At 43.5% G+C, this 72,089-nt stretch overlaps 1 protein-coding gene across 1 annotated transcript; it reads right to left on the bottom strand.

Annotated features, from left to right (window-relative positions):
* Positions 1-11,405: 11,405 nt before the first annotated feature.
* On the bottom strand, positions 11,406-55,885 carry KCTD1 (potassium channel tetramerization domain containing 1; the record flags this gene model as incomplete). The annotated part of the gene is made up of 4 exons (XM_082852833.1): positions 11,406-12,158; positions 16,369-16,674; positions 32,873-33,017; positions 55,722-55,885. The coding sequence occupies 4 exons, from the start codon at positions 55,883-55,885 to the stop codon at positions 12,000-12,002; spliced, it is 774 nt and encodes a 257-aa protein (XP_082708959.1). The 3' UTR covers positions 11,406-11,999.
* Positions 55,886-72,089: the final 16,204 nt, after the last annotated feature.

The following is a 72,089-nucleotide window of genomic DNA, read 5'->3' as shown; positions in this document are numbered from 1 at the left end:
TGCTCTTCATTTTCTAGTTTCTTAAGGTAGAAGCTTGGGTCATTCACTGGAAACCTTTCTTCTTTTCTCATATAGATGTTTAGTGATATAATTTTCCCCCTGAGTATTCTGCATTAGCAGAATCCCACACTTTTTGATATGTTGTATTTTCATTTTCATTCAGTTGAAATACTTTCTAATTGCCTTTTTGGTTTCTTCTTTGACTCATGGGTGGTTTAGAAATGTATTATTTAGTTTTCAAATATTTGGGAATTTTCTAGAGATCTTTCCATTATTGATTTCTAATTTAATTCCATTATGGTTAAGAACATCCTTAGTATGACTTAACTCATTTCTGATTTATGTTGTTAGGGTTGTTCAAGTTGTCTCCATTGTTACTAATATTCGGTCTATTTTCTCTATCAGTTCTTAAAAGATTTGTGTTGAAATCTTTTGTAGTAAGTATAATTTGCCTGTATCTCTCAGCAATTCTATCATTTTTTAGTTCCTATTCTATTCTACTCTAATGCTCTGTTATGTGCCAAAAAAAAAAAAAAAAGGCTAGAAGTATGTCCTCTTGACCTCTTTATAATTATGAAATGACCTTTTTATCCCTGGTAATATTCTCTGCTCTGAAATCTTGTTTGCCTGATATTAATACAGTAACTCTAGCTTTCTTTTGATTGGTGTTAGTGTGGTATATTTTTTTCCCATCCTTTTACTTTTAACCTATTTCTTATTGAAAGTGGGGTTTCCTGTAGGCATCATATAGGTGGGTGATGTATTTTCATCCAATCTGACATTTGTCTCTTAACTGAGGTGTTAGGCCATTTATATTTAATGTGGTTCTTGATATGGCTTAATTCTAGTTGGGTGTTCCTTTTTACTTATTCCATTGCACTTTGTTTGCTTTTCTTCTTTTTTCTGACTTATTTTGGATAAAGTGAGTGTTTTTAATAATTTTATTTCATCTTAAATGTTGTCTTATCAGCTGTAACTCTTTGTTGCATTGATTCGTGGCTGTTTTAGTGTTTATATATAGTATCATTTTTCAGATATCACAATCTGCCTTCATGTGATATGATATCACTTGACAAGTAGTGAAGTGACATGAGAACCTTGTATTTCTCTCTTCCTTGTGCTATTGTCATACATTTTACTTCTACATATGCTATAAATTTACAATACAGTGTTGTTATTTTTCCTTTACATGGTCGATTATCTTTTTAAAATATTTAAACAATAAAAAATAAAGCCTTTTGTGTTTACCCAGGTAGTTGTCATTGCCAGTGCTCTTCATTTTTTGTATAAATGCAGGTTTCCCTCTGGTATCATTTCCCTTCTGCCTGAAGGACTTCCTTCAACATTTTTTATAGAGAGATGTGCTGGTGATGAATTCTTTTAGCCTTTGTATGTCTGGAAAAGTCTTTAGTTTGCCATTGTTTTTGAAAGATAGTTTTACTAGGTATAGAAATCTAGGATGACAGATTATGTCTTTCAGTACTTTAAGGATGTTACTCCAATATCTTCTGGCTTGCATTGTTTCTGACAAGAAATTTGCTATCATCCTATCTTTCTTCTTCTGTTTATAATGTATCTTCATTCTCCCCTCATGGCTGCTTTTAAGATGTTTTTCTTTATCACTGTTTTTAAGCAATTTGTTTATGATGTACCTTGGTGTGTTTTTCCTCATATTTCTTTTCCTCAGAGTTCATTGAGCTCCTTGGATCTGTGGGTTGATAGTCATCTTCAAATTTGGAAAATATTCAGCCATTGTTTCTTCAAATACTTTTCAGTTTCTTTCCCCAAACTCCTTGAGAGAGACTCCAATTACATGTATATTAGGCTGACTGAAGTTGCCCCACAGCTCAGCAATGATCTGTTCATTTTGCTTTGGAAATCTATGTTTCATTTTACATAGTTTCTATTACTATATCTTCAAGTTCACTAATTTTTTCTTCTCTAATGTATAATCTGCTATTAATTCTATCAGGTGTATTTTCCAGGCACTGGAATTTTTATTTCTAGAAATTTGACTCTGTTCTTTTTTATATTTCCCGTGTCACCAGTTAACATGTCATTCTTCACTTTAGCTCCTTGGACATATGGAATATAGTGTAATAGCTGTTTTAATGTCTTTGTCCACTGATTCTATCATCTTTGTCATTTCTAGGTTGATTTATATAGATTGATATTTCTTCTTACTATGGGTTGAATTTTCCTGCTCTTTTGCATGCCTGGTAATTTCTTATTAGATGCCAGATATTGTGAATTTTACCTTGTTGGCTGCTGGATATATTTGTATTCCTATAAATATTCTTGAACTTCGTTTTAGCATGAGGTTGAGTTACTTGGAAATAGTTTGATCCCTTTGGGATTTGCTTTTAAGCTTTGTTAGGTGAGATCAGAGCTATGTTTAGTTTATGGCTATTCTTTTCCTACCACTAAGGCTTTCTGAGTATTCTAGACAATGCCCCGTTAATTATGAGGTTTTCCAGTCTGGTGGAAATAGGAACTATCGCTGGCCCTGTGTGAGCAATAGTTTTTCTAATCCTTCTACATAGTTCTTTGTCTAACCTTGGGCAGTTTCCTCAGCCACATGCACTGATCAGTACTCAGCTGAAGACTCCAGGAAGACCCTCTTCAGTTCTTTGGCCTTCTCTCTCTGTGTGCAGGTCTCGCCTCCCCATTACTCTGTTCTATAAACTCTAGATGTCTTGGCTTCCCTGGACTGCCAGCTCTGTCTCTCCAACTCAAGGAGACCACTGGCTTCTGCCTGAGTTACTTTTCCCCGTACCATGCCTGGGCAAATGTAGGGATCACCCTGGGGTTTTTTGTTTGTTTTTTTTTAAATTTGTTTACATTTTTGGCTGCATTGGGTCTTCGTTGCATTTGCATTTGGCTGCATTGGGTCTGCGTGTGGGCTTTCTCTAGTTGCAGCAAGCAGGGGCTACTCTTCATTGTGGTAAGCCGGCTTCTCATTGTGGTGGCTTCTCTTGTTGTGGAGCACGGGGTCTAGGCACGCGGGCTTCAGTAGTTGTGGCACGCAGGCTAGTTGTGGCTCACAGGCTCTAGAGTGCAGGCTCAGTAGCGTGGCCGACGGGCTTAGTTGCTCTGCAGCATGTGGGACCTTCCCAGACCAGGGCTTGAACCTGCATCCTCTGCACTGGCAGGCAGATTCTTAACCACTGCACCACCAGGGAAGTCTGATCACCCTGTGTGTTATCTACCTCTCAGACATCACTGTTCTCTGTTGCCTGATATCCAGTGTCTTGAAAACCACTGTTTCATATATTTGGTCCAGTTTTTTAGTTGTTTCATGTGGTAGAGTAAATCTGTTATTCCATACTGGTCAAATGTGGAAGTCCACCATAACTTTTAATTGGGCAAAATCCAAAGTACACATTTAAAAACCTACAGTGCTTGAGGGATTTAATATTACTAGTAATGGATTCCCTCTTGTATGCCTGTTCCTTTAAAAATAATTTACATTTAATCTAGTGCTTATGCGGATAAACAATCTCTCCAAGTGATGGGGTTCGTAACATGAAAACACAGACTCTGCCTTTTCTAGGAATAATAGACTTCATTTGTTTATTTCATCTGTCACAACAAATAATTTCTTTAGCACCCACTAGGTGTGACAGAAATAAGTCAGATTTCTCCCATTGACAATCTTAAGTTTGGCCATTCGATGTAGACATGTAAATAAATATTTCAGTATTATGTGATCAGCGCCATAATAAAAGTACAAATAGGATGCTTTAGGACCATAAAGAAGGGTCTCCCAGCTGAAGGGCCCATGGGAATGTGGCAATAGGTAAAGGGACTCTTCAAGAATGAGGGGAAGGTGATTAAGCAAATAAGATGATAAATATATTTCAAAGCAGGAAGACTTAAAACAATAAGACACATGGGGGAGCTAAAAGCTCCTGTATTTATGCAGGAGATGAGGCTGAGAGTTAGGTCGAGGAGAGCCTTGTATGCCATACTAAGGAAACAAGATGATTCTGAAAGCAATGAGGAAACATTGCTAGGTTTTTAACAGGGGAGTGAGAGGCTGCAAAGTGGAAGAAGCATTTGGGGGATGACACACCCAATTCCTGGCAGAAAAACCAATTAAGATCTTATGGAAATAGTCCATGGAAGAGGAGTTGATAATATGACATTGAGAAGTGGTAGTAGGGATGGAGAGGAAGAGACTGATTTGAGAAATGTTTAGGAGATACTTTCTGTAGAACTTGGTGATCAACTAGAATGGAGAGGGCAGGAAATGGATGCCTGGTTTGGATGGAACAGAGCATCTTGAACTGAGATAAGAAATTTAAAAGGAGAAAGGACAGGGCTGGGGCTAAAATAAGTTCAGTTCTGGATAGTCAAAGGGAAACATTGTACAGACCCTACATCTGTCATTGCTATGACAGAATATATTGGAGTGATCTGATTACATCTTACTCACTTGCCTAACTAAAGTCGAATGGCAGGACCATAGCTTACTTGTCGCTGTGTCCTTGCAGCTGCCTACCCTGCCTGAAGCTCTGGAATAAGTTGGGCCTGAAGCATAGGTGATGGGGAAGCCATCAATGGATGAGATCACCCAGGGAGAGACAGGAGCCCAAGAAGAGCAGTGACACACAGAAGAAGATGTTCACACCTTGGGGTGAGAATTTGAGAAATGAGTGACCTGGCTTCACATTGCCATAGGGCTTTCCCATGGACCCCGTGAAATACCACCTGCTTTGTCAGTGTTTTGGGTTTAGGTAAGTCATTTCCTTTGTATATTTTAAATATTAACACAAAAGCTTTTAGTGATTGTACGGACATATTTTGATCCATCACTTGACTATCTCTGCTTGGAAGAAAATATCTAAGGACTGGGCAGGGGGATGAAGGATTGTTAATGCAGACTGGACAGAGGCAAAAAGCTACAGGAAGGAAGGATGTGGGGATGTGTATGTAGTTCCCCTGACTCTGGAGCTATGAGAAATAACTCTGATTTTGCAATTATGACGCCAGTAGGGAAAAGATTATATAGGTCAATGTTCTGTTATAGAAATACATCTACTCTGCTTAAAGTAAGAGCTATAACTGAATTATTTTCATGAATACGCAACCTACTTAACAGAACTCTGAATCTTCTGGTATTTATATATATTAAGAGACCACATATATGAGAATAAGACTATAGGACAACAGTATTTTAAATAACACAATACCATTTCAAATACAGAGCAATAACGGATGCAAAACTGAAACATTAAGGCCCACCAGCAATCCATCTCCCATCATTTTCTCTTGCCAATCCAGTTGCCCATTATTGCTGACTAATAGGAAAACCAGTGGAGGGAATTCCCTGGCGGTCCCGTGGTTAGGACTCTGCGCTTTCACTGCCAAGGGCAGGGGGTTCAGTCACTGGTCAGGGAACCAAGATCCCGCAAGCCACTTGGTGTGGCCACAAAAACCAGTGGCATCAAATAGATGGCTCAAGCTGCCGATCTTTAAATGACCCTTTTGGGCCTCCTCCGTATCCCTACTGATCTTGCTTCTTTTCCAACTAAGGTGAGGCTTCTGTGACAAAGATTTGGTTTTCAGCTTCCAGAACAGGCTTTCTGAGTCAAGTTCCAGAGCTTGAGTGGAATGCATAGCAAGCGTTGCTCTGGCTTTTGTAGTCATGTTAGTCAACAGTATAATTTCATACCTGTACTGTCTGTTCTGAATTCTGACAAGCACGATCTGATAGATTGTGAGGAGTGATGAAACACTGGGTTTCACCCTGAGACTGAGGGAGAAAGAGGTAGCTGAGGGGGTGGGGAGAGAGAGAATGAACTTGGAGTCATGGGAAGTACAGTCAGACTGAGCTCTCTGAATCTAGCATTTTTAAAGCATATGCAAAGGACTTTTGTGTTAAACTGGTTAGGGTTATAGATTCACATACCTCTTCAAACTCTGAAGGTTGAAAAATCATCATTTAAATTTCAAAGAAACTCACACAAATTAAAATATACGGGAAACGTCGGATTCCTGCACACCTGTAGTCAGCTATTTTTACACGTGGCAGATGCTGCGGTAATTTTCTCCTGTAAGGTTTCTGTTCATTCAAACCTCTGGTAGCTTGTTAAGAGGAGGTGAAGGGATTCTGTAGCTGATAGACTATTTCGGCAGGATCAGGTAGTTCTCTCCCTAATTAGGAAAGGGTGAGGGCCCTCAGGTTAAATTTCAGTTAAGTACTTCTCCACCCTCACTAACTCCATTGGAAGTATTCAATCTGGCCTTCAAATCAATGGAAGGGGCCAACTATTGTTTAACCAACATCAACGAAGTCATAAAAAGGCAAGTCACAAAAGCACCCACAGAAGGTTCTCATCTACTATTCTTAGTCTAGGTTGAGGGACACAGTGATATCACCCAGTAATTTCCAACCTTGCCTGATCGAAATGTCACCTGTGATGGGCATTGTTAAAACACAGCTTCCCGGGCTCTTCACTTGGAGACTGAGATTCAAGACATTGGTGGGGAGATGGTGGGGGGGCTGGGGAGAGGGACTGGAAACTGTAACTTTAACAAGTGCCTTTTGTGTGTCTTAAGAGCGGGCAAGTTGGGGGAGCTGGGACATAACCAATGTAAACTTTTATTGAGAAGAGTTGCTTGATGGTTACAAAGTCAGAGAAAACACTTCTCCTCAGGGCTTAGTAACTCCTACCCTAGAGCCAGTAAGTTACTGCAGCGACGCTTTTGTCTAGTGCCTTTATGACGAACTTACTGAAGTTGCCAATGACAGAGAAAAATCATTTTTGCATGAATTAGAAAACCAGAAAGAGTTGAGTCCAAGGTATTCATCAAACGTGTGTGTGTGTGTGTGTGTGTGTGTGTGTGTGTGTGTGTGTGTGAACCTGTTGTTCCAAGTGTCTTGTGGAGTTTGGCACATTTTTTTTTTTTTAACATATCAATGTTCTCCTCTGTAAAATTGGGATAATAATGCCGACTTCCTTGAGTTTGTATGAGGACTGAAGAACATCTGTAAAACCCTGAGCACAGTGCCTGGCATGTAGAAAGCATGGAATGAAGGTAGCTTATAATAGCTATTGTTATTTATACACCAGGATTTAAATCTTTATGATCAAATGATATATGACTGAAAGCTTGCCTTAAATTTCCGTATTTCATAAAAGTCATGTTCTCACACAATTTAGTTCTGGTGCCATCGCTCATGAGTCTACCCAAATGGAATTTTTCTAGAATGTCTAAAACTGTTTTTATTATTTTCATAACTTTCAGAGCTACAAACCCTGCAGATGTCTTGCTTGGTCTGTACACTTGGGAAAAAAATGAGTTTATTCTAACATTCACAGCTAGAGATTTCACACAAAAATCTAGATTTCCAGGTTTTCTAGAAAAATGAGAAATTGAAGGATACAGGCTCCTTGTTCTCCTGCTGGAGTACCTGCTGGAGTGGAGGAGGGGCTGCCCCTCTGAATGGGGTGCACGTGTTCCTGCTTGTCTGCTTCCTAATTTCTGCGACTCACCTGACCCTTGTAGGCATCTGAGTTTGTCACCCTGACACCCAAGGTGATGTCTTATTTTCTCATACATCTTTGAATTCTCAGCTCTTAACCTGGTTAGTAGTCATAAATGGATAAACTGGAGAAACAGCCACTTAACTGCCCCTCACACCGACACTGTTCCAGCCACTCCAGTCCGCAGACCCCGTAGGTGAATATCCACAGTACCTACCTCCCGTGATCCTCCAAAAGCGGCTGAATCAAGTCCACCCCCAAGCCTGGCACTCAAGATAGCCCCCCGTCCACTGTCGTTTGCCGCCATGTTTCACATCCCAGTTAAGCCAGCTGCATCCACAGCATTCTCTGAGCCTGCTTCCTGCTTTCCCAGCTTGGAGCCTCCACCCTCCCTCTGCACCCCTTCCTTGGGAGAGCCTACCCCTCTTTCAGGTGCCACCTCCCCTGTGATGCTTTTCTAATTTCCCCAACCAGATGTGAACCTTATCATCTGACATTTCTACAATCGTTGGTTTGTAAATGTGACGCCCACCCATAGTGCCTTGTACTGTGGTTAGCTGGGTACAGGCCCTAATTCTGCTGCTTGATGTGTGGGAACACCCCTCTCCCCCAGTACCCCATGGCAGAAACCATGTCACAATCCTCAGAGTATCACCAAAACCAAGAGCCCAATATACTGTGAGGGATGATCAAAATATTTAAATATAGGAATACATCTCCATTCTAAGGAGAAAATGCTGTTAACTAATAATCTACTTTCCTCATCATCCTACTACAACATGAAAACTTACTTTTTCTCAAATATTCTGTTTTGGGCCCTCCTTAGAAAGCTTAACTGAACATTAGCCTTTATCATATCATTTACTTGATGGCTTAATAGTTCCTTTAACTGAGAAATGGGGATAATACAACCTCTAATGTGGTCATAAGGATTCAGTGAGTTATGTGCAGGTGAAGTACTTAGCACAGTGCCTTGGGCAGAGCAAACATCAAGTGCATGGCGATTATTATTACTATGTGAAAACTCACCTAATATTTAGAAACCAGTTAAGAACTGGCTTTGCTTCATTCTACTTTTTCTAAAAATACTTCTTAGTAAAGAGCAGGTCAAAGATTATAGTTCGTGTGACTTAGACTAAAGAAATGTATTTCGCTCAAAAAAAAATGGTTATTTCAAATACCAAAGGTTCAGGCAACAGTAGCTTTTTTAAGCTTTTATAACCACCAAGGTAATGACTGATTCAGGAAAAGATTACCAATGAATGTTAAAACCATCAGGTGAAAGTGTGTTGAGGTACAGGGTATTTACAATCTCACAATTTCATCCCATAGATTAGTTATTAATTACAAAGGGACGAACTGCTTTTACATTGGAGAAATTTGGTGACTGTCACCTCAATTGAGTGGTCAGAATTACCGCCACCAAAGAAAAACCACAACTGACATGCAATAAGATCTACAATAACAAAAAATAAAAACAAAAAATACAAATAAAATTATCATCACTATTACGGGCCAAACAGACCCTTGTGATGTGATGTAATGAGGAAATAACGTCCCTATGCAGTATTCTTGCAAAAAAAGTTAACTTGACTCTACCAAGCAGATAAATCTAGATTGTGCAACAAACTCCAGAACAACTGACTCTTACTTTTCAAATAGACCGATGTCATGGAACACAGGAAAAGAAGGAAAGAAAGAAAAAGAAAAAAAAAAGGGAAAATCTTTCTAAATTAGGGTCTAAAGACATTAATAATCAATGCAGCGCTGAGCCTTGATCCCATCCATCCTCTGTGGGGAAAATAAGCACAGCTATAAATATCCTTATTTGGACAACTGGTGAAGTATAGATAACCCTATATACTGGATAATTAAACGTAGGGGAAAAAAATAAGATTGTAACTCAATTATATTTTGATTGACCAGCTCTTTCCTGAAGTACTTTGGTGTCTGGGAATCTATTCGCTGTAAGACCTAAAAACATGAACATAGGGCTTCCCTGGGGGCGCAGTGGTTGAGAGTCCACCTGCCGATGCAGGGGACACGGGTTCGTGCCCCGGGTCCGGGAAGAGACCACGTGCCGCGGAGCGGCTGGGCCCGTGAGCCATGGCCGCTGAGCCTGCGCGTCCGGAGCCTGTGCTCCGCAACGGGAGAGGCCACAACAGTGAGAGGCCCGTGTACAGCAAAAAAAAAAATGAACATAACATCTGACGTGTTTGCTCTGTTGAAATGGATTGGAGTTTCTGTAGAAAGAATGCACAACTGGGTTGTAGTTGTATAAATGTGCATAAGAGCTCAGAAGAGAACAAAGTACACATAATTCTGTGGAGTGTTTGATTGGGACAATACTAACTGCCCAGAGAGAGTGCTGGGTAAATGTTCACTGATGACAATAACCAACAGAAAGTCCCAAAGTGGGGCCCTTGCTTTATTGCTTTTAGGAAATTTTACCCACTGAGAATGGATTACCAGTAAAATCATAGAGCAATTTTGTTTTCCTTTCAGCAGACGCGGATGACCAGGCAGCCGGTGGGAGCAGCCCTGGCTGTCTCCATCTGATACAGTGGTGTGTATTAGTCGCCAATAAGGGGAAATTACACAACCACGTGAAAGCCTGGCTGGCAGTCATTAGAGTAATTCAGTGTTTGGGCTGCCTCTGTGTTTCAGGGGGGTGATTGGAGCCATTAACAGCTTACCTGTAGTTTCAGAAGCCCCAAATATTTTTATTACTCGTGTCCTCAGGCATAGACTTTTTAATCTAAAAAAAGAAAGTTCAGGATGGAAATAGTGCATCACCACAGGAACATCTCTGCCTCAGAAACACATTATAGTTTACCTGTCAATCTTATCATCATGCCAGGTTTATTTTGAGTGTCTGGAATGAGGAAGAGGAAGTAAGGAAGAAAGGTGGTGGCAGCACTGACAGAGGAGTCTTCAGAATCACTAATACCCTGGAAAAGCTGAGGGCCTGATTCCAAAGTGGTACTGACATCTCCGGTTTCTTGCCTCTTTGGCTAATAAGAAAGTCATCGTTCTGGCCCTGAGATTTTCCCCTACTTCTTCCAAAACCATTAATGCCTTACTTTTTGGATTTTTTTGGACAGGTGTTATGGTAGATTCAATTTGGCTACAACTTCTTTGGCATTCTCCCCTACGGGAGGTGTGTTTTTATCCCCTGCCCCTCCTTGAATCTGGGCTGGCTCTGTATCTGCTGAACTAACAGATTCCTGCAGAAGTGCATTGAGTAGCTCCAGGCCTGGCCTTCCGGGGGACCGTGTCTTCCTTCCTTCCTCTTGGAACCTAGCTCCCACGCTGGGAGATGCCCAAACCACATGAAGAGGCCCATGGCCAGTGGGGACTGGTGCCCCGGCCACGCCCCAGATGACATCACACGCAGGCCAATCCACACAAGAGGATCACAGAACCAAGAGAGAGAAGAAAATGTTGTAAGCTGCTAAGTTTGGGTGTGGTTTGCTCTGCAGCAAGAGAGAACTGAAATTTGTAAACTCACAGGAAGGAAGGTTTATCTTGCTAACCAATGCAGAATAACAAAGCACCCGACCTAACACTGAGCAGTAACAGAACTGTTCAGAAGGAGGGTCGACATCCTTATCCTTTAGTGGGTTTGGGTCTCAGCAATGGCCTCAGCTTTTAGGCCTCTTTTTAATGTTTGACACAGAAAATTTTAAAATAGAAAAATTTCGTTTTAATACCGCCTCGCCCCAACACGTGTGTTTCACACAGACCTTATTTTTTAAACAGAGTTTATTGTATTTAATACATTATAAAATTTGAAAAATTGTAGGAAAGCAGCAGACTCAAACTGGAGCAACTCTAACAAGTAATAATTCTGGCCCCTTTGCAAAACTGATCGGTTTAAAAACAAAGTCATGTTCACATCTGTGAGGCGGACAAAAAAGTGTGACTTCTGTACAAACTACATTTAAAATTTCATGTCTAACGTCTTTCGAATGCAGTGTGCTCGTGAGAGTTGTTTTTGAAGTCCTGCCCAGTCCCCCGTCTAAAGAGAGACATGAAACTTCCATATGCAAAGAAATGCGATTCTAAGTGTTCTTGTTTTTTTTAAAAAGGAAAAAGAAGGACAAAGGAAAAAGAAAGAATGGATGGCTGTTGGCAATGGAAACTGTAAGGAGATGCGTCCTCACTGCTCGTGGCTTGTTTATTGGTCAGAGGCCTTGGGAGGCCCAGGACACTTCACGGCCATCACAGCACCAACTGTAGCTACCACCTTTTTTTCTTTTTTTGCATTTCCTACCTTTTGACATATATATATATATTTATATATTTTTTACACCTTGAGGATATCACTATTCCAATTGTTCCCATATGAATACAGGTGTGGTCTCTATTGGATATAAATGTGTCTTTTATTCAATTTTAGGTCCAGGACTTGGTTTGCTGTCCCAACTGCACATAAATGTCCCTTTCTTGTTTGCATTATTTGTTGTGTATGTTTTCTCCTTTTTGCATAAGAAATATGTCCACTTAGTCCAGAGGCTCTTGCTTTATCCGGATGACAGAGGGTCCACGGGGCGTCCGCCTCAGTTCCCGCCGCAGGACGTATTCGCTGAACTGAGATGAGTCCACTCCTCCCCCACAGGAGCCCACGATTTCAAATCCTCTTTGCTGCAACCTCTCAAGGACCTGTGAGGGACCGATACAAGCAGGCAGTTAGGGGTGAGGTAGGTCCTTCGGCCACATAAACAGCCCAAAGACTGTCCCCAAGTTTGAGATCATGTGCAGCTCTGGTTCATCTTATCCAACCCTTAAATCTGTTTCTCTGCTTTCAAACAAAACTCTGGATTACAGGGCAGGAGGGAGCGAGCAAACGTTTTTAATACCTAAAATGTTCCTTCACACGCTAGCTTTACACATGCCAAGTTCATTTACTCATTACAACCACCTTGCATAATGGGTGGAGTTAGTCCATTTGACAGATGAGAAAACTGAGGCTCACTCCTAGTAAGTGATGGAATTGGGTTTCCAACTTAGGTCTCTTTGGCCTCAAATCCCATGTTTTTTGCAACGTGCAACTCCACCTTCTCTGCCGAAAGAGAGGGTTCACATTTCAAAGCTCATTGACCACTAACATATATTCGATGAGATGATAAAGACTATGGAGAGACAGTGATATTATCTGAATTTACTCCATCGGTGATTCAGCCTCAACTCATTCACTCTTGACTGGGCCATTGTTCAAATTTCCTGAAACTGAGTTAATATATTTCAGCTTGAAAGACTGATGCAATTTCAACAGCAGAAGAAATGGACTATTAAAGACAGTCGAGGTTTATCTACAGCTTTTCAAGTTTGTGGCTTTTGAAATAGTTCTATTGCCTTGAGTGTATCCAGGGAGGCAAGAATAAATGCAATGGTTGTATATGATCTGTATTAGAAAACATATCCAAAAATAAAGATGTTCTAAACTTCTCATACAAACATAACCCATATAATCTCTGATTTTGAAATCAAATACCTAATGCCAGAAAGATCCCTGGGTTTGTCACTACTTGTCTGACACTCTTGAATGCAGGAAACATTTCCTGCAACTCTTAGATACGCAGAAATACAGGAAACTGATCTAGAGCATTCTGTTTATTTAGGAATCCAACAAATATTAGACTTGCAAATGTTCCCTGCCAGGATTCTGGATGTAATTAAATTATATCTACACCACTCTAAAGGCAAGATGACTCAATCATAACTTTAGAAAAAATGCCTGGCTCAAATTTTTAAAATTTTTGGAACAAAGTGAAATGTTACCAAATAACTCTCAAAATGTAATTACAGTGAATCCTTACTATGTCTTTTTTTGAATTATTATTTTTTGGTTGGCTACTTTTGCATGTAATATAATCTGCTATTTTGCAAAAGAGCTAACTAGATGAGATGGGAAAGCAAGAGTATGCATTCTAAAAATTAAAACCTCAAATGGTGGCAAATTTAAAAAAAAAAAGTCCTTATGGGAACAAAATGAACACTCTTCCCTGCAGTGTCTACTTCTATACATAAATTCACAATGCATATGCACACCAGGCAGCAGAAGGACGCTATGAAGAAAACAATCTCTAAGTTCAGAACCAAGTACATTAAGATGTGCTTTGGTGGCAGGTGAGTAAAAAGGTGAACAGGGCTTCCCTGGTGGCGCAGCGGTTGAGAGTCCGCCTGCCGATGCAGGGGACGCGGGTTCGTGCCCCGGTCCGGGAAGATCCCACATGCCGCGGAGCGGCTGGGCCCGTGAGCCGTGGCCGCTGAGCCTGTGCGTCCGGAGCCTGTGCTCCACAACTGGAGAGGCCACGACAGTGAGAGGCCGCAACAGTGAGAGGCCGCAACAGTGAGAGGCCCGCGTACCGCAAGAAACAAAAACAAAAACAAAAAGGTAAACAGCTCGCTCTCAGGAGATTTCCCCAGTAGAGGCAGGAATGTAGCTTGTCAGCAAGAAGCACCCCAGCCTGCTTGGCCAAACCACTGCCTTGGAAAGGATTTTTTTACCTTGATCAGGAGAAAAATTACAAAGGTAGAGGAAGCTGAAGAATAAAGAACTTAACTCATACCGTTTGTCTTTCAGTGTTGTTAGGTCGCTAAATTGCTAATATAAGGAAGTCCCTAAGCTTCCTCCCCAGAGGGTCTAATATGCATATGATAATTATTCAATATGATCCAATGTTACCTTGAAGATGGTAAAGCTTATTCCAGTGTAATGCAGATAGCTTATGCTTCTTGACCGTTCCTTTTTAAGCCACAACTCGTTAATAGCAAAGTTCCTTAAAGTCAGTGATCATTTGGGAATATTAAAATCACTTGGGTAGCTCTCAGGGCTCCTGTGCCTTATCCCAAAGCCTCTGAACGCCTAAAGGATGGTGCCTGCCCTCTAGATGGGGCAGGAGCTCGCATGGCCATGTCACATGACGAAGTTAATCCAGATGGAAATCCACATCTGATCAGACTCGAATGACTGGGAAACGTGTCAGGCTTGTGAATTTCTGATAGTTATTCAGTGGCCCTAGGGATGGGGCCCTAGAGAAGCAATGAAATGCTGTCTAGAGAGAGCTGGGGGAGGGGGGCGGGGCAGGGCGCGGGGAGGAGGGCAAAGGCTTTCAGGGCTCTAGAGGCTTTTCTAAATCGCTGAGGCCCCGCTCAGGAACTGCACAGGGCGGTCCAGGGTGCGACTCCGGGCCTGCACAGCCCAGGTGCCACCCGCTGCCTGCTGGGGTGTGTGCCTTCCTCTGGCATGCCCAGGGCTCAGTGTCTGCCAGTTTCCTGCTACTCTGCTCTCAGACACCTGATCACAAAACTTTAAAATGATAAATAGCTGTGAAACCATCCTCAAGAGGCAGAATGGTAGAGTGGGTGCTTCTAGTCTTGGAGTTTGGGGAGAGGTTTTGTTGGCTCAATACTGAATAAAGCCATGGACCCGTTCCAACTAAAAAGACAGATAAAAGCCCCCAAACCCTGACTCCATTGACTTCAAATCGTTTTGAATCACACAGACCTGGAGTCAAGACCCAGGTGTGCTTCCTTTTTCTCATCAGCAAGACAGGGAATTTACAGTGCTTACCTGTTAGGGTTGGTGTAAGAAGACAAGCACGGACAACGCTTGGCCCAGGGCTGGCACGCGTCAGTTACGACGGTGACCACAATCACCATCATCTAAGCCACGTGGCCCCTCACACCTTGTCAACCAAACTTCTGAATTCTGCCCTTAAGTCTTCTTCTCCCATAAACTTCTCTATCTCAGAAAATACTAATTCCATTCACCCAGTTCCTCCATCAAAAATCTTAGTCATCTTTGCTTCTGTCCCACAACCCAGAGCCATTGTCAGAAAACCTTGTCAGCTCTACATTCAAGATATTCAGGGCAGTCCAGTGGTTAGGACTCTGCGCTCTCACTGCCGAGGGCCCGGGGTTCAATCCCTGGACAGGGAACTAAGGTCCCCCAAGCTGTGCGGTGCCTCCAAAACAAAAAACAAACAAACAAAATTACTTTGGAACTTCCCTGCCAGTCCAGTGGCTAAGACTCCGTGCTGCCACTGCAGGGGGCACGGGTTCAATCCCTGGTCGGGGAACTAAAATCCCGCATGCCACGTAGTGCAGCCAAAAAAAAAAAAAAAAGATATTCAGAGTCGGAAACTTCTCAGTTATTGCTTAGACCAGCTTTCTAACTGGTCCCCTTGCTCCCCCTGGTTTCCACCTGTTGCTGGAATATTCACTTTCAAATACGAGTTACAACGTGTCAGTCTCTTGCTCAAAATCCTCAAATGGCTTTCCATTTGACTCATACAAGCAAGGGAACCAAACCCCAAAGAAACCAAAACAAAGAATCCCAGAGCTCTTCCCACCCTCTGTGGGGCACTCCATCATCTGTCCCTGGGGGGGCTCTGCACTACCCAACCCACCTTTACTCGCTTAAAGCCACGCTGGCTTTCCTGATACTCCTCAGTATGTCAAGCACGTGCTCCTACCCTGGGGGCTTCGGAACTCGCTGCTCCCCCTGCCAGGATACCCTGCCCTAGGCATCCTCTTCTCACTACCTGCCCATCATTTAGGTTGGTTATTGTTTGCACCCTCCCACCCCCATTCCCATAATATAATTCCCTCTTTTCCATGAAAAGAGTGCTCTTGTCTGTTTTCTTCCCTTCTGTATCTCCAGTGTTCATACCAGCACCTGGCACACAGTAGATGTTCAATAAATGTTTGTGGAATGACTGAATGACTGCTGTAGAGGGGTGAACAGTTTACGTCCCCCAACCATGTGAGGGTTCTCCAGCTCTCTGGAGGAAAGGTACCACATGAAGGCAAGATAACAGCATTAAGAGCAACATTCGATGCCACACAGTGTGTGACGACACTATACCTGGACTGAGTTGAGGTGACAGTAGCCATTCAGTGGAAATCTGATGACGTGTGTTGAGTCGTGATTCCAGCCTGCATTGACGGAGTTACACATCACGTCGCCGATCTCTGGAAACACTTCTTCTATCAAGGATTTGTCACCGCTGAGTGTGATCCTTTCTCCGAGGTCTGGGGCAACACGTACCACGAGGCACTCACAGGGCCTAGAAAAGCGACCGGTTTCTCTGTCCTGTTTCCATCTTTCCATCTCCAACAACATGGGCTGAAGCTGAAAATATTTTGCCTCTTCATATAACAAAGTGTAGTCCTGAAAAAAAAAAGGTATTTCACAGTGTAAAATGCAAACTTAAGGTGCCAAAAATGTCCACATATGAGAGGTGAATTTTTCACCCCTGTTACTTCAATAATCAAATCTGGGTGTAAATTTTTCACTTATATAACACTTTTGTACAGACTCAATTTGCATTCATTCATTCAGTGATTATAATAGGAGCTAAGGGTATTAAGGAGCAGGTGGGACCCTTCTAAGTGCTTTCATGAAATCCCCATAATTGCCCAGTGACTTAGGAACCATGTTTTATTCCCATTTTGCAGATGAGAAAACTAGGATGTGAAAGGATTCACCAAGACTTTTCTCTTTTTGTAGAAAAATGCCTTTGGGTGTTTACAGTTTGTGTCCGTGAGAATCCGCTTTATGGCCGCTGGATGGAACGCCCGCATGGGTCGAGGCGGGGGAGGCATAGCTGTGCACCATTCACCAGGAGCCTATGCTCCTAGTCACCTTCAGTGGCAGCTCCAGAACGTCTCACAGGAGGGGGAGGGGCAGGGCCATGGTGGAGGTGGGGCTGGAAAGTGGGTGGATGGGCACCTGGAGGGCACGCATGCTGTTTTTACCTAAACTTGCGGGATGGGTGATGGTTTGGGGGAGGCTGATGGAGGACGCACTGCCCTCCACCAGCCCTCAGTGCCCCCATCACAAAGTGAGAGAGGCAAACAAAGTGAGAGAGCCTCAGGCCTGGGCTCCTGAAAGACAGATGTGCAGGAAAAGAAACTAGTCCACTTCTGAAAACGCAGTCACCCAGTCTTCGGGCATGGTTTCTTTTTCTCTTGTCTTAAAAGAAATCTATTAAAACACACACAAGCCACTGAATGGGAGGACAAAAGAGGATGACGGGGAGGCAGCAGCTTAGGAAGAATGTTATCAAGCAGGTCAATATTATGTCTAAATGTAGCTATGGCCACAATCATCTCCGGCTGTGAGGTACGTGGACACTTGTCCAGACACGCTGGTTGAGAACATTTTAATCAACCGACACGCATTTCGCCTTCCTTCCACGGGCTGGAGCTGGCAGGCGGTGCCCCGTGCCTGCAGGAGAGCCAATGCCTGAGCCCAGGGCTCGAGGGCCGCCAGAGGCCTCGGGACGGAGCATAGGAGGGCACGACTTCAGGAGAGCTGCTTTATTTGGCACTTTGCTTTTTCTTGCAAATCAACAGCTGGAGCATTATTCAAGGCTTCCACAGAAAACAGAGTTGGAGGGGCAAGAAAGTATGAGTGGGTCCCTAACTGGATCGTCTACCTTCCATGCTGAGAAACTCGGGCCAGGTGTAAGACATGACCTGGACGCTGGTCAGCAGAAGGGGCTGCTGCTTTACTCTGTGGTCTCCTAGCAACCCCATCACTACAGGAGCCTGGCTCCCTGCAGGAGAGCAGCCCACTGCTCCCATCATCTCATTTCACCTGCTTCGCCTCCTGTCTCACAGGAGATACTGCTCGGTTTGAGGTGTTGAGAACCAAGCTGCAGTGTGGTCGCTCTGAGGGCAGAAGCGAGCCCCCAGACCAGCCCAGCCTGAGGGTAGGAGTGAGGGAACTGCAGGTTCCTCCTGGTCAACCTGGGGACCCCACTACCGTGCCCTGGTCATCTTTGAAGTCCACCAACTGTGACATACTGACCTTAATATCTTACTCATCAAGATGACAGCTCTCAAGGAGATTTAAACAGTATTGAGAGTTACACAATGCTACTGCTTTTTATTCTCCTGTGAGATTTAATTACAAATTTTAGCATGAAAAAGAATCTGGACTCCAGTGAAAAACATGCCATCAAGTCTTCAGATCTTAAAACTGCTCACAGCAGTCTTCTTGACCAACCTTGACCCTTGGAGTCATGGAGGAATCCTTTCTAATGTCACTGAGTAGTGATCATTCAGCCTCTGACTGAATGCTTCCAGAGGTGGGAAGCTTACTATTTAACAAGGCACAGTATTTACTTTGTTTGAAGCTGTGATTGTTGTAAATGTCTTTGTTAGAATGACCTGAATTTCCTGTAACTTCAACTTATTTGTTCTTAATTCTGCACTCTGGGGTTTCAGTGATCTTAATCTTTGACGTGTTAACCCTTCAAACATTTGAAGACAACTGTTATGTCTAAATATTATTCAGGCTGAAAATACCCAATCGTTTCAGCTCCCTTTCATTTGTTATGACTTCGAAGTTCTTCAACATCTAGTATGTACAGCTGACCCTTGAACAACACGGGTTTGAACTACACGGGTCCACTTACATGTGGACTTCTTTCACTAAATAGGTACCACAGTGCGACATGATCTGCAGTTGGTTGAATCCGCAGATGTGTAACTGCAGACACAGAGGGCCGATTAAATCATATGCAGATTTTCAACTGCGAGGAGGGTTGTCCCCCCAATCCTTGCATTGTTCATGGGTCAACTGTACTTGAATTTGTCAACATGCTGCCTAACACCCAGACCAGAATGGAACCTAACATTTCAGATGTGATCTCATGAGTGCACTGCACCACCTTTGCTTGGTTGGACACTGTAACTTCTATGAATGCAGTCTGTATTATTTCTCTGCTGCTGCTGTAATAATTAGCACAGGTTTAGTAGCTTAAAACAATATGAACTTATTCTCCTATAGTTCTGGCAATCAGAAGTCCAAGATGAATCACTAAGGCTGTTTGTTCTGGAAGCTCTAGGGGAGAATCCATTTCCTTGCCTTTTCCAGCTTCCAGAGGCTGCTTGCACCACTTGGCGTCCGGTCCTGCATCACTCCCCGCTCTGCTACCGTTGTCACATCTCCTCCTCTTACTCTGACCCTTTCCCCTCCTTCTTTCACTTGTAAGGATCCTTTGAGTATGTTGGGTCCACCTGGATTATCCAGGATAATCCCCCCATCTCAAGATCCTTCCTCTAGTCACATCTGCAAAGTCCCTTTTGCTGTGTGAGGTGACACAGTTATAGCTTTCAGGAGTTAGGACATGGACGTCTTTGGGGGGCATTACTCTGCCCACCACACGGCATAAGGTCATATTAGCGAAAGCTGGCATCCCCACAGTCCCATTGCTCTATTCACATTCTGCTTGTTCCGCTTACAGTGAAATCCCTACACCTTTTCCACAAAGCTGCTATGGAGCCAGGTCTTCCTCATTCAGCTTTTGTGAAAATTTTTAAGTCCTCCACTGTTTATCCCTCTTTAAATTACGTACTGTAGGTTCTGAGTTTGTTGCAAGGTACTGAGAAAATTCAAATTCTTTCACCCATGTTCTCGGTCTCCCTCTCGTTTTTGTGTCATTTTGAACTGGGTGTCCTGTTTCTATGTGTGAATCATTTCTAAAAGTACTGAGAGGACAGGGCTACATACAGGGCTTTGTTCAGGCTGACAGTCAGCTAATAAATTAAGTCTCTGAATTCTGGCTGCCACCTGGTTATACAATCTGTAATCCAGCCCATAACTGTGGCATTTGTTAGAGTCTTGTTGAAATACTGTGTGTTTGGGTGGGACTCCAGGGGAAAGGCTGGAGGTCTGGGAGGGGCTCCAAGTCACCATACTGCCAGCTAGTCCCCTTAACTGTTTAGGGCTCCAGTGGACTTACCTGTCAAGCGAGTGGAATCAATCGCATTCAAGTTGCTTCCAGCCCCGCCACTGTATGAGCCTGTGTCCGTGCAAACACCCTGATCTACCAGTTTGTCTACCATAACCCAGAAGTAATGAGACTAACAGGGCCTGGGTTCCAAGTCCCCCCTACGCTGACTCTAACCTTCTCCTTCTTTCCTCTGAGTTCACAAAGCAAGTGTGTAATAATCCACTCTGAAGTCCGCCATGGACTGAGCCCCTCCCTACATAATGTTGTTCACAGCTATCATTAGCCGCTCTTGGAAGGCCCTTTGGCCCTGCTCAGGGCGGCTCAAGGACCCTGCTAGTTAGGGGTCGGTAAAGTGAAGGATTAAAAGGGCTCCCCCGAAGGTCATCCTGCACCTGGGACGTCATCCTGCACCTGGGACGTCATCTCACAGGCCTAGCCTTGAACTACCTCAAGCTGCCAGGTGTTCTTTTACTGTCTCTTGACTCTTCTGACTCCACTTCTTCCTTTACCACCGCACCGTCTGGTCTGCAGGACGGGGCCGCCGTCTGCGCTAGGGAGGGAGGGCTGGAGAACAGCTGAGCGCATGCGCTTGGCGTGGCCATTGGCTCCCCACTCTGACTCGCCTCCCAGCATCGTCCTCCACCAGCCCGAGCACCAGAAGGGTCACCTTGTAACCATTTTCTGCACAGCTAAGCTCACGCTGGCTGTTCTTTTCATGGTAGGCTCCTTTACATCCGTCCTTCTCTGCTTCCTAACGCCCGCCTCCCGTCTCATCCAAGAACTCCCTACAGAACAGACTCAGTCTCCACGGCCACTCTCTCCAGAAGCCTCATCCTCCTTTCCTTCCTCAGTCAGGATCATATAATTTTACTGTCTACATTTCACGCTGTTTAGGGTTTATCCTGTTTCCTTTTAGGTTTTCTGGCCTTGTGCTCATCTCTTCCGGTATCTCAATCTTTTGAAGTCTTTTTCCCTGAAGACTCAGTTCCTATCTGAAGACGCCCGCCTTCCTTTCACTGGCTTTTTACAAACTCTAGACGACCTAGCCTCTTGTTCCCAAGGGACGAGGTGGAAATGCGCAGGTGTTTACGGGGCTGAAGCAGGTTTGGCCCCAGTTCTTCTTTTCGAGGAAGTGAATCCAAAGCATCCGTGTCTGCTTTCAGCAAAGCAAGTCCAGAATGTTCTAGTAGCCATTACTCTTCTCTGCTCCCACGCTGACTTTACCTTCTCTCGTTAAGACAGCATCCACCCCATCTCTTGCTTAGCCTCATATTCAGTAAAAGATAGGTTATTCACAGACATATTATCCTGTTTAAATAATTTAACATCCTAGAATACATATTTTTAAAATAAAAAAGAATATTTTTTTGAGATTTGCAATAATTCTGAGAGGCAGAAAGATCAAGATCTCATTTTACAGGTGAATACATTGGGCTTCCCTGAGACCTTGGAGAGAAGTACACGGAACAGGAAAGTAAATGTGCGTGGACTCCAAAAGGCAGATGGGCCGTTTTTCCAAAGCTTATTTCTTGATTAAATATTTGAATTCAGAAGACATTTTCCATACAGGGAGGAAAGTGATAAACACAGTGTATTGGTTTCCTACTGCTGCTGTCAGAAATTACCACAAATTTGGTGGTGTAAAACAGCACAAATTTATTCTCTTGCAGTTCTGGAGGTCAGAAGTCTGAAACGGGTCTCACAGAACAAAGACGGGGTATTGGCAGAGCTGCCTCTTTTTCTGGAGGTTCATGGGGAGAATCAGGTTCCTCGTGTTTTCCAGCTTCCAGGGGCTGCCCACACATTCCTTGGCTCGTGGCTAACCATCACACCACTTCCTTCCTGATATCTTCTCTGACTCTGACCCTCCAGCCTTCCTCTTTCACTTCTAAGGACTCCCGTGGTTCTATTGGGTCCACCTGGGTTATCCTGGATACTCTCCCCATCTCCAAACCCTTAAACTTCATCACATCTGCAAGGTCCCTTTTGCCACGTAAGGTGACATTCACAGGTTCTGGGGATTGGGATGTGGACACCTTTGGGGGCCATTACTCAGCCTACCACACACGGCTTCTAGTTCCACAAAACCCTTGAAAGGCTTATTTCACGCCTAATGTAGTTGAAGTTTCACAGGTCCTTCCACTCAAAAGCAACTCAGCCACTCACTCATTCATTTTAAGACCTGTTTATATGCAGTGGCCATGCTAGGTACCGTGGGCACAAAGAGGGTTTTTCTACGAGGAATGCATCCAACTCCTCCCTGGAGTTCTAGAAGCTCTTCTCCCACCCGCGCTCGGGACAGGGGGTCCTGCTCCCGGGTCTCTCTGGCCATGCTTGGCTCCCCAGAAGGCAGGGTATGTATGTATCTGGGCACCTGCAAAGAGGAGGCGCCAAGAAAACGAGGGGAAATGAAAGGATTTTATATTTTACATTCCAACAGTAGCATCCATGTAGTAATCATAAACAGAAACAGATCCTTAGAAAACTTGGCTTTAAAAACGTGTTTTTTAGGGGGAGGTGGGCCATCACAGTTTTTTTCAGTGTTTGAGGTTTGGGACCTCTAAGGTTCTTAATTTCCCTGGCTCTGTAACCCTCCTTTCCTCCCTCCTTTCCTTCCTTTTTTCCTTCCTTTCAATTTTCTTTTTTTAGAGCAGTTTTGTTCACAGCAAAACTGAGCAGAAGGTAGAGAGAGGTTTCCCATATGCCCCCTCCCCCCACCCATGCACAGCCTCCCTGGCTACCCATAGCCTCCACCAGACCGGTCCATTTGTTACAATCTATGAACTTACACTGACACATCATAACCGAAGTCCTCACGTTAGGGTTCACTCTCGCTGTTGAACACTGTGTGGGTTTGGACAACTGTCTGATGACATGTATCCAGCATTATAATATCATACAAGGTAGTTTCACTGCCCTAAAACTCCTCTGTGCTCCGCCTGGTCTGCTCTCCCCGCCCCCAAACCCCTTCCTTTTCTTCAAAGCCCAGGAGGACTGGCCCACTCACTCCTTTTGCCCTGCTACCACTTGGTACTTCTGGCCAGGAGTCTTCTTCCCTGTTCAGCACCATCTGAACACCATCTTCCAGCCCCTCCCGACCACTCCTTTTCCTGGGCCAAGGATGCCCAGCCCTGATGGCTACTGAAGGTAACGTGAGAGGTGGCAAGGTCCCTTCTCTACCCGGCCACTGTCTCCAGCCCCCACCTCTCTGACTCTCCTAGAGAAAAGCTAAAGTGTCCACAGGTGACAATGACAGGGTGCCGATGGCAGATCCATGTGCATCTGGAAGCCACACCCTGGTGCCGCAAGTCACCGGGTCACGAGGCTGCAGGAGTTAGGGCTGCTGTGCAGGTGTGGCGAGGGCCAGGGCTGGGATGCTATCTGACAGGGTGCCGAGGGCAGAGCCCAAGGCAGATCCATGAGCACCTGGAAGCCACACCCTGGCGTGTGGCCAGGGCCGGGATGCTATCTGACACGGCGCTGGCTGCTACCTCTGGTTACTGCAGCTTGTCCTGCCTCAGAGGGAGTGTCCTGGGGAGAGGGAGAGAAGTGGGCCTCGGCAGGCGCACCAGGAGCAACAGTCCCTCAGCAGAGACGCAAACTCTAGGTGGCAGAGCTGAGACCGTGGGCGGGGGCCGACATCCTGAGTGGGCACTCTCTCAGGTGCTAGGGAAGAAGAAACTTCCGGCGGGGGGTTGAGGGGGGGGAAGGTCTCCCCAGCTCAGCACTCTGCCTCCTCTGAGAAAGGTCGTTCCTCAGGAATGAATACCTAGAAGCCATGTCTGTGTTGCCGCAGCTGATTGGCTAAAGCACCAGCATCGGAGCCAAGTGGAGCCAATCAGATGGTCTCTCTGTGGAACCAAAAAAGGGGAGAGAGACCCTGGCATTGCTGGGGCAGAGCCAGGTTAACGGCAGCAGTCTAGAAGCCCACAGACTCCCACAACCAAGGTCCTCAGAGCTGCCTTGGTGTTTCCACCCCTGAGAGAATGTTCCCACTAATTCTGTGAGATAAACGAGAATCCTTCCCATAAATCCTTCCTTCCTCTTTTCCTTAAGCTAGGACATTTTGCAATGTCTGGAGACATTGTTGGTTCTATAACTGGGAGGGGTTGGGTGCTACTGGCATGTAGTGGGTAGAGGCCAGAGATGCTACTCAACATCCGACAATGCATGGGACAGCCCTACCACAACAGTCATGTGGCTCAAAACGTTAATACTGTGAGCTGAGAAACTCTGAGCGAGACAGGAATCATTTTTGTTGCAACTACAGGAACACAGAACGTACCCTGATTGAATGGTCACTCCTAGTATCATTAGTGGTGACTCAACCACATGTGTTTGCTAATGTGACGTAATATGAAGTACCCAACATCACTGGGGATGTATTCTCCCCAAAATATTTAACTTAACCCTATCAAGTCTTCAGATACAAGTTGCAGTTTACAGGAAATGAGAGGTTAGCGTAATGAGCTCACATGACAAAGCAACCAGACAAATCCAGATGGTGGGACATTGTGTAGGGCAAGGGGCCCGCACTCTTCAGCAAGTCAGCATCATATAAAAAGGGACTATGCGGGCTTCCTTGGTGGCGCAGTGGTTGAGAGTCTGCCTGCCAATGCAGGGGACATGGGTTCGAGCCCTGGTCTGGGAGGATCCCACATGCCGCAGAGCAACTGGGCCTGTGAGCCACAATTACTGAGCCTGCGCGTCTGGAGGCTGTGCTCTGCAACAAGAGAGGCCGCGACAGTGAGAGGCCCGCGCACCGCGATGAAGAGTGACCCCCACTTGCCACAACTAGAGAAAGCCTGGGCACAGAAACAAAGGCCAACACAGCCATAAATAAATAAATAAATTTTAAAAAGGGACTATGCTAGATAATAAAAGGAAGGGACATAAAATAACTAGGTTCATCGAGGTCTCAGATCAGATACCAGCTTGGAAAAACCACACAGAAGGGACTTTCCTCGTGGCTCAGTGGATAAGAATCTGCCTGCCAATGCAGGGCACAGGGGTTCAATCCCTGGTCCGGGAAGAACCCCCATGCCGCAGAGCAACTAAGCCCATGCACCGCAACTACTGAGCCTGTGCTCTAGAGCCTGTGAGCCGCAACTACTGAGCCTGCATGTCACAACTACTGCAGTCCGCACGCCTAGAGCCTGTGCTCCACAAGAGAAGCCACCACAATGAGAAGCCTGCGCACTGCAATGAAGAGTAGCCCCGCTCACCACTAGAGAAAGCCTGCGCGCAGCAACAAACACCCAATGCAGCCAAAAATAAAATAAAAAATAAAGAATCCCTGGATCAAAAAAAAAACAAAAAACACATAGAAAGGACATTCTGGGGGTCAACCAGGGAAATCTGAATATGGTTGCAGTATTAGAGGAAATAAAATTTTATTAAAATGGAAAGGTAGAGATATTGTCTGAAATAAGCATAGCAAAAAGACCCAGAAGCCTATGCACTAAAGTTTTAACATCGGCAATCTCTGGGTGGTGGGAATATACTGTTGAAACTTTTCCTTTTGCTTGTCTATTTTTCCAGGTTTCCTACAACGTACATATACTTCTTCTGCAATATTAAAAGGTTATTAGAAATAACTAATAGACTTTTGAACTTAAGCCAGGGAGAGGTAAGCTGGAGGCTGTCTGCTAGCAAATTTTTCTTTATCTAAGAAGGGGAGACATCTATCCAGAGACCACAAAAGATGTTAGCAACATGCAGGCATTTACCAAAGGGGTTCAGAATAGAAGCCTAGGGAGGGGTAATTTTGTGGTTCCCCATCAAAAAAGGAACCAAAGCTCTAGACTCCTGATGTGCTGGGAACTCCAACTGTGTGCATGTGTGTGTATATGGGTGTGTGCACCCACACACGCCCATGCATGCCTGGGAGTGAGCAGAAAATAGAGCAACAGTGAACAAATCAGTATAATTAGGGGTGAGGGGAAATGAAGGGAAGTTTTATTATTATCCATAATAAAACACGGCAGAGAAGTTCTACAATCACTTATCTAGAGAACAGATTCCAACGCCTTTCAGTGGGAGCAGAGCACAAGCAGCTGCCACTTAAGTGGTGTTCTGAAGTATGAAATTATCTAAATTGTTAAATGGGTATCTAGCTCAGACAGCACATTTGCAGAACGAGATTTTCAGGGTCGTAGGATGCTATGATTTCAAGATTTCACGCATTTGCTCAACCCAGCATTAAATAGCTGGAGAGGGGAGCAGGTCATCAAGGAATGCTCTCCCTGCAAACCCAGTAAGAAAGATTCTCTCCACAAGCCAAATGCCATGTCCCTTTTCCAAGGTCAGGAGATAAACTCTGCCAAGGAAGAAAGCACTATAGTGCTGCTCAGGGACGGGCAGACAGAGCCCATCTGTGTGCGCCCACGTTTGTGATTCGCACAGACTGTGGTGGATGCACCTCCACCATCACCTGTTCTTTGGCTGCTCTGCCAGGTTCCAGACTCCCTGTAATTTACAGCCTGTCTGTCACCCAGAGGTTCTGTGGGAAACATTGCAGGGCCCTGGGATACGTGAGTTTCATTTGACATGCTTTTTGTCTTTTTCCCCAAGTGTGGGCTACAGTTAAAACCTTAGGCAATTAAAGGGTGTGTTCTGTGCTTAGAGTTGATGAACAGCAGGTCTTTCAGAGCTCTGGAATCCCAAGGGAGCACCAAAGGTACAGAGAAGCACCCATCCCACTCCTAGCCAGGGGTAGGGGGCTGGGGGTGGTGACTGGGTGAGTCCTCAAGGGATTGTCCCCTGGAATGGGCCACAGCTTATCTCCCATGCAGTTTTTCTCTCCCAAGCATCTAACCTGAATATTCTTGGAGGAAAAATAATGCCTGCCACATTTAAATGTGTTTAAAACACCTAGCTCTGTTTCTGGAACATACTGCAACTAAAAACAAATGGCTGTTATCATTTTCTGACTGTAATTCCCCATAAATTGTTTTATATTCCCTGGAGTCTGCATCTCTTTTTCTTTTTTTTTCTTTTTTTTTTTGCGGTACGCGGGCCTCTCACTGTTGTGCCCTCTCCCGTTGCGGAACACAGGATCCGGACGCACAGACTCAGCGGCCATGGCTCACGGGCCCAGCCGCTCCGTGGCATGTGGGATCTTCCCAGACCAGGTCACGAACCCATGTCCCCTACATCAGCAGGCGGACTCTCAACCACTGCGCCACCAGGGAAGCCCTGCATCTCTTTTAATCATGGAAATTATAAGTTAATATATTACCCTGACAAGTAGCTTAGGATGATGATATTACATACATACATGTTTTATAATTTCCATTTAGTCCTATATGATTTTAAATGGAAGTGTAGTGCCTACTTATAGTTAGCTTCTGGTCTCCTATGATTCTTTTGACCTTTTTCGGCTGTGTTTAAATTAATTAATACTAAGTAATTATTATGTGTCCAGCACACAATGTCCTCTAGAAAAATCTAAAAATGATCCTGTTTGTGAGACTCTTACAAAGTAGTTAAAGGGTCAGGATATACATACAAAATATCCAAAGTTCAAATATAAGGAAGTATATGACCAGGTATGAATGAGAATCTGGTTTGAATGTGAGACTCACTTCATTCATTTACTCATCCATCCGTGTATTCATTCACTTATGCCACAGATATTTACATGTTACTACGTGCAGGGCTGAGCTAGTGTGACAGACACTGCTGGCTAGCTTCCCCAATAGCTATGCCCAACCCCTTAGCCTTTGCCCATTTCTCTCACTGCAGAGGTTGAAAAAGAAAAAAATTCACTTTTTCAGCCTCTTTTGCAGCTAGGGTAGGCTCAGTTCTAGCCAATAAGATATAAAGAGAACCTGGGAATCTACTGACAAGGACAAAGTCTTGTGAGTTATAAGCCTTCTGTCCCCTTTTCCTGCCTTGAATGAGGATGTGATGCCTGGAGCTGTGGCAGTCACCTTAAGACCCTGAGGTGACAAGCATGAGGCCAGAACGTCAACACCGAGGATGACAAAACAAAAAGAGAGAGTCCTGTCCTTGATACCATCACTGAGCAGATACCACTGCCAACAGCCATGGACCTCTGATTTCTTATGTGAGAAAAATAAATCTCCATTAGTTTAAGGTGCTGTTGATTGGCTATTTCAACACTTGTAGCTGAAAGCATTTGCTAACATACAGCTGGGTACATAGCACTAAACAACAGAGACAAATAATTACAAATACACTGTGTGTGACCACGGAGAAGCGGGGATACAGGCAAATCTAAGCTAGAGTAGGCACACGATGGCCTAGTGATGAATATGATGAGCCCTAAGTGACAAATTAAGGCCAGGGAAAGAGCAGCAGACAGAGTGGGCTGCTCTGAAGGGGAACAAGAAGATGGTGTGGCACATGTGTAGGTTAAGAGCCGGGTGAGGTAGGCAGGGGCCTTGTGCGCTCTGACGGGGATGTGCTGCTTTGCTCCATGAACAAGGAATGGGAAACTCCTGCAGAGTTTGAAGCAGGAGCAAGTCACTATACACGATGTTTTTTTAAAAGTGTCCCTTGGTGAGGGATGGGGTGGGAGATGGAGGAGTGGGAGAGAGAGGAGGGCATAACTATAAAAGGGCAACAGGAGGGATCCTGGCCATGATGGAAATGTTCTGTACCTTGACTGTGACAATGCTGACATCCCAGTTGTGAGGCTGTAGTATAATTTTGCAAGATGTTACACTGGGGGGGAACTGGGTAACACAGGATCTCTCCATTATTTCTTACAGCTGCATGAGAATCGACCATGATCTCAAAATAAAAAGTTTAATGGAGGGCTTCCCTGGTGGCGCAGTGGTTGAGAGTCCGCCTGCCGACGCAGGGCACACGGGTTCGTGCCCCGGTCCGGGAAGATCCCACATGCCGCGGAGCGGCTGGGCCCGTGAGCCATGGCCGCTGAGCCTGCGCGTCCGGATCCTGTGCTCCGCAACGGGAGAGGCCACAACAGTGAGAGGCCCGCGTACCGCAAAAAAAAAAAAAAAAGTTTAATGGAAAAAAGTGTCTCCTGGTTTCAACATGGAGAGTGGATGAGAAGGGGTAAGGGTGGGAGACGGGACACCAATTATGCAGGGACCCTGAGGCATCCAGAGAATTGCCTGGCCTTGGACTAGGGAGGGGGGATGAGAGGGGTGAATTGATTCCAGAAGTATCCGGAGGGTACTCTAGGCAGAGCCACCGATGGATGGATGTGGGAGGGTAGGGCCTGGAGCAGGACGGTCGATTCTGGCATTTTCACTGAGATGGATAGGACGCAAGGGGAGAGGAGCGGGTTTCACGGTGCTGGCGGCGGGGAGGAGGCGGTGCCCCCCACCCCCAGCTCCCGGGTGGGCAGCTCGTTTAAGGAGCCAGTGAACTATCCAGGTCACTGTTCTGAGTGGGCGTCTGGAAATGCAATCACCTTCAAATAGGACTAAAGGTGAAATTTCTCTCCTCCACCCACTTTCCCACTCCTAGTGCCTTCCTTCTAGGAAAACACCAGAGAGGAAGGAAACCTTGGCTCTCATTCTTTCAGCCCTTTCTCTACTCGCCGATTGCTCTCCCAGCCCTAACCCAGGAGCCAACGCCTGCCACCCGAGGCGCCGGGTCTGATGAGAGGCTGGGGTCCCTGCCGAAGCCCCGCCCACGCGCAGCAGGCCTCTCCCCCTCCCCCACTCCTTCCTTCCCTTCTGTGCCCAGTGCAGGACTCAGCCCCGCTTCGCATGTCCACGTAGGGCCTCTGCCTGCTTTCTAGAAGACTTCCCTCCGAGCTCCCGTCCGCTGCAGCTGGTGTGCGAAGCGGCCGGCTGTCAACTCTGCAGCTGGGGGTCCCTGCAGCGAGGGCCCCGCTGTCTAAACCCGTCGGCTCGCTCTGCCCTCGTGTCTAAGCAGGTGGGTCCCCAGCCCTACACTGAGGGCTGGAGCCCGGAGAGTCCCCTGCGGCTTCTGCGGACGATGCTGGCAGATGAATGGCGTGGCACGAGGGGAAGGCAGGAAGGGGCAAGTAGAGAGAAGAGTGTATACGTTGAAGAGCATCCTTGAACACCGTCTAGGAAGGCGCCGTATCAGAGACTCGCAATACGTTTTCCTTCCTGAGTTGGAAGAGACCATCCTTGGTAAAGTTGCCGACTTTTGCATTTAGGAGCCACGTTGCACAAACCAACTTCCAATGTCTGTAAACCCTGGAATCCTGCTCAGCACCGTGAGAGGCCCGCTCTGAGAGGCCCCCGGGAACCCCCAACTGGCTGGGGAGCAACAGAGTCACAAGAGTTCCTCCGATTCATTCCAGGGCTGCGGGGAACTGCACACACTCGTTACAGTTATTATTCTCTTATTTTTCTGCCAACTGTATATTGTTTTCATGTAAGAGAAATGCCTACATGATATGAGCCTTCTACACTCTCTTTTCCATATGGCTAGTCATCCTTGGCCCATACCCTACAGGTTAAAGCCCTGAAGGAGAGGATGGATGAGAGCCCCCCCCCGAACTCCTATTAATTTGGGATCTATTCTTCTAGATCTTTTTCTATTTACACATACATACCCATAAGTTTTTACATAAATAGAAACATACTATACATATTCTGCAACTTAATGCTTTCACTGAAAAAAATCTTGGTGATTTTTTCCCTCATACATCAACTAATCCATAGTATGAATAGTGTGTAATATTTGTAACCATCTGCCATTGTTGAACATTTTTTGTGTCCAATTTTTACTATTACAAATATAATTATAATAAACATTCTGTGTACATATATTTTTGCATATTTATGTGTTACTTCTAGAAGATAAATTAATAGACATGGAATTGCTAAATGAAAACTAAATTAAAACTACCACTAAATTGTCCTCCAAAAATGTTTACTAGTTTTCACTCCCAACCACACTGTATGTTCCCCAATACTATATATTACCAATTTTTTAATCTTGGCCGATCTGATGGATAAAAGGGGGTATCTCATTTAAGTTTTGTTTCTTTGATACTAGAGAGATTGAATATCTTTTCAAATGTTTATTGGCAATTTCTATTCTTTTCTTTGAGAGACTTTTGTTTACATTTTAAAATGTTTTCCATTGGGTTGTTTGAATGTTTCCTACAGATTTTTAGGAGCTCTTTTATGATGGATATTAATTTTTTGTTGCAAATATTTCAACTAGTCTGACACTTGTCTTTTATTTGTATATGGTGTCTTTAGTTCAACAATTTTTTTCTTTTTTTAAGGATGGCTTCTGAGTAGTAAGTCTTGCTTAAGTAGACTGCCTCACTGCCTGAAAATTATACTTTTGGAAATTCCTTTTTATTTTCTTCCAATACTTTTTATAGCTTTAATTTTTATGTTTATTCCTGGAATTTTGGTGACCTTATGACAGAGATAGGGCTCTGGCTTTACATTTTTTCCAAAGGTCTTAGTGCCAACTGTCTCACTGCCAATTACAGACTATTCCTTTCTTTTCCCACCGATTTGAAATACCACCTTTATAATATATCAAATTCCTACATACACACACATCTGTCTCCAAACCCTGTTTTTCTCCATTGATCTATGTGTATAATTTAGCCCTGTCAGGATCACACTTTCTAATCACTGTAGCGCTGTAGTATGTTGTGATGTCTGGTAGGACACATCCACTATTGCCCACCATTACTATCACCACCAAATATTTTTTAGCTCTTCTTAAGCATTCTTTTCTTCTACACAAACTTTATAAATGGGTCATATTTCCTTTAAAAAAAATGTGACTTAAATGGGTTTGCACTGAATGTATAAGTTAATTTGGGCATAGCTGACATCTTTACAATATTGAAGCTTCCCAACCAGGAACAGAGAATGTCTCTTCATCTATTCAATTCTTGTTTTAAACTTGTATGTAGAGATTTGCAGTTTTCTTAATCAGGCTTTGCATATTTCTTAAGTTTATTCCTGGGTGTTGTAATTTTTGTTGTTGTTGTTACTCTTAGTGGTACATTTTCCCATTACATTTTATAATTGGCTTTTGCTCTTCTATTGGTAAGCTATTGATATTACTATATTGACCCTGAATGTGGATGCTTTAATGAGTTCTTTACTAGTTGTAATAGTATTTAATTGATCCTTTAGAATCTTCTATTTAGAGAAGTATTAACAGTTGCAAAGATAACATTTTTGTATACACCCTTCTAATATTAACATTTTCTATTCGTTCTTGTCTAATTTCATTGCCTAGAGTTGCCAGCACCATGTAGGACTAACTTTAACACTTGTTAGTAACTTTAAAAGGGAACGCTTCTAAAATTTTACTGGTAAGTATAATTCTTCCTTTAAATTTCTGGGAGAAAAAGTCTTTATTAAGCTAAAGGTTTCCTTTTATTCTCTACCTAAGACCTGTCAGAAATAAGCTTTGAATTTAACCAACTTATTTTCAATCTATTAAAATGACTTGTAATTCTATTCTTCACATAAAAGCTGTCCTCTTTCGGCCATGTAAAACTTTAATGACCATATACTCTATTTCATTAAGACAGTATAACCATGTCAGAAACCTCTGATGCCATTAGAGTTGGTGTATGTTAAAAACGTAGAACTGGAAATATTTTTTGGAGCATATCAAAACAAAGCACGTATTTATGCTGTTGGTAATTTAATATGAATCCCTCACCTTGAAATCATCAGGAATGAGGAGTTTTGATGTTCGTAGAAAATTCAAGATATATCTGAACATCTGTCCATCTCTGTCAATGAAATAGTGCTGTTTGAGACTGTCCAAAACAATGGGCTCTGTACCATCAAAAAGTCTTCCGATTCTGTGATAGGAAAGAGGGAACAGTGAAGACAATTAGAATCAATTGTTCGGCCGCTAAGACTGAGAGCTACTGTTTTGTGTCACTGTCAAAGGTAGCACTTTTGAAGATGGCAGTCCGGGAAAATCACCCACTAAGTAGTTATGGCTCTCTGAGAAATACTGGCCCCTACTTGATAAATATCTCAAGACCAGACAATTCAAAATAGTCTCAGCCTTTCTCAAGTAAATTCTATTATTCAATGTCTTTTACCTGTAAAGAAGATGTCCTGACATGGTGATTATGGCTAAGTGCTTTCATTGTAATGGAAGATCATGTCTTTCCCTCTGTGTTACTTAAAACAACCCTCTCTGCCATTATTATTATATATATATATATATATATATATATATATATATATATAATTGCTCCAAAGTGTCTTTTAAACAGATTCTACAAAAAAAGCAATTTTGTTTTTAAGAAATCTGTTTTCTGAGCTTTCCCTACCCATGACTCCCAAATTTTCTAAAAATAAACCAATGCCTATATGCTAACATCTACATTTAATTATAAAAAACAATAATTGAGAATATCACTCATCTAAGAGAATATGTTTTCCATTAACAATATGCAGTCTAGTTTCCTAGGTCTCAGCAAAAATCATCTGTAACAGCCAGGAATCGTTATAAAATATAAACATTTGACCACCCAAAAAGTATGACCTAGTGCTGAAACATAAGTGGCTATGGGTAATTTTTAAAAACAGGAATCTATAATATGTTTCTCCTCTTTACAGTAAACATTTGAAAAGTGTGCTACAGTTAAAGCATTTTGTATCCATTATCATTTATCTCTTTAAGGAAGGCTGAAACTATACACTTCAGTATATACTCAGTTAATAGAAAGCAGTCACGTCTATAGTATGAACAGGTAGAGTGTTGGCTAATGACAAATAAATATCCTGTATCAGAAAATAAAATTTACACACTTGAAATCTCTTCCTTTGCCAAGAGGTGCATTTGATTTTCATGAACAGTGTAGGCAGGAAAATGGTTCCATTTTTTAAGAAAAGATTTTGTAGAACTCATAACAAGTCTCTCTCTGATTTGGAACACCACTTGATTGCTTTGATGATGATTTTGATTTGAAGATGATTTTGAAATTTTCTAATCTTATTGTTGAAATGGGACAGATGTAATGGTAAATCGACAATTCCATCCCTCTTAAAATACAACAAACCAACCAACAAATAGGAAAGCTGCTCCCTTCCCTCCCCAAAAAGAAAGACTTGTGAATCTGTTTCAATAACAATCTTTGAAAGGTAATTAGAAAACTCATGTCCTACCTGAAGGTAGTAAGCGCAAAGAAGAAAGCAACTAATTAGATCATATTTTTAAAACTCAATGTATTTCTCTCAACTACTATTTTTATCCAACTTTCCACGAACTGAAGGTGATCATCCAGGGTGTAGGTTACAGCCATCCTGGGATTCTTGCACCACATGCTACCTTGTCATTCATTTCTCATAAACACATCAATCAAATGGTAGACTATAGAAAGAAGAGGCAGCGAAACTAAAACACATTTTGTCACGCATTTATACGGTTTCCAGGACAGTTTGGTGCAGGATGGGAAAGAATAAGACTTCTTTGCCTATGATGAAAACATTCTACTCTTCACTGTTAATGATAAATTTACAGTTGACAGGGGAAGAAAAGGGAACTATATTTATTAAGTGTTTTCCAGATAACTTACACTCACCTAAGCACTTTATGTATGCAACAAATCCATTATCCTCCTTTTAAGATGAAGAAATAGGCTCAAAATGATGAGTAACTTGCCCAACTAGTTAAGTAGCATTGGGGGATTTGGGCACAGTCTGTTTGATCTTAAAGGGGCCTCCCTACAATGACTGGAATGAAAAGAATTACCACTGCTGAATGAAAGCTTTCGGTCTAGAGTTTTCATTTCTACTTCACATTTGTTCAGCAAGAGTTTTATAATGAAATCCAAGCGTGTACACTGATTATTTTTGTGGCCTGAAGTAAATTAATATCAAAGATTACAAGTCACTTCACTAATGAGATGAAAAGTAAATATTTTATTCTTAAATAAATCCCAGGCTTTTAATTTTTAAATACTCAATTTCAAAATCTAGACTTGGAAGGTCGCCAGCACAGAATGAGTGATTAAATAAATCGTCACGGGCTTCCCTGGTGGCGCAGTGGTTGTAAGTCTGCCTGCCGATGCAGGGGGACACGGGCTTGTGCCCCGGTCTGGGAAGATCCCACATGCCGCGCAGCGGCTGGGCCCGTGAGCCATGGCCGCTGGGCCTGCGCGTCCGGAGCACCGCAACGGGAGAGGCCACAACAGTGAGAGGCTCGCGTACCGCACTAAATAAATAAATAAATAAATTAATTAATTAATTAAATAAATCTTCACGGAGTGAATGGGTAAAGCAGTGACTGAGTGAGGAGGGGAATGAGGCTCCGCCAGTTACTAGCTGTAATCTGGGTAAATCAACTTCTCTGCGTCTCCATTTCTTTTATAAAGGTACCCTTTTTCTCAGGGTTGATGAAAAATACAGAAAGAGCCATGGCACGCTCAAAAAGAACACAGCAAAAGTACCCCAAAGGAGCAAACGAAAACTACAATGTCTACGAAAACAGTTCTTAGAAGCCTGCGGGCACTGTAGGGAACAGGACTGAAGGAGTAAAAGGAAGAATCTTGGCTTAAGTGTACTGATACAGACCTTTCCAAGACAGGAGAAACGTGTTGTGTAAGCGGCTTTTAGGATACCATCAAAACAAAACAAACAAAACCCACCTCCAGCAGACACGGGAAATTGCGCATAGTTGCAATCAGAAGCGCCTTCAGATCTGACTTGGATGACGTAGGAAAAGAGGCAAAGGAAAGAGGAGGGAAATCTGAAAGGAGACCCAGCGCGGGTGGGGTGGGGACGGGGGGCGGGGGGGGGGCAGGGAGGTGACTGCGACCTCTGGGCGAGGCAGTGGGAAAAATGGAGTCTGTAGGTGGAATCATTCAAGACGAAAGGGGGTGAGAAGCTGGAAGGACTGGACTCCCCGCGTTAGATGAGAAACCCACCGAAGCCCCGGAACCTGCGTTGGCCCGGAACCTTCGCTTCGAGCTTGCGCCAGGCTGGGGAGGACGCGCTCTGCGGACCAGAAGGTGGGAAGGGCGTGGCCTGAAATTGGTGGGAAAACCCTCCCGCCTTCTGCGCGGGGCGGAAGGAGCTGGAGAGGAGGAGGACGGCGGGATCGGGAAGGAAGAACCCGTGCCCACATGAATGCACATTCCTGGCTGCGGTGAAAGGCCCATGTGAGAAGAAAGAGTCCCTGCGTTTGGGTCAACAAAGGTTTGAAGTAATAAAAAGAGACACTGCTGCAGATTTTTGCTAACTTTAAAAAGAGGAGGTTTTGAATTTGTGAAAACAATGCGGAAAGACAGGGTGGTGCCAGTGATCGTAAAATGGGGTCCTGGGTCGGTTTCGAGATTGAATGTGCTGTGGAAAAGCATTGTTTGGCTAAGCAAATAGAGGGGAACATCGACACAGGCTGTATTTCTTGTGGACATATGAATGGAGTTACAAATCAACTGCAGTGACTTGTAAACTCTGGTGCCTGAAAACTATGTGGAACTGATTACAGTTTGCTAACCTTGGAGAACATTCCTGTTTTTCAACTGACCAAGACCAAGCTTGCTACGGATGATGTACAGCTGCTTTTTTTTTTTTTAACACTCATTGAACCAAGTGGCAATGCAGGGAAAAACTTCCTTCCACAAGTTTATTTTTTTTGACATTTATTTTTTAACATTCTACTTTGAACAGTTTCAAACTTTATGCCAAAGCAGAGAAAATAATATAATGAACCCCCATGTGTCCACCCAGCTTCTAAAGCTATCAATTCTTGTCCAGTCTTGTTTCACCTGTACCTCTATGCCTCCCTCTCCCCCTCTGGAGTTTCTAAGTAAATTGCAAACACACTATCTTTTTTTTTTTTTTTTTTTTGTGGTACGCGGGCCTCTCACTGTTGTGGCCTCTCCCGTTGCGGAGCACAGGCTCCGGACGCGCAGGCTCAGCGGCCATGGCTCACGGGCCCAGCTGCTCCGCAGCATGTGGGATCTTCCCGGACCGGGGCACGAACCCGTGTCCCCTGAATCGGCAGGCGGACTCTCAACCACTGCGCCACCAGGGAAGCCCCCATACTATCATTTTTATCTGCAAATATTTCATTAATTAAAAGAATTATAAAGGTTCACTAAAAAAATGCATTAACAGATATTAAAATACATTCCTCTTTTTTGCTTTTTAGTATTAACTCTGTTGACTACTTTTGTTTATGGTGGAAATAATGCAGCCCAAATCTCCAAGGAAATTAAGCTCCTTTTGGTGGAAAGTTAGTCTGCTTCCTCACTGTGGCTCCCCCTCTCCCTGGCATTAAAGAATGGTCTTAAATAAAAGAGAATATAGGGATAGGACCTGACTTACCTGGCTTAGTGTGAATCAATCACTGAGAATTTTTTCTTGTGTAGTCATTCATTTAGAGGACCTGGTTTCTCTAATTTACCGTGACTCAGTTCCTTAAGAATTTCTCTTTCCTTTTTTATTGTGTAGTCATTCAGTTATTCATCCATTCTTTCCACCAATATTCACTCAACCTGGCCATGTGAAATACAGGGGACGCAGTGGAGAATAAGCCACACTCTTGACTTTTGTGGAATTTAACAGTCTGTGGGGCTGGGAATTGCAGGTCAAGTGCAGTGTGATTGAGTGCGCCAGTGGGTATGCAGAGTGGGCTATGGGAGTACACAGGGAAGAAAAAGAAAGTCCACTGGAGAACCTGAATGATATGCAGAAGTTGGCCAAGTACAGGGGTGGGAGGTAAGGTTAGATAAGAAAGGAGAGGGGTAGGGAAGATACAAAGGCTTGAAGCTGGAAAAAAACAGACATGTGATTACTCTCCACTGGGGCCAACTGAAAAATGAGGCTGGGGCAGCAGAAATCAGCTTAAGTCAGATCACAAAGAGCTGTGTAAGCCAGGTCAAGGAGTTTGGATTTGGTTCTGAGGACGATGGGGACTGATGTCAGGCTACGCTCTCAGCGATGTTAAGGAGAAGAGCTCCTTTAGAAGTGAGACAATCAAAACACTTTATCTGAACTCACAGCTCCTCACAGATGCAGCTTGTAACTTATCCAAGTCCTGCCTCCTTTGCTTTGCTTTCGACTGTGTCATTTGTATAGAGCAGTGCTTCTTAACCCTGGCTGCACAATGGAATCACCTGGGGACCTTTTAAAAAATACAGATGCCCAGTGCCACATATTGTGATGTAATTATTGGTCAGGCTTGGGACCCAAGCATCTGCATCTCTTAAAAAGCTCCCCAAGGAAGTCTAATGAACAGCTGAGTTGAGAACCAGTGCAAAGGCGGATGAGCAGAGACACTAGAGAGGAGCAAGTCGGCGTCATCGACTGGAGATGCTCTCAGTTAGTCATTCTGTCACTCTGAACTGTCACAGCACTTTTTCTTAAATAGCCAACCACACTTTTAGAGGTGACAATCTCCAGGATGGCCTAGATCAACGTCCCGTTTTACAAATGGAGAAATGTAATGCTCTAGGATGCACAGCTGGCCAGAGAGCTGGCTGTAAACCCTCCACGCTGCCCGTAAACCCTCCACGCTGCCCCTGGGGGGATGGGCAGAAGACGGTCACATTGAAGCCCATGGAGGACACCCTCCCACGAGTCCACCAATCAGTAGGATGTTACTTTTCTTAAAAATCTGATTTACAGAGTACTTTTCTATTGAATAATTTTGTTTTCAGAAGCACTTGTGGCTTCATACTTTTTCATGTCTACTAACTCAAGTTAGTAGATTGCCAACCAAGTTTCTGTCCTAATATATATACCTAAGGAAGATGGTGAATGAGGTAGAGGGCTGGGTGAAGGTGTGTGTGTTTGTGTTGTGCAGTGGCGTGTGCATGTGTGTGTGTCTGTGTTTGTAGGTGTGGGTACACAAACGAGTGGTGTGTGGGGAGCTGTCACTGCAGTGGAACATGGACTCGGAACAGCAGGGAAGGAAGGAGATGGGGACAGAAAAGTCAGCATTGCAACCAGTGGGTCCCCTTCCCTCCTTTCTGCTGAGATGGGAGAGGAAGGATACAAAATGGGTGGAAGGGAAGAGAAGTGCTAGGTTGATATCTCAAACTTTTTGAAATGTGAGGGTTCAATGTTGTATTCTGTTTTTGCATATATATATATATAATATATTTAAATTTATTTATATTTTTGGCTGCGTTGGGTCTTCGTTGCTGAGCGCGGGCCTTTCTCTAGTTGCGGCGAGCAGGGTCTTCTCTTGTTGCAGAGCATGGGCTCTAGGCGCGCACGCTCTAGGCGCATGCCGCGTAGTTGCAGCACGCAGGCTCAGTAGTCGTGGCGCACGGGCTTAGTTGCTCCGTGGCATGTGGGATCTTCCCGGACCAGGGATCGAGCCCGTGTCTGCTGCATTGGCAGGCGGATTCCTAACCACTGTGCCACCAGGGAAGTCCAAGCATATATTTTTAGATGTCCATAATAAAAAGTTTTTCTTAAAAAAAGGGGGAGATTGGGGCTTCCTGCAGGAGGCAACCCTGTGCTGGGTCTTCAGGATCACCAGGTGTAAGGGGAAGGGCACAGGGCCTTGGAGAAGGGATTTCAGGCAAGAAAGAGCCTGTTGGGTGAGGTGGGCAACACCAACAAGTGAGAAGCATCTCTCTCAAAGGGTCAACCTGAGCAGAGCGTGTGAGGGCACAAGAGCTTGGCCGTGGTGCCTTCAGTAATATCTCGGAAGCCCCTGGATGTTCAGCTCTGACTCACAGGCCTGGGTTGGAATCCTGGCTTTACCATCTTCAGGACCAAATCGGTTTGAGTTTTGATTTCTTCATCTGAGGAATGGGATAATACCCTGTCCAAAGAATTCTTACGAGGAATAAATGGATGTCTAATACCAGCTACATTTACCGAGTGCTCCACATGCAGGGCACAGTACTGAGCCTTCACAACAACTCTGCTAGGTAGACACCATCACCCTCGTTTTACAGGTGAAGACACTGCAGCCAGTCCACCAGCGCTGAGGCAGTGGAACTGCAGAGCCCAGCTCAGGGCCACTCCCTTACTGCCCAGTGGTCGCTCTGCCTCTCGGTTAAGCCTGGGCTCCGTAAAGTTTGACAGATTTTCATCCTTTGGAGGTGACATGCAATGCCCAAACAGAATCCGATGGTATATAAAATCCTGTTGTGCATCTTAAATCGGAAGACTTTTTATTTCTTTGGCTGTGCCCCCGGGCATTCGGGATCTTAGTTCCCAGACCAGGGATCCAACTTGCGCCCCCTGTGGTGGAAGCACGGAGTCTTAACCACTGGACACCAGGGAAGTCCCGGAAGACAACTTTTTACATCACCTGGTCCTGCTCTTTGGTTTGAGCAAGTGTCTGTTTTAAGATGATTTCTAGGGCAAAGGGCTACTTTTTAAGGTCAGTCCTGGATCAGAGCATCATGGTGTCCCATGGGAGCCCACTTTGGTATTTTCGGCTCCAGCGGTTTCTGTTTAGGCTTCCCCTTGCTTTCTCTGTGGGCAGGCAAGCCCGCACGTGTGCACCAGTCAGCCCCCCAGGTCACCCCCACTGCTCCCAACGGGCTGTTCTATATTTGGAGGTATTTGTGACACACTCCTTTTTTCTCTTGACTTAAAACTCTAGAATATGTTTTCCATTTTACAGTAATAATTACTATTCAGAGAAAACATGTTACAAAACCTTTCTTGAGTTTGTGTTAGGCACTCTGCTAAAAACTCTACGGATTATCTGCTTTAATCCTCACAGCAACGGTAGAGTATTTACAGGTGATACTTCGATGTGAGTGATGGAGAAACTGAGGCGCAGAGCCACCAGGTCACTGCTGAACTATGCAGCCTCCCGTCCTGGAAGAGGGAGGGCCAGCCCAGCCTCGACACTGTCTCCGACTCTCAGTGTCCGTCTGTCCCAGAACACTTGCTCTTTTCCCACTCAGACACCTCCTGCCAACCTTTCTGCATCCTGCAACTGCACTCCAGTTTTCTTGTTTCCAGTTTCTTGTTACATAAGCCAACTCTTTTGCATGCGTTCCTGTTGAATTTAACTTATTTTTGAGTGACTGTTCTTATTCCTGGGATTCTGAGTGTTAGCAGCCCCAGCTGTTGAAGGAGTGCCTTCCTATATGATGAAACATTCCTGACTCTTCCATGTGTGCCCTCAATCTCCCTCATAAATGGCATGAACGCAGCCCATCCCCGTGTGGCTGTGCTCTCCCAGTGGCCCCACTCTCTCCACCATACTTTGAGGCTATCAGTAAAAACAGGATGTGGAACGGAGCCTGTCCCTATTTCCTCTGGTATCTTACTATCCCAGGCTGTTGGGACTGGCTTACAGGACGTCACAGCAGTCCTTTCAAATAAAATCATCCTATTAATTATATGACACTAGGAGAGGGCTAGGGCGAAGCCAGCTGTTTCTATTTTCAATTTAACAATTTTTTCCTACTTGTAATGGAGCCAGCAAAACAGAAGTTTACAGGGAAGTATTTACATATTTTGCTTAGTACCTAGAAGTAAAAAAACCAGAGGCTTCACACAGTGCTTAATATAAAAACAAAGAACAAGAAAAATATAATTTACTTAAAGGCGAGGTAAATGCTTTTTGAAAACCTAACAGAAGATGTATGGAAGAAAGTAAGTGAATCTATACTGTCTCCTTTGTACCCCTATCCTGCTACACACACACACACACACACACACACACACACACGTCATTACCGACATCGTTCAAGAGTCTTATGAGTATCATTCAAATACTCAGGAGTATTGAAAGGTGGTTGGATGAATGAAAATGAATTATTCTGTCACTGTATGACTTCAGAGTGACTAGGAGGCTTAAAAACACTTTCAGAAACTAGGCTTTTGAGTTTGAGATGACAAAGACAAAGGGAGGAGATTTAGCCCCAGGACTGTGAGTTATACCTCCTTAGAAGAAGGAAAGAAAGTTGCTAATTGGACAAGAGTCATGTTTACAGAGCTTCAGAAGGATCTACACATTTGAAAGAATATAAAAAATGTCCACCCTACCCTTTTGTTGGAAACACCGTCTAATTGCCTCTTCAAACCACAATGCATGTTGTACCTGGTTGGCTTTGTACTCTGAGAAGCGTAAGATTTCGAACTGATGTCGCAAGATTATTTACATAGTCACCAAATCAAAAGTGACATGTGAAAAATATGAAGTTTGTATCAGCTCGTGATTCAAAGACAACATTCTCGGGTGTGTGGGGTTGAGAAATAAGGAAAGTGGCTGTTCACAGCACCTGCCTTTGGCTGTACCACGGTCAACGATGTGCTGTCACAGGTGTGTGTCTTGTGTAACCGTCCACGCCCTTCTGGGGCTCAGGCTTGGTTTACCACAGTTTAAGAATTTACCCAAAGGCATCAAGCCGGCCCGTACACTCGCTGGGCGGTGGGTGTATCTATCGATGTTTCTTCCCGTCCCTTCCAACAAAAACCAGAACCAAGCCCTGAGCTGCAAAACATTTGAAGAAACAAAAGTATCCCAGCTAACGACAAGAATTTCTCATGTTTCTTCTTCCTTTCTGTGATCATATAGAGAACGGGACATACTGCAGGAGTCATTTGATAACCATTTGCTTCCCCTGTCTTTTGTTCACATAACTTTTCATTTGCAAGTTCTGAGTGAAAGTACACTAAAGCCAAATCTTCTTTTACAAATAACTACTTTCTCGAAGCTTTTGCATCTATATAAAGGATTACAAATGGGTTCTTCAAGAGCCTGTCAGGACGTGTGTTTGGAAATACAGACTGTGTCGTCACTGTTGGGTTTCTGTGATCGTCACAGATGTCTGCCAGGGTGGAGACCAGAGCATCATTCACACTGATCATGGCTCCCCAGGTTTGCTTCGCTGTTATAACCTTTATTCCGGCCCATTTTAACGTGTCCAACAATTTTCTCTGAATTCCACCCTTCATGCCACCTTGTTCCTTCTGTAACGTCTCATCAAAATGGTGATGTTGTGATGAAGAACCTCAAGTACCACTAAGATGATGGATCGGCAGGATACACTCAAAAGATCCTTCTTTTTTTCTCTGACATTAACTCTCTTGCACCGCTTTGAGACTAGAAGGGTTTTCATTTTTCAGGTAAGCTCTGAAGCCCTCAGGATCTTCTAAGCTGTTTTTTTAAAAAAAAAAAAAAATCAATTTTTGGAGGGGTGGCAGGCACCTAGCCAAGCCCTAATGAGCCTGGGTGGGAGTTACGGAGCACGTTCAGCTCAAATCATGAAAACAGGTCTGGGTGAGTTCAGATTCACCTCTCCGTTATGAAGCCCTCTGAACCTGGTGAGTTCCGCCACTGTTTGAAAGTGGTGGTTAGCTGTTATGCACAGTTGTAATTTACCTTCTGAATATGGGGAACACAATAAGAAAAGGTGCACAGGGGTAAAAATAATCATTACCACCAAAAAAGATAAACAGCAAGGTCATTACTAAGCAAATCGACACATGGCATTTATGTGGCAGCAGGAAGCCATTATCCAAGTGACTCTGTCATTTCTACTGACACTGAATCTCGATTAGATTCAGACAGTCCAGCAAAAAACTGTTATAATGGTGGGACTGAAGAAAGTTTTGGGGTATTTTTTAACTTTTTTTTTTTGCAAATGGAATTGCCACCCAGTTGGAACTTCTGGGTGTCTGCCTTTGGAGTATGACCACATGAAATGCATACGCCTTGTAAGAGCACAACTGACTTCTCATCCCTCACCACCTCTCACATCCCTCATCCTCCCACCAGGACCACCCTGGGCACATTCAGAAGCCACACGTCAAGCATTATGCACCCACTTCAGCTTGCTATTTTGGAGACAAATCGTTGCTACTTTCTATCTCCACGCACCTTGAGAGTAACCATTCAGAAGCATAATATTGATAATTCATCAACTTGAGTCAATAAATCCTGCATTTCTAATGAAAAGAAATGGCATTTTAACGGGTTATTTATATACTGATAATAGAACAAACTGGCAGACATGGCAGACGCAGTGAAACGGACTCTTCTAAGACCACAGCTCAAGTTTCAGCAGAGGGCATCTGGGTGTTCAGTGGACCCATAAGGGATCCTTCAGTGTGACTTTCAGAGTTTTAAGTCCTCAGAGTTCACATGCAAATTATAACATCATGTGATTTTGTTTTGAATAAATGCTTCTCTTCAGAAATTGAGGGGAAGTTTATTTTCTGCATCAGCTTAATAAAAAAGACTCCCCCAACTTGAGAATAACTTGTGCATTGTTTTATTCCAGGCAAGAACACACACAGCATAGACACCTCGCTGTATCCTGCACAGAGAGATACGGAGAGATTTCAGCTCTCTGCAGAGTAGACCATAGCGGTCTGGGAAGACGGAATTAAGAGCTATACGGTAGACACAAGCTCTGGGGTGTGATATTCGGCCCACAGAGCTCTCTACATAGCCAGAATGCGGTTTGTCTTTTGGAAATTCACCTAAAATTAACGTTGGTTCTCATGTGCCATAAAAAAGCTCTCAAACGAAGCACTCAGCCAGAAGCAGAGTTATGTGACCAACGGAAACTACAGGATTTCAGGAACCAAAGTCACAGGAGATATGTGAGCTGGGCTGTGGAAAATAACACTGTCAGTTTTAAGCCCTTCTACTGGAACTGTTCTCAAGAGCACAGTAAAGTGGAACATGTTTTTCACATATTAACCTTGTAGGAAATTACCAGAATCTTCTACGAAATACCTACGAATTAACTTTTTCGAACAAGTAAATAGAACATATAGTTTATTATCAAAGTACTTCTTGTATGATGAGGCGGGAAACATGAAAGCACAATAACGAACACAGGGCAAAAACAACGCTGGCGTTGCCCAATGACACCATGTATCACGACAGATCAAAATGAGCACAGTCCGTATTATTGTCCCAAGTGCTGAGAATCCAGCCAGAAGCACTAAGAAAAGCCTCGCTCTAACACTGTGTCTCTAGCCACACCACCGCTGTCCCCGCCATGCTGCAGGGGGATGCATTGCTGCTTCACTGCCCTTCTCTGCAGATCTGTGGCCCAAACTCGGAGATGCAGGCGGATTACCTGGATGCCAATGAAAACTGCTCATTTCCCTCACATCCTGGGATACAGATGGCGGCCGGAGACGAGGAATCTGCATTCTTTCAAGCATCTGGAGATGATCCGAGGGGCTCAGGGAGGAGATTATCAGTTGGAGGAAAACATTCTGAAGGCAGGTGTCACCCTTCCGTTAATCTGGCTCATTGGTCTCTGGGTTGTGACTGGATTGATTTATTCCCTTCTCCTTACCTTTTCCCTTCAGCGTAATTAGCCTAGAAAATTCCTTTCTGGTCTCTCTCTGCCTTGAAGGAAAAAGGATGTTAATCTTTGCAGCCCAGATTGGACTAGGCTTGCCGTTACGATCTGACATCACTGTTAGCACCTGATGATTCCAAATGTTTGACCTTCACACTGCAGCAGCCCTGTGATGGCTGAGCTGCTCCAGGTCAGAGCAAAACTCACTCAACTCAACTGAGCAAAACTCATTCAACATTCGACCAATATTTATCAAGCATTGCCAGGCACAGTTCAAAGCACTGAAGACTACTGGTAGATGTATTATTTGTTTTAAAACTTAAAGCATAAGCTTAGAGGGCATGTTTTAGAAATAAATTTAAAACTTTTTGAAAACAATTTTTCTGATTGCTGCAGGCACGTGTGTTTTATGCAGTGGTGTGGACCTGCGATAGTTTGCTATATCGCAGGGCACTCGGGTCCGCTGCTCCAGTAGCAACGGGAAAGGGAGGAGGCCAGCAGAGAGGCGGTGACTAACACATCAGTGGACCTGGATGCCCCTAACCTGATTAGCAGCCCTACGTATCCTAGCATCCGGTAGACCACTCCTTCCCGTGGGCACAGCGTGCTGGGGCCGAAGCTGGTCACTGAATGTTGTGCTAATGATTTTCTCTTCACAGGTCAACCCAGTGGCCGTCAGCAGGTGGCAAGATCACTGGTCCAAGGCCAACTTTATCCCTTGCTGTGGGATGACTGTGTGCACTGGACATGGGGGCATGAAGAAAAGAGCTTCCTGAAACCCACAGGCAAATAAGAACAAGATTCACTTATCCCATTGCCCAGTCTAAGGCGGTGCTTTGCAGACTTTTTAAAGTCATGACACACATAGAAAATGATAGCACTGTATTTGTATGACACTGGACGGCAGGAGACCAGGCCGGGAGCTCCGGCACCACGGGGGTGGCAGGGCTCACACATGCCCCAGCACTGACCCAGAGTTAGGTGAAGGCCACCTGGAGAATAAAATAGCTTGAGATATTGTAGATGAGCTGTCCCCTTGGCTAAAGCTCACCTTTAGAACACAGTTCCAGAAGGTGGGAAGATGGACTGCATAGCTGAACACGGGAAGCGTTAGCAAATCCCATGCCCAGGTCCAGACCAATGAAATCAGAAACTTTGTGGGAAGGACCAGGTTGTTTTTTGAATCCCAGATGATTCTAACATGCCCCCAGGATTGAGAAGCATGGCTATAGAAGAATTAAAAAACCAAGGCCCTGGAGTCAGAGTGGGAGTTGGAATCCTGGCTCTTCCCCGTTTGCCGAATAAGACTGAACACGTTGTTGAGCCTCGTAGAGCTGCGTGTTCTTATCTGCAACAGCGCCTCCTATAAATAGCTTATGGCGGCGCACGAATGATATAGGGAACGAGCCCAGTCCAGCTTTAAACGTAACTTTCTATTTTGAATAGCTTTATTCAATTACTTGACCTTCATTGTTTTGAGGATCTGGCCTCTGGGTACAGAATCTTACCCAGTAATTAATCCATATATCAAGCAAACTTGTGAACGTCCCCTGTGCCAGGCCCGATACTAGGTACCAAGAACACAAGGATGAGAACTAAGTAAGAAAGAGTTTTTCAGGAAGAGGGTTTCTAGCTAAGCTGAGGCTGAGTTCCCGGCAAGTGAGAAGTTAGTAAGAATCGAGAACGTGACCTACAGTCCTGTCCTGAGTTGTTTCACGCTGAATACCCAGTGTTACTGCTCTGCCATCAAAGGCACCAGCACCATGTGGGGGGCGCAAGGCGGCCCTCACCTTCCTGGTCTAAGGATCAGGCTAAGGGACCAGCCGGCCTTTTTACTGTTTACCTCCAAGGGCCTTCTGCCCACATTTATTTTAACATCTGTTAACTCTCTACTTTGGTCAACACCAAATCTAACTTCAGTCACCACCAACTGCAAAATTACAGAAAATGTACCAGAAACAATATCACGGTTGGGACTTCCCTGGCTGCGCAATGGCTAAGAATCCACCTGTCAATGCAGGGGACACGGGCTCGATCCCTGGTCCAGGAAGATCCCACATGCCGCGGAGCAACTAAGCCCGTGAGCCACAACTACTGAGCCCGCATGCTGCAACTACTGTAGCCCACGGGCCTAGAGCCCGTGCTCCACAACAAGAGAAACCACTGCAATGAGAAGCCTGCACACCGCAACGAAGAGTAGTCCCTGCTCGCAGCAACGAAGACCCAATGCAGCCAAATAAAGAAATAAATAAAATAAAAAGAAGTGACATTTGAACTGAGTTAATATCAAAAAAATATCATGGTTAATATAACTAGCAAGGTGATCTGAAGATGATGGTCTGGCCTGGAGCTGTTCCACACCCATAGCCCAGACAGTAGACTTCACCCTGTACTTCCCTCCTGCTGAGATGAAGGGTGAACATATGTATTTGCCACACATCAGATAACAGGAGGTGAATCACAGAACTCAGAAGAGGCCGTTGATAAGGTGTGACCTGTGATACTGAAGCAACAACAATCTGCTTCTACATCGACTCTAAAATGTAAACTAGATTTTGTCTTGAAAATGTAGACGAACTAATAAAGATGTATCCTGAAGAAACAAACCATAGAATAAAATTATCTTTAGACTTAACATAGGAAGCAAACTACATCCCAAGGCTATTCATCCTGTTTTATTTTTCTTCCTACTTTACTTACTACCAACTCAAATATTGTTAATGGATTGTTTACTTGTTTATTGTCTGTCCTCTCCTGCCCCCAAGTAAACGACAAGAGAGCAAGGACTTTTGTTGGCCAGTGTATGCCCTGGTTGACAAGGAACACAGAATAAATCTGTAGAATGAAAAAAAAGAACATGACAGGGAAAACTACAGGCCAGTACCTGTAATATGGCTGCATTTTTCTTTAAATGATTGTCGAAGATAAGACTTGATGAGCTAGATTACTTTAAAAGCTAGGCCCATGTTGTGCCCAAGTGGCAAAGAAAGTTTGCTGAATCTGCCAGCAGTGCAGCCTAAGTTACTGAAGCTGGACTTTCAACACTAAACAGAAAATCCAGTTTCATCGTTTTGAAAAAAAAAAACAAAAGTCTTTTGAAGCTGGTTTCATTTACTCTTTGCCTATATAAGTGAGGAGCAGTTTTGGAAAAGCATTATTGTAAGATGAAAAGAAGAAACAGAGCAGAGGAAAACTTGTCCCTATAATCCTGGAGAAACTTTCCATTTTTCATTGGCCAAGTGCTTTTCCTCCTTTCAATCCCTCCGTAAACTAATTTTCTTTTCTTTTTGTTTTAAGATCAACCAGTCAGAACTGCTCACCATTAGACTGTCCTCATCGTATGCATTTCCACAGGCGTTTTCCCAGCAGCAGGGATACGTTCTTTTTCCATTTGTGCTGAGACTATATATGCCAGGTTGATGTCCACTCCTCTAAAAACCCCCAATAACCTATTCTGTGATTTTTTTTTAAAACTTGAGATAGATACTGAATTATAAATCATGCTGATCTAAAGAGCAGGTCATAATAAAAAGCTTTGTATTCAGTGCCATGCAATCATTCTGAAAGAAAGTTCAGGGAACTGTTTGGCCAACAAACAGGATGCATTAATTTGGGGGCATTTCTGCTGAGATCCTGAAGCGTGAGCCTGTGTGATGACAACGTGGGACGCACCACGTGTGTCTAGGGACCGTAGCGTGAACTGGAACTGTGAAGTCAAAGCCAGAGCACAGAACCCCCAGCCCTGACACGGGATTACAGAAAACTCCCGGGGCTGGTGCACAGCAGTTACTCGGAAATCCAGACATTAGAATTCAATTGTCCTGAGCGTGCGGACCAACCCCTTAACGTTGCAAGTGCCCCACTTTTCCTTCAGTGCAGCTCCACGGAACCACCCTGGAATGGCCAGCACATCGGGGGTGAAGGCTGCCAAAACCAGATCTCTACTGGCAAGGCACACATGCCTGGCATCGCCATGCTGAAGCTCCAGATACACACACCCCTTGGGTGGCCATGGGTGTCGACGGCAACGTTGAAAGCTGAGTCTCTTGAGTTTTGCAATTACCTACATATGCCAGTGTGCTTAGTAACCGCTGCTATTTAGGAGAGACCAATTCAGCATAATCTCCTTGTGTCGGAGTTAACTCATATACTTGGTTTAAAATATACAAAAGCTCTGTCAAGCAGGCAGATCGGATGGCTCAGGGGATTGTAACAGGAGACTGTGTCTTTCACCTCTAGGTTAGTAGCTCTTTTAGCTAAGATCCCTGCCTCACTGCCACCCCATAGGTGTGGTTAACCAGCAGGATCTGCCCACTTCTTGGTTTAAAAAGTCCACATCTGAATAACCATCAATATAACTGCTGTTAATATTGTTTTCATTCGAGGTGACAGTAAATGATGACACAGACCTAACTTTGAACTCAGACTTACGTCTTCTTTTAAAGCACAGAACATTTCTTTACTATCACACACACGTGTGGCTAAGAAGATATTTCACTGTCAATAGTAGGAGATTTTAAAGAGGCCATGTACTTTGGTACCAATATTACTTACTTATGACAAATTAGATACCTAGATTTTTTGTTACCAGTGATGTTAGTGGGTACCTTGGATTTCTGAGTCAGATATGATCAGGTCTGTCCTTAAAATTTGGGGGGCTCAGGGCAAGAGTACAAGTGAGGTCCACCTCCCATATGCCTAGATATTTACAACTTAGGAATCAGGGTAACAAATTGTTAAATATCTTCTATCTTCTTTGTATATCTATTTAAAAATATATATATTTTTTGGTTTTATGTATTTGATGTAAAATTATTGCAGGTCTGAACTGGGTGTTTTTCTTGGTGACTGCAATTCAAAATAGCAACCAAAATTGGAGACTTGTAGGCTCCCCTGAAAGGGAACAGTGTTTTTCACTGAGGTGGTGTGGCTCAGCCTCTGTCTCATAAACACTTCCAAAGAACTGTTTTGCATCTCACACGAAATGTTGGTAAAGACAGACCACACCACGGATGTATGCAGTACTTCAGTTAATTTGAAGCCTTTATGTCCAGTCCTGTTAGCTAAAAACAACTCAATAGGCTTCCCTGGTGGCGCAGTGGTTAAGAATCTGCCTGCCAAGGCAGGGGACACGGATTCAAGCCCCGGTCCGGGAAGATCCCACCTGCCGTGGAGCAACTAAGCCCATGCACCACAACTACTGAGCCCACGTGCTGCAACTGCTGAAGCCCGCTCGCCTACAGTCCATGCTCCGCAGCAAGAGAAGCCACCGCAACGAGAAGCCCGTGCACTGCAACGAAGAGTAGCCCCCGCTCGCCACAACTAGAGAGCCCACGCGCAGCAATGAACAGCCAACACAGCCAGAAAAATAAATGAAATAATAAATAAATTTATAAAAAAATAAAAAATAAATAAAAACCACCCAGTAATGGAAATGAATAACAACATAAGTAATTAACCTTGTTGTAAAATGTAAAAGTCAACTTGCATATTGAATCCGTACTCAGGTGTACAAGCCAAAGAAAAGAAAAAAATAGGGCATGTGGGGGCACAGACAGTGGAACCGGGTAACCTTGCTAATTAAAGAAATGAAGATCAAAATGTATTTTCTTTGGTGGAATGGCCATTATGATATAGCATGGGAGATTCATTAAGTAAGAGGCCTATGTTCAGTTGGAGGGACCATACAAAGCCATATGGTTAAAATCAGGATCTCTTAGGAAAATCGCAGCGTTTCCCGTTTCACTGGTCTGGGGCATGGCCTTTCATGGCCTTTTGATGCTTTGCAGGTGCTTCTAATGTTTAGCTGTGTGGTCCAAGGTACCACTTTCTGGGGACAACGTTCTAAAGGTAGCCTTTAGCCCAGAGGACAAGAAATAGAAACAGAATAAAAAATCACCCACAATATTTCAAAATGGAGTAAAGGCCCTTTGCAGGACTTTTGAAATTATAGAAGGACACTTTTAGGATCACTTGTTACAAACAACTTAGTACTTTTACACTACAAATGTCCCCCTGAAATCCTAGAAAAGAAAACCAAGGAAAAGGCCCTTTTCCCCACTGGGCCTCACCAAGGAAAGTGTGAGCGAGAGAGGAACCAGGGTGCTCTAAGAGGGAGAGGGGGCAGGGAATGGTCCAGTAGGATGAGACGTACTCAAGACACCCAGAATCTAGAGAGCTCAACTTGGAATTACTCGTAATTCTATGGTCAGGGGCAACCTAATGTCCTACAATTTATCCCCAAAAGGTTGATATATGTGAGAGATTTTCCCAGAAGTCGGAAGGAGCATCTGACATCTGCGGAAAAAGCACGAAGAACTATTTCTTCCCTATATCTTTGACTACTAAAAGTTGTGGATGGGTCCCCTTAAACGGACTGCTGCTTTGAAATGAACATTTAATTTCTTTCCAAGCACCCCCCCCCCGCCCCCTCCCAAATCCAAGAGGAAGCAAAGCAACACACAGTGGTCCACTCAACACCCACAGCATTGTTTTCCAGCCAGTGTCATCTGCTTTAGGTGTAAGCAACAGAAACATAAATTATTTGTAGGGCTTGTTTCCTAAAGTTTGGACATAGGCTTAAAAATATCTCCTAACAAAAAAAGATGATCTTGGGATAGCTCGGCAGTTCCAAGACAGGTGGGGACATTAAAGATAAAGGACCAGGGCTTCCCTGGTGGCGCAGTGGTTGTGAGTCCGCCTGCCGATGCAGGCGACACGGGTTCGTGCCCCGGTCCGGGAGGATCCCACATGCCGCGGAGCGGCTGGGCCCGTGAGCCATGGCCGCTGAGCCTGCGCGTCCGGAGCCTGTGCTCCGCAACGGGAGAGGCCACAGCAGAGAGAGGCCCGCGTACCGCAAAAAAAAAAGAAAAAAAAAAAAAAGATAAAGGACCAGAAGGTGCAGGCAAGGAGGCCCTTGAGCCTTTATAAATCCAGGCAAGTATCCAGAAGTGAGGCTGTTTCTGTGGTCTAGGAAATGAAGGAATGGGATATATTTGGAGTTTGGAAGGCAGTTGGAAAAGAAACAATTGCTGGGTTTGGCAGAAGATTAAGTATAAAGGCAATACAACGTGTTGGGCACAGGGCCATGTCGTGCTTTCCATAATCACATTTAATCCTCCCAATAACCTTGGAAGAAGACGTATTTGTGTCTATTTTACAAGACAGAAGACAGGCACTTAGAAATTGAACCTATCCATGGCCAAACAACTATTAAATGGGAGCGTCAGCATTCAAACCTGGGACTAATGAACCACATATTATTTTTGATGTTGCTCCCAGGACACTGGGAGCATAGAGGTGACAGCGAAGCATAGAGAAAGGTCAAGAAAGAAAGATGGACAATTTTACCTTTTCTAATTAAGTTGGTGAAAGAGAAATTCAATTTATGATGCGTGTAAGTATCAGGTTTCGGGAGGGGGAGGTTTAATGAGATTTTTTAAAAAATCTGTGCATATATATAGTTCAGTGCTGTGCAACAGCAATAAAGAGTGAGACACGTCTGTAATTTTGTGTTTTCTGGTAGCCACATTAAAAAAGTAAAAAGAGGGGCTTCCCTTCCCTGGTGGCGCAGTGGTTGAGAGTCCGCCTGCCGATGCAGCGGACACAGGTTCGTGCCCGGGTCCAGGAAGATCCCCCATGCCGTGGAGCGGCTGGGCCCGTGAGCCATGGCCACTGAGCCTGCGCGTCCAGAGCCTGCGCTCCGCAACGGGAGAGGCCACAACAGTGAGAGGCCCGCGTACCACAAAAAAAAAAAAAAAAAAAGAGCGTAAAAAGAAACAGGTGAAATTAATTTTAATATATTTTATTTAACTCTATTATTATTTATACGACTCAATATATTATCACAGTATCACTCCAACATGAAATCAATATAAAATTTTTGAGATATTTCACATTTGGGGGGCACTAAGTCTTTAGAATCCAGTGTATATTTTACACTTAAAGGACATTTCAGTTTGGACCAGCCACACGTCAAGTGCTCAAAGCTGCACGTGGCTAGTGGTTCCCATATGAGACAGTACAGATACCGAGAGTGCTGAATCCGTACTGAGATCCATGAAACGTGATGCACGTCTCAGGGGGAAAATAATAAGGGACAAAAAGGGGACTCTTAGAAATACCCATGGAAAGTTGGCCTGAGGAAAGCTCTCCAAATGAGACACTATCAGAGGTCTTTAATACTGCCAAGCATCGACACGATTGAAATGGCAAATGACTTGACAGAGAGGAACTGAATTTACAGAGTCCCTCACTGTCTATCTTATTTCACTGCCAATACGCCAAGTGACACCGGTGAGCTTCCCAAAAGCCAAAACTCTGGTGGGCCTTAGGCAGTGGGAAGAGACCCACCCAGCTGCAATGAGCACGAGAAAACCTACCATTTACACCACATGCAAATAGTGTAATGACTAACTTCCCTCCTGTATCACAGTCTAATAATCAGACTGAAGGAAAAGGCCGCCAGATCAGACCAGTGCATCCTGCTATTGTCGAAACTTGCTTTTTGACTTATGTTTGTTTGGTGACTTGCCCCCTAGAATTAAGTGTTCATCTGAAGAGGCACAGTGATTTTCTATTGTCGATGTTGGTGTTAGAAGGTTAGAAGGAATGGAAATAGACTTTTTTTTTAAAAAAAGAACCTCCTTATATAATGATACTCTTAAGAAATACAACCATCATGTAACAATTTTGTAGCATCCAATAACAATGCATTTAGGGAGGGTGGAGACTCAGTAATACTAACAACTGACTGATATGATCATTTCATTTTAAAATATACATTTAAAAAAAATTTTTTTATTTTTTTGGCCATGCCGCACAGCTTGCAGGATCTTAGTTCCCTGAGCAGGGATAGAACCCATGCCCCCTGCAGTAGGAGCATGGAGCCCTAACCATTGGAATGCCAGGGAATTCCCAATATACAGGTGTTTTGGGTAACTGAATTTATAACATCTGCTTTTTAAAAATCATTTCATGTCTATTGTAGAAATGAAATCTGGAAATTGAGAGGGAAAATATTTCATCTTTTCTCAACCTTCACATTCCTTCACAAAATATCAGATAGTGAAGTGAGACTAACAAAAACCACAAAAGCAGTCTTTGTGCATTTATGACAGTGATTTGTATGTCAGTGCTCTCTTCTTAGGCTGTAAGTTACCTGATACCTGTCATATTGTAGGAGGTTCTCAGAAATGCAAAGAGTGCTTTTCTGAAGCCCAAGTGCTATGTTTCCATTCCATTTGAGCAGAAACAAGCAGAGAAACACCCTTTCTCCTGACATCAGCCTACGTGAGCTCATGCCTCTTCCTCTACCCACCAGCCGAGTGGCCCGAGGATAAATTCCCTAATAGGATCTGCCTCAGCCCCCAGATCTAGGTGGAGCCAGGAGGGGTGTCCTGGGGCACAAAGTAAATTGTTTCCTTGGAAACGCCTTTAGAAAAGGCTGGGTGGCAGGACTTCCCTGGTGGTGCAGCGGTTAAGACTCCACGTTCCCAGTGCAGGGGGCCCGGGTTCGATCCCTGGTCAGGGAACTAGATCCCACACGCGTGCCGCCACTAAGAATTCATATGCCGCAACTAAGGAGCCCACTTGCTGCAACTAAGGACCCACCTGCTGCAGCTAAGACCCAGCCCAACCAAATAAATAAATAAACTTTTAAAAAAAGAAATGGGTGAGTGGGGCGTGGGAGGGGAGTTCTCATCAGTGTGGTGTACACGCCCATTTATAAACCACTCTCCCCCTTCATACCCTTTTCCTATTTGCTTATCTGCCTCGAGCGTTCATAACTTCCACTGCCCTTCATTTTTTTTTCAAACAAGGCTATCTTTCTGTACTTCTGCCAACTGTTCTAAATATACTGCCCTACTGATAAGAGTCTCTCTTTTTTTTTTTTTTCTCCAGTTCACAAGTTGGGCCAACTATAAAATTCTAAGACTCGATAAGAAAGTGTGTTTTAGAAGAAGAGAACAGAAGAAAGGTCAGGGGTAGAAATCATCATCCTTTGTTTACTACGCTGAGAAACGTGAAGCTCTCAGAGGAGTGAAATATCACAGAACCCCATTCTCAGTGACACTTTCACACGTACTCGGCTAATCTCTGGATCAAACCCTGACTCGTAGGAGATTTACGGTCCTGTCCCAGAGCTGCCTCCATAACAGGTGGCCCACATGATGCTTTCATGTCCTACCCCTGGCCCTGGCGAGGCTGCACTGCTAAGCTGGTCAAAGGAAAAACAGTTAGATCATCAAATACATGCACTCTGGAGCGTGACTTTGCGGCTTTTCGGATTACCTTGATTCGGGGTATTTGGTGAGGGTGGCCAGGCTGCTGGTGTACATGTGGCCGCCCACGTCGATGTGGACGGGTGCGTTGGATTTTGTGAGTTGTGCTGGAGTAGGAATGCCTTGGTTGTTCAGTGGAGATGCAGGAGATCTAGTGATCAGAGGTCTTGACATATTGGGCCGACTGTCCTATAGAGAGATAAGCAAGTTTAGACATGTCTTCTTTTGTGGAGAGAAAGGAAACCCACACATCCTACAGAAGCAGCCAGTGACTAGTGTTGATATTCGTTTGGCAATAAAATCTGGAAGATCAGCAAGCTCTCGCTTTTGTTGTAATGAATATCAAAAAGCCCCCCAAATCTGTAACAAAGAAAAGGAAAACTTCCCATGCTCAGAATCAAGGAGCTGAGCTAATGTTCATTTCACATGATCCCACACACTGTGATGGCTTATTTAACTAATGAATTCTCACATTTAACAACTGGTTAATGGCATGTGGAGAACTACTATTCGTTCCAAATGAAAAGATAACACTTAAAACAGTCCACTCTAAATAAAATACATATGCTTTATCCTTCTCTTGGAAAACGTCCTTACTGCTGTGGGCTCGGGACAAATTCAGACCTTCGGCACTTGGGTTCTGCAGAATGTTTCCTTCAATTTCTATGTTCCAAATCAGGAAGAAGAGGACATGACTGGTCTAGCCACCAGCTCACATACTCAAAGCAACCTTGCAAATAGGCACCAGAAGTTCATCAGTCAACAGATGAAAAAAAAAAAAATCAACCCACACTCCACCCATCTGGTTCCTGTTTCTCTCCCTACAAGACTATGGAGCTGAGGACACTTTGAAAAGAATGTCCCCTCCAGTGATTAAGTATGTGCTTGGGAGCCACGAGCAAGCCGCTCTTCTGCATGCTGGGCTCCTGGAAGAGATCAAGTTCCCAAGGTTGGGCTGAGGCAGATGTTCGTGTACAATGTGCTGCCCCACAGGCAACGGTACCACGGGAGCAAACGGAGCATCACGTGACGGCAGCGAGAGCGTGCTAAAGGAACTGTACTCTTGAGAAAATAAAATATGACATCCTTTCCATGGATACAATATAAATATTTCAAACACTATTCAGACATGGTTGACTGCTTTTAAATTAGAGCCCGAACCACAGACAAGTCAAGTCAGGTCTCTGGCACTCAATGAAGGGGGTCAAGTATTTAGAATCTACGATGGAGGAATAAGCTAAAATAGCACTTATGTCTGAACTCTGCTAGGCGAACGCCACAAGGATACTCGCAGATTTATAACTTAGCCAGAGATTGTTTGCAAACATGCAAACAATGTGTGGTAGCGCCAGTGATAAGGCATAATAAAGGGATTTTGAGAAATGCCTTTGATGGAGATTACAAACGGGAAGTCATCTAGTTTTTGTGCATAAAGCCCAGCATGATGAAATATAAATTTGCAAAACATCCCAGATTTTATGATCCGAAACAGCTTTAGGAGTTACCTGGGGCACAACTGTTAGACAAGTTAGCATTAACCACACGTCCAGGCAAGACTGGGAACGCACGTGCTTCCTGAAACTCCGCATCTACTGTGAACGGGGTGGTGATTGGGCCTTTACACAAAATATTGACCACCTGTGTGGTGCTTTTCTCCAGGCTGAATTAAACAGAGCTCAGGAACAGTCATAGAAAAAAGAGCTAATGTTTTATTTCTTAAATTGGGTGGTGGGTTCGTGGATGTTCACTGTGTTATCCTTTATACATTCCTGTATATTTTTAACAATGCAAAATAGATATTAGAAAACACAAGGGATGTTTGTAACACAGAGAGAAAAGTGAAAGAGGTACTGGATAGGGGAAAAAACTAAAAAACAAGGACACAGTTGGTAGGAAATATAAAACAGTTAAGGCTGGGAAATATTCAAAGTAGCATTTTAAAATTTGGGTGTCAGAAAATGCATTTTTCCTTTAAAAATACAATCATATAACCTCGACTTTTAAGAGCTACGTACTACCTGACTTCCTTTCAGAAAATGATTTCTCGGCTAAAGACACACACACACACACACACACACACACACACACACACACACACACACACACACACACATCCCCGTCTCGGTTACAATTCAGTCCATCACAGCACTGCATCTTTTGTAATAGTTTTTCAGTTGGACACATTCTATATCCTGCCTCTGGGTGCTCGGGCAAAAATGAACAGTTTTGCAGGGTTAATACTGTAGTTAGACTGTGACCTCACTCAGCACAGCTCTAACTCTGTGAGGTCTACGGAGAAGGAAGAAAAAGTGAAAGCATAACTGATTGGTTGAAGGATTCCTGATTTCTCAGAATATATACCATGTACGCTGAAAATCGTGTATGTATAGATATTACTAAATTTAACATTAAACCAGTGTTTCCTCAGTTGGGGGGTGAGGGGTAGTGGGGGGATTAACCCTTAAGGGCAAGGAGGAAGTGTCCTAATGGCTTGGCTCAGGCAGACAAGTAAGACTTTTTTTTTAAATTGAAGTATAGTTGATTTACAATGTTGTGCTAGTTTCAGGTGTACAGCAAAGTGATTCGGTTATTTATATGTACACACACACACACACACACACACACTTTTTCAGATCCTTTTCCCTTATAGGTTATTACAAACTATGAAGTATAGTTCCCTGTGCTATACAGTAGGTCCTTGTTGGTTCTAGTAAGACTTGTCGTGTTATAATTGGTCCTTGGTGAGCCTTCCTACCTCTTCTCCGAGGCTCTCTCTTCCCATCCTGGGAGCTTTCTGTGTTCTGTATTTGTCCCGTTAGTTAGATCATTTCTAAAACATGAACTGCTCTTAGCTAATGGAGTTAAGGGTTTCCACTCAGTATTTTCTGCACTGATGCAGGCTGAAAGAATGCATAGGCTGGGCTGGGGGAGCATATTTGGGCCGGTGGTCTTGGCACTTGTGGGAGACCCTCTGATCTATTGCATCAACTCCAGATGCTTCAGCGACACAACTCTGGCCACCTCCTCCCCTCACCAGTGACCGGAACTGAGACTTTCTCTTTTTTATCTATAGATGCTGAGGTCCCGGATGGGATGCCTGAGCCTACAGAAGCCACTTCCCTCCCAGCCTAAGGATGAAGCCAATGCCCAGGATGGCTGACCTGGGTCCTCCCTGGCACTGCTGAGACACCAAATCAACCAACTCTCAGCCTCCAGTCTCTTGATTTCCTGATACTTGGGAAAATAAGCTCATCTTTAAAGCTGGTCTGAGTTGGGATTTCTGCTACTGATCCTGATTCCTACCCTTCCTGGATACAGCCGCCTCCCCAAGAGGTCATTCGGCTTGGTGAGACTTGGCCTGTGATGCCAAGAACAGCTGCCTGCTGCCAGACGCAGCAGAATTTTCTATCATATTGTCGCCATTCTTCAACTACACTTTCCCATTTTTAATTGCTCGCCCAGCACCATCTCAGTTTGTATATGTCTTTTAGCATCTCACTTTGGATGAGATGAAAACCATGAACTTTAACCAGAGAGAGTGCAAGCGTCTGGATGCGCCAACATCACTGCTGGAGAAACAGCTCAGAGCACTGAGGTGTATTCGGAAGCGTGGCCAGACAGAAATGTGTTTCTGCTAATCCCCCTTCTGGAACAGACTCCTCATCCGGGTGGTGGGCTGCGGGAAGGAACCCCACTCTAACATTAAGTTACTGGGTTATTGCCCCTTCCTTGTGCAGCCCACTGTTCCTTCCCTCCACATTACCAGGCAGTGTCCCCAGGGATGGACATACACCAGCAAACAGGACAGGCTGGTCCTGTTCAGTGGGAGAGAGAAGCCAGGAAACAGGTAGGGGAAGGCCAGCAGTTTACTGTGGCAGCTTAACTGCAGGGATACATAACCCAGTGTTGGGGGGCTGGGAGGTGGGATGTGGAAGGCTCCCTGGGGACAGTCTAAGCTGAGATCTGATGGATGAGAAGTCAACTCACAGTGGGATGCAGGAAGGAGAGCACATGGTATATTCTAGAAATTAAAATTTCAGTACACTGTGAGAATTCTTCCACTTGTTTTCTTCCCAAGTATGGAGGGAAAGTGCAGGAAACGGAAGCTTGTAAGACAATGGTCTGAGGACCACAGAATTAAATGGTAACTTACAATGAAAACATAAGTAAACCCACCATAACATCCTTACGAAGGGAAAAGGGGAAGAGGAAGAGCAAGGAAGCTCATAGCCAGCTTTCTAAACAGCGCTGTCCAACAGAACTTTCTGCAGGAATGGAAACAATGTTCCATATTTGCACCATTTAGTAGGGTAGCCACAACCTCATGTGGCTATTTGAGCCCCTGAAGTAGGGCTAGGGAGACTGAGGAACTAAATTTGCAATTTTAAGTTATTTTAATCAATTTAAATTTTAAGGTAGGTAGGCCAAGTGTGGCTCGTGGCTGTCATATTGGACAGCAGAGTAAACTCTACTTGAATTTTTCTTAATCTATGGACGCCCAAATCATGATAAACTTGAACTTATCACTCAGGGAGAAGCAGGGACATTTTAAAGTGAGTACAAATGGTCTATGACTGCCCCCCCCAACCCAAAACATGCATTTCCCTCTCGCCTTCTAACAGTATTTCTCCCTATTTTACTGATTTTATGAAAATAAAAGAGATTAGTAACCACACAGCGGGGATGCTGCAAACACATCTCTGGATCTCAGAGAGCCAGTCCTGAGACACAAAAGCACATCCCGAATGACTCCCTTCCCCTGAGGTGACAGACAGCAAAAGGAATCTGTGATGACAAAGCTCAGAACATTGGCCACCTTTTCTGGGGGGTGGGGGGTAGCTGGCTAGGAGGGGATAAAGAACAAGCCTTCTGGAGAGCTAGAAAAGTCCTGAATCTTAATCTGGGAGGTTAAACCGTTGTACACGTATGTATGCCTAAGATTTATTCACTTGACTCTTTTTTTGTTTTTTCTTCGATGTGGACCATTTTTAAAGTCTTTATTGAGTTGGTTACAATATTGCTTCTGTTTTATGTTTTTGGTTTTTTGGTCAGGAGGCATGTGGGATCTTAGCTTCCTGACCAGGGATCGAACCCATACCCCCTGCATTGGAAGGCGAAGTCTTAACCACTGGACCGCCAGGGGAGTCCCCTATTCACTTGACTCTTACATTATACTTAAAAGGAAAATAAACCAAAAATAGTCTTGGAAGAAACTCCTCCAATCAAAACACTTTCCTGTTCAGATGGTTACTCATTTAAATTTCTGTGAAATACAGTCTTCTTTTAAAAGCCAAAAAGATGTTTATTATTCCCTCTCGTAGGATTCACCAAATCTGACTCTAATACCCTGACATGAAACAGCACCTGAAATTCTATTTCTAATTCTTCTTTCCCTCATTTCTATCCTGTAGAGATTTTCCAGGCACGTTGATCAGTTTATCTTTAAAATTTCCATTTCCCAGCTGCTTTCAGTCTGCGGCTTCCTTGTAGCTTCATCATCTATCTCACCTATCCAGCAGAGCAGCAATGATTTTGGGGGAGGGATTTGACTTCAGGCATCTTTCAAAAGAAGCTAATGAAAACTTTGCCTCCTAAATCTAACCTTGCTGTGTGCTGTTCAAACAGGAGCCCCAGGGGCACCGCCTAGAACAAATGAGCTAAAGTTTAAACTCAAAGTTTTAATGACTTTATTTGTTAAGAATGTATGCTCCTGTCTCATGTCACGTTTCATTATCAAGTAGGACTATATTACCTCTATCACTGGGAAAAGAAACAGGTTTCTTAGGGATACTTCCAGAAAAGCATGTCTATAGTAAAATATTTACCTATATTATTTGATATTATAATTCATAACATTCAATAGAGCAGTGAAGGAATTCAACACAAATCATAACTGTTCCACATATTTCAGCCTGGGTTTAAAATACATATATTTATATCACACACACTCTCACACACATACTCAAGTAGCTTCTAAATTATATGGAATGCATGGAGAATGGAGTGTTCTGATTGATTCTGTTTTCTGATAGTTGGCCAACCATTTAGGCCATGAGACTGTAATCAAAGTGTCTTAGACCAGGATCCTGATTCCTAGGATGGAAATCTGTGATTACCTTGGGAGGGTTAGTTTAGAGCTGACACAATCCTGTTGGACTCACAGTAAAGGTTTTTTAGAGAGAAACATCCCTTCACTGACCATAGTTACTCAATCGGGTAGTAAGACTCTCAACCATAATGCCAACATATTTTGTAAGGGCCCTCACTGTTCCTTCATTCAAGTAGCATTGATTGGCCTCCTACTATGTGTCAAACTTTATGGTCTCTTCTGACTTTAAATAGCAGAATGACCCTGGAGAGAGAGAGAAAAAGAAATCTTTTCTTATAATTTCATATAGGTTTTAAAAAAAAACCAACCAAGCCCTAGCATTATTTCAGAATTGAAGATTGTTTCTGTCAATCTCTGAAGTCAGCAGAGAATTAGGCTGAAAAGTCTTCTGAACATCCAAACTTGATATCAAATCTTCCATTCACTTTATTCACAGGAACTCCCTTCAAACTCATAGATCCTGCTTACTCTTAATTCAGAGACGCATAACAAGTGTGGTCGTTGGTTTTCCAGCCTATACAAGAATCATCCAAAATTAAGTCATCCCCAGGTCAAACCCCAGACTAACTTAGATTGGAAAGTATATAATATATTGAAGAAAATTTTCTGCCCAAATATGATAAAGAAAAACTTTTTTTAAAGGTGAGACAAATTTCAAAAGTTTATATAGCTGGGGAAAAAATCAGCTACACAGAACACCTCAAGTGTACAGGAGAAAGAGCCCTGGTTTTGGGAATCTGAAGACCTGGTTTGAGTTCAGGTTCAGCCTTTGTGTCATCTTGGAGAAGTTACCAAACCTATGGAACTCTAGTTTCCTCATCTGTAAGACAGGATGAATCTTCCCACCCCACAGAGAGATAAAGCTGGCAGTGGGTGAGATGTTTGTGAAGGCATACGATACAGTGCATGGCACAGAGAAAGACAAAGGAAGTTTCTTTCCTTCTGCACGTGAAAAATGAAATTTAATACACCAGTACACCCGATGTACAGAGAAGATGTCTATGGATCCAGTGAGAAGTATAGAGAAGTTTTAAAGCAGTTGAGGAGGTAAGACCCATGGGTGAGAAAGGCAGCGTTTTACACTGATAAAGTACTACATAGTGGGATACAGATAAATAAAAACAAAATAGCACAGAGCATAACAACATGTGAGTTACGTGCTTTGGACAAAGCCTATAAAAGGAAGTAGAGAATGAGATCATCCCAGTAGGTTCATAAATGAAATGGCACTTGAGCTGTATTAATATTTTTTTCAGATCAAATCTTAATTTCACAGATTAAAATAAAACAGAAATAAAAAATAGGAGACTTCAAAGTTGTTTCAAAATGACTAGCAACTGTGTTAAATTAATCCGCAATTACTTCCTAATCTGAAAAAGCAAAATGTTACTCTTCTTGCCTTGGGCCAGGAGTAGGGGTTACTATTGTTTATCTATTTTAATGCACAATCTTTGCCACATATGGAGTGAGTGCCCTCAATGTGCCTTTTTCCCCTCCAGTAATGAAATACACATCCAAGAAGTTCCTGTATTAGATTATCAAGCTGGGACCATGAAAAGAACAACCATTTGCCAAGATTTCTCTGTTTTTTTTTTTTTCCCCAAAAGCAAAGCGAATTTGTAAAAAGGGAACATTTTGATAGAATTTTGCTGTGTTTATTATAGCTGGATTAATTTTTAAATTAGATTTCTTAGATATTTTTAAATGTACTTAAAACATCACAGAGTATTTTAAAATAGACATTGTAGCTCAACTACGGATATTACTGCTTTTTAAAAATTAAAACATAGCATTAAAGCGAAAGCAGGCTCCGTCACAGTTCTATAGGGAAAGGCCACTTTTTGCAAAAACATGTGTATGTACCATGAAAAAATTTGAAATTAAATACACCAAAATATTAGTAGGGGGCAGGAGTGGGGGATGATGTTACAAGAAAATTTTGTTTTTGTTTTTTTCTCTGGTGCTTTATGGTGTTGAACATTTATTACTTTTGAAATTTAAAAAATATTATTTTAAACAAGGAGAAAAACAGCACTAGTTTGCTCAATCAGATCCATTAGTACATACTCTTGGCACACTATTATATCTTACTTTCATAATCAGCTTTTTTTGGACGTTTTTAAATGAAGGACTGAATGAAGCAATACAGAAATGGAACAGAACTTAGGGGTAATGCTTCCCTTCCCTTTATTTTCTCGCCAGGGAGGAAATGTGCGGAACAGAAAATTAAATGGGCCTCAGGTCATGGTAAGCCCATATTTAGCTGACACAAGCCTATTTAGTTTGATCCTGAAAGAAAGGGGCAGGGGCCTATGATTTCCACACTCTTGGGAGCTATCTGGTCATCTGTGCCCTCCCCTAGGTCCCCTCCATTCCCAGATCTAAAACCCAGCAAGATGATAAAAGCTGCACACGCACACCTCCTGTGTTTCCAGAAGTCGCTTCTGCACCTGCTTTCTTGGAAGGAAGATGCAGATGGCAGCAAAGGTTGACAGTGAAACAGTACCTGACACTCAGAGAGGGCCTAGTCTGAAACCAGAAACCTCTGCACAATGTTAAGTATTATCACCATTTCACAGAGAAGGAAGTTGACTCTGAGGTCAAGTGGCTTAGCCTATAATTATCTAGTAATGAATTTACTGTGATATTTTACACGCTGGCCATTGTGTACCAGGATAAGGTTACCACTCTCTACTACAAGACGATCCATGCCCTGGTTTTCACAAGAGAAGGGAGAGATTTGTGTTGCTCCACCCACATTTTTCCACTTGGTCTGTTTTGGGATGAAGACAACTGGCTGGAGAGTTGGAAGGATGGATGGTTAGTGGTCAGGCACAAGGCAGGAGCCAGCCGGTCTAGGAAGTGGACACCTTCCCCCCAGCTCCTGACTCTGTTTCCCCGGCACAGAAAATTGGCATTTCATTGATTGCTCTACCTGCTAGTCCTAGATGTTACCTACAGGACACATCTGCCCCTAAATAAACAATAAGCTTGACTTACTGTCCTCTTCGATGTGGTCATAAAAATTCCTTGTCCAGTAGAGTGTCAAAAGCTAAATGGGTGCCTTCTAACCTTAACTGAGTCCTTAGAAATCTCTTAAGATGCCTATTTGTTTGACCTTTATGAGAAACACTTTTTCTTTTGTTTTTGGCCATGCCTTGTAGCATGCAGAACTTCCTTGACCAGGGATGGAGCCCGTGTCCCCTGCATTAGAAGCGCACAGTCTTAACCATTGGACCACCAGGGAAGCCCTGCTCGATGTTTATGCATTAAAAAATAAAAAATTAAGATACACAAATTTGTAAGTATGCTGACTTCCTCTCATTTACATAATAGGTGTGTTCAAAAAGTTCATTTGCTCACTCGTTCATTCGCTGAGAAAATGTTGGCTCACTAACCTGTTTTGTGCCAGGCTAGGGTACTGTGGAAGTGAACAATTCAGGGAGGGAGAGTCTGATTTAGGAATAAACCATATACACAAGGAATTCCTGATGACAAGAGAGCCCCATGTAAAAAAAAAAAAAAAATCAAATTATATTTTAAATGTCCCGAGAACTACTTAAGCGAATCATTTGGAGGGCAAACAATACTTTGGTACAGTAAGGAATGAATCACTCTTGGTTTTATGAGCCCAGAGTACATTATTTTTAAATAAGACATACCTGTTAGTTAGTAATTCCACGTTACAAGGATCATACTCCTAATTTTCGACCCAATTACCTTTTAAAAAGGAAACCAGTCACAGTGTTTCTAACAGTGTTGACATCGACTGAAGTTTCTAAACTCAGAGATGTCTTCCTGAGGATGTGACAGAGTGGAGGCCCAAGTTGTAGTCTGAGCTGTGTTACTGATGAGTTATGTGGCCTTGGCAAATTATTTCATTTCTCACTTCAGTTTTCTCATTTGTAATAGATGCAATTGAACCAGCTGGTCTATAGCACTTTTTTCAATCCTGATTTTTTAAAAATAATTCTATGATTTTTAAAAATATAAACCATAGAGATTCAAATGTTTTAAGAAGTTAGCATTTTAGGAGGTCAGAATTGGAATTCAAAATTCTTTTGAAAGAAAGAAGAACTGGTCATGAAATGAAAGGCATTCCAAAACTATGAGGGCAAAAAAAAAAAAAAAAAAAAGAAGAAGAAGAAGCCAACACAGAGAGATTTCTTAACAATCATAGCATTTTCTCTAGCTGATTAGGAGGATTAAATTTGAATCACTACTGCTTTTTATTTGCCTTCACTGACAGGAGGAAATGGCCAATAAAATATGGTGCTTAATGAGCAGAACGCCTACTTCAGAGATATTCTTTTCCTGGTGCAATATTTTACTGCAGTGTTGTTTATATATTTATAAACAATACTGTTCTAAAATACTAGAGTGGTCTGAAAGCAGCTTATCTGAGATTCCCTTATAGAATAGAAAACATTTATTTGAGTGATAGAAAACAAATGCTTTTTAATAAAGTAAGAGTCTCTTATAAGCAGAATCAGTGTCATCTTTTCAAAAAGCCATATTGAATAATTTTTAAAAATCGGGGCAATTGAGAGTAAGAGTCTCGATGTTTCCACACTAGAACCAATGGGTGGCGTGTCATATTGACAGGCATGCCAGAGGGCGAGTGGCTTTCCAAAAATGCTTCTCCCAGGTGACATCTCGTGCCAGGTGGAATATTTGTCCTCAGAAGATGGAGACAGATTCTGGCTGTTTGGGTCATCCTGATTCTTAGTTTCATGAGTCCCTGGTATGACGTAAGAGTGGAGGCGACTCTAGGGATGCTCTAACTCTGCCCCTGATGACGTGGTTGAAGCCGGATCTGGCAGCCGCCAGCTGTGGCCAGTGACCCTGGGAGGCACAGCAGTGCCTGCAGCTGAACTGCTGGTCCTGGTATGAGAGTTGTTTCTCGGGAAATTTTAGAGAGGACATTGATGAAACCTCCTGCTTAGGAGCAGATGGGTGAGGAGATAGCACCGAAAGCACAGACTAAGAAGAAGGTGAATGAGCAGTAAAGGCGGCAGCAAGGCAGTCACCCTCCTCCGGATTTTATTGCAACAAGCTATTCCTTACAGTTTTCGCACGATAAAGGAGGAGACGTCTGTGTTCTTGGAGAAGTATCTTAAAATAAATACCAACAAGAGTAAAAAAACTAACTTTTTAAAGATCAACCTGATTGGCAAGAAAAGTACGGTACAAAAATGGAAATGCATTAGAAAAAAAAATCATACCTGGAATTTACATAATGCCTTATGCCCATGAAGCAGTTAACTTATGAGATCCCAGAATTCCAAAGACCTTATGAACAATCACAACCCATAAGCCTTCCAAAAGGTCCAGAGAGGAAGGAAGGAAGGCCAATACTGTCTTTTGCAAAGAAGAGAAACTGAAGCAGGAATATTCAGATGGCCCAATAGTTGCCCGAGGTCATAAAGAGTTAGTTGATTAAAAAGTCAGAAGCAAAATATTCCAGGATCTAAGCTTGCATTTTCCCCTCTCAAATGTGCTGCCTCGGTCTGGGGCAATCTGGTAGCGCCTGACCCACTAGGACTTGGATCAGACTCAGGTGGTTGGGAAATGAGGAGATGAAACTAGTCCGAATCACCCCACTCTCCGAACACACACACTTTTCTTCCTGTCTCTATGGCATTTCCCTTTTCATCAATTTCTCTTCCCGTCTCCCTCCCACGTCACTGGTCTTTTCTCCCTTCCTGCCCCTCCTCCATCCTTTCTTGCCCTCTTGTTTGCCTGCAAGCAGCAGACAGCACTGCACTGGAGCATTTCCACTTAAGGAAGTGCAACGTGCAGCAGAGTGCCTTTGGTAGTCTTAAAAGCCCCGGTTTAATTTTGTATATTAGGTGGTTATTTAACCACAAGATGCTATATAATGCCACGGCAACGGAGGGGGTGGCGGAGTGAGGAGGTGGGTAACGAAATGTCGTCGAAGGGGAAAAGCGGTCGCCATTAGGGCAGCAGGAAAAGAACAGAAAATAGCCCAAGAGCAGAAGCCAAGAAGAAATGAGGAGACAAGGATGGAGGAGGGGCAGGAAGGGAGAAAAGGCCAGTGACGTTGGAGGGAGGCGGGAAGAGAAATTGATGAAAAGGGAAATGCCATAGAGACAGGAAGAGAAGTGTGTGTGTTTGGAGAGTGGGGTGAATCGGACTAGTTTCGTCTCCTCATTTCCCAACCACCTGTCCACTTTTCTATTCAGGAGGTCAGTTTCTAACGCCCGGCTGCTGGCCCACAGGTCCTCTTATTTATTCCACAGTAGATCTTACTTGATCCCTCTAAGTGGGGAGCAGCGAGAGAGGTTTGCGGGGAGGGTTTGAAGCTTTCTCTAGGTCCTACAGTTTGCATTGGTCTCCTTCCTAACCAGTCTGAATGATCCCACTATGTACTGCTTCCTTCTGAAGATTGTGGAGATGAAGCCTAATTTTTAGAGAACCAAGCAGATAGATCCTTGACCCTGATGGAAAGCTGGCCCCATATATGAGCTTGCAGATCAACGGCTCCAGCCCGCAGGATGGAAGATCACAGGCATCAAACGAAAGCTTACAGCCACAATAAGGGTGAAATGAGGGGGATAAGCACTGCCCAGTTACTTTTCCTACCAACCCCCCACAGTACTTAATGAAATACTTTTTTCTTTTTGCACACAGTAGAAAATGAATAAACAGTACTGATGATGATAAAGCAAGTCTATAAGGCTCCATAATTGAGGGCTCTGCTCGCCTTCCGGTAAATGACCTCAGTGATTTCTCCCTTTGGGCCGGGGCCCCAAACACTTTTGGACTTGTTATTTACCCATCCCATTCATCAAATAAAAAAGAAAAGACAAAACCCACCATCCCATGGTGTTAATAGGCATAAATGTCAATTAAGGAAAAATTAAACACTAATGAGGCGATAGGGATTTTGTGGAAATAAAGTAAACGCATACTTCCCAAGACAAAAGCTCGATGCTGCCATACAGCACAATAAAAACACCGGCGCCGGGAGGAACCTCGGGGGTTAGCAGTCCACGTTCGGAGAAGCAGGGCATGAGGAGTCTTGGTTTTGCTGAGGTTTTCATAAAATGACAAGGTGGCCAGCCCTGTGGGGATGATTCTGGGTTCCTGCAGCTCCGACGTACAGACTCACGGTCGGTGGGGTAAGGCTGGACAAGAGTAGAGAGTCAAACGCCACCAATTCCCAGTCCAGGGTGAAGCGTTTCACAAATGAGATGTACTCAAAGTCACCCCTGGAACTCAACCAGGCTACGGGTTCCGTGGGGATCAGAACAGTGTTTTGTTGACAGTCTCCAGCACACAGCCCGGCATTTACCAGGCACTAATAACCATTTGATGAATAATTTAATACTGAATTCCAGGAGGGGCTGGGAAATGTGGGAGCACCATGGCTGCACTAACCATTGAAGGGACTGGAAACCGCTTTAGTATAGAGAATAGAAGCAGAAGGGGAAACAAAAAATGAACCTGGGGCTGGAACAGGCAGAATGCTTCAAGCAACATAATAGAGCAACATAGAGCCGCACGTTATTTAAACACAGACACTATGAAAAATGTTACGAATAACTTAGGTGAACGTTTATTCGGTAATAGAATAACATTTTCAAATGAAGTAAAATATTTTACAGTATAATCTTATGAATTGACAGCTATTCTTTCTAAATTCTATTTAGAAAAATATTACTAACACATCAGCAATGGTGCACAGAGGCAGAATGGAATGGAGGGCTCCAGGGCCAGAGTGCTGGGCTTCCATCCTAGTTCCATCACGTGACTGCTGTGCGATTTAACCACTCTCTGCCTCAGTTTCGCCATCTTTAACAAGGCAATAATAATGCTTTTTGTGATTATTGTGAAAAATCAATAATTCATGTATAAGAGTAGACAGTTATGAAAAGCATTTACCTAGTGCCTGGAATATAACCTTTAACAAAAGTAAGCTATTTTTTTTTCTTTTTGTGGCAGCACCTCACAGCTTGTGTGATCTTAGTTCCCTGACAACGGTTCAAACCTGTGTCCCCTGCAGTGGAAGCGTGGAGTCCTAACCACCAGACAGCCAGGGAAGTCCACAAGTAAGCTATTATTTTTTATGATGGTTTTAAAGACTTTACAAATGATGTTATTTCTAAAGGATTTAATGATTATTTTAAGAGATACTTACAAAATACCTGTCTACACATACGTCGCTCATACAACCTTTCTCATTCCCTCTGTTTAGTGGTTCTGAACTTGCTGTGAGGTCCCAGCTTACATTATACTGTATAGTATGCAGTACTATCCAAATACCCAGAAACTTAAACTTTACAAGTATTATCTTTTCTGCTAAGCAAAGTGAATATACTCTAACTGATACACATAGTGTATATTGATGAACTTCTGATATTATTAACTGACAAGAATAGTAAGCAGTAAAAATTCATTTTTTTCCTGCTTTTAGTTTATTTTTCATTACTGTATCACTTTTATTACTTTATTCTCAAATCTGTTTAAGTACAACTTCTAGCTCAACGAAGACACTTGGCTAATGAAAACTTGCCCGACTTTCACAATTACGTTATTTAAATCCCACAAGATTGCTTTTCACATGTCTTCAGAAACTCCTCACTCTGATGAGGGGCTTAGTTAGCCACGACCTAAAGAATTCCCACGTGAATTAAGTGCCCTCACACGTAGATAACATGCCTCCTTCTGCAGCTTGTATATATGACAAACAAGCGAAAGATGACAGTCTGGTATGAGAGTGATGCTAAAATAGTAATTACTTGTTTGTGAGTCAGTCCAGTATTGTACGGGAAAGTGTTATGTTGAAACAAATAAATATTCTAAATCTTTACATTTAAAGACGTGCTGGCCTTCTAATGGAAATCCCAAACTAAAAGGTAATCAAAGGAAGTTAGTAATAATGGGGAAGATGATCTCAGTATTAATATTCACTCAACCATTTATATAAAATAATACTCAAATTTCATCAGTGGAATTATTTTATCTGCTTATAATGTACTTGATAGATCTGTCGCATGTAGTTGGACTACGGAAATTAAAACGTTAAATTAAGCAGTGATTACCACGTCTCTCTCTAGATAAATAATAATAAATTTAGTTGGATGATAAAAAAGGAGATAGGAGGTAAGAAATTAGCATCCTTGAAATGTAAAAAAAATAACCGTCGTGGAGAGGGACTACGGCTGTTCTAGATAAAAGTCTATATACTTGGAGCCAATTGCTGTCATTCGTTACTGTTAATTTAAAAATCTGTAAAAAAAGCATAAAAATCAATTCAATTCTCTCTCTTAATGAGACAGCTCTAGCAAGATCCTATTCACTGTACCTGTTCTAATTAGCATGACTATATCCTCACTGTCAACTCTGACAGTACGCTTAACTAAATTACTGTTAATCCCGAAACATGGGATCATATTTGAGGTAGCAGCTCTAAAACAGAATTTGTACATTACTACTTTGATAATAAATAGCAAATGACCTCAGGGCTGGAAAAGAGCTGGTATGTGATTGTTTTCCCCAAAAAGGGAAACTGAGGCTCAGGGACACTTGGAGACTTGCTCCAGGCCCACAGCTAAGAAGCATCCGGTGAGCAGGGCTTCAACACGGCTCTTTTCTCTCTGCCATCTCCCCAGAGAGAAGTGGCACCCTTGGTAACCTTGTAAAACTACGTGGAAGTCACAGGCTATCCCGCCTAAATTATTGATGACCAATAGCATTTGTTGAGACGCCACAACAGAAGACGTCAGGTACCCCCGCGGAGGTTATTAAGTGTAATTCTTTGCTTTTTAATTGCCACTTAAGCTGAAATTACCACCTCTTCAAGATGGATATGAAGATAATTCGGAGATTTAGTTGGAGGTGGGTGTCAACACACACGCTAATTGACCTTAATTCACACGCATTTCAAAAGTGATATGAAGGGTAAGGGATGAGGAAAATATGACAAATTAGAACTCAAAAAACAAAATGAAAATGACTGCTAAAAAGATGGTGTCAGCCAGTTCCATATATATAGATATATATATTTTTTTTTAGTGGTACGCGGACCTCTCACTGTTGTGGCTTCTCCCGTTGCGGAGCACAGGCTCCGGACGCGCAGGCTCAGCGGCCATGGCTCACGGGCCCAGCCGCTCCGCGGCATGTGGGATCTTCCCGGACCGGGGCACGAACCCGTGTCCCCTGCATCGGCAGACGGACTCTCAACCACTGCGTCACCAGGGAAGCCCCAGCCAGTTCCATATTTTAGCTCTAAAATGTTTAATA

This window comes from Leucopleurus acutus (genome assembly GCF_964270905.1).
Source record: "Leucopleurus acutus genome assembly, chromosome: 13".
NCBI classification, from domain to species: Eukaryota; Metazoa; Chordata; class Mammalia; order Artiodactyla; family Delphinidae; genus Leucopleurus; species Leucopleurus acutus.
Note: the sequence above shows the minus strand (reverse complement) of the source record. Positions and strands in the feature narration are given on the sequence as shown.